This window comes from Folsomia candida, unplaced genomic scaffold, assembly GCF_002217175.1.
Source record: "Folsomia candida strain VU population unplaced genomic scaffold, ASM221717v1 Fcan01_Sc016, whole genome shotgun sequence".
In the NCBI taxonomy this organism is placed as follows: Eukaryota; Metazoa; Arthropoda; class Collembola; order Entomobryomorpha; family Isotomidae; genus Folsomia; species Folsomia candida.
Window position 1 is genome coordinate 3,278,293 of NW_019091208.1, and position 50,689 is coordinate 3,328,981.

At 35.7% G+C, this 50,689-nt stretch overlaps 2 protein-coding genes across 2 annotated transcripts; one reads left to right on the plus strand and one right to left on the minus strand.

Moving 5' to 3' along the window:
• Positions 1-210: 210 nt before the first annotated feature.
• LOC110856575 lies at positions 211-3,629 on the minus strand. Its single transcript, XM_022105058.2, has 4 exons — positions 3,525-3,629; positions 2,914-3,168; positions 2,039-2,449; positions 211-480 (listed from the first exon to the last, which is right to left on the minus strand). The coding sequence occupies exons 1-4, from the start codon at positions 3,577-3,579 to the stop codon at positions 275-277; spliced, it is 927 nt and encodes a 308-aa protein (XP_021960750.1). The 5' UTR covers positions 3,580-3,629; the 3' UTR covers positions 211-274.
• Positions 3,630-6,772: 3,143 nt separating this feature from the next.
• On the plus strand, positions 6,773-12,012 carry LOC110856553 (solute carrier family 35 member G1). Its single transcript, XM_022105038.2, has 6 exons — positions 6,773-7,542; positions 7,957-8,200; positions 8,727-8,905; positions 9,239-9,490; positions 10,662-11,020; positions 11,280-12,012. The coding sequence occupies exons 1-6, from the start codon at positions 7,396-7,398 to the stop codon at positions 11,395-11,397; spliced, it is 1,299 nt and encodes a 432-aa protein (XP_021960730.1). The 5' UTR covers positions 6,773-7,395; the 3' UTR covers positions 11,398-12,012.
• The last annotated feature ends 38,677 nt before the right edge of the window (positions 12,013-50,689 follow it).

Consider the following 50,689-nt stretch of genomic DNA (forward strand, 5'->3'; position numbering starts at 1 on the left):
AGGCAAACAAGGATTTTTCGAGAAGGAAAACTTTCGAAATCTAAAAGCGTCCCCGTTGAGAAACTCAACAGATTTAAACACAAAACATATTTACATGTATCCATGTGCAATGTTCATACGTAATTAAATCATTTAATTTAGACAATATATTCAATTGAAATTTAGAGCATATGCCATGTTGTTCACTGTGCTAAAGAATAAAATACTATATTGTAATTTGCATCAGGTTTTTATTCTTATGTATGTATAAATGTGAGTCTCAAATATTAATTTTCTAGACTCGTTTCCATGGAAAAGCATTATCCGTTAGCATTTGGTTCCACCATTCCAGTTCTGACTTTCCAGTCATGTCCTTAATAAAATTGTCGTACCAGGTTCCCTCCTGACATTTTCGGTTGATCAGGTACATATACGGTTTTCCAGGGGGTCCAGTCACAGACTCCAGATAAGCCAGCAGCCAATCTCCAAGGTATGGTTCAACTAAATAAATACAAAGATTAATTAGTACAATAATTGTGGCGTCAACTTCATAAGTAATCACTAAAAGTAATCCTTTCACATCAACTTACTTAATTTGTCATCTAATTTAGAATTAATCAATGGGATGTAATTAACGACCCCCCTAATGTTTAGGTTTTTGCCCCCTAAATTGCAGAAATGAACCCCCATTGATTTTTGCCCCCACGTAATTCTTTTTTTACCCCCTAAATATCAAACGAATCCCCCTAATAAAATGGCCGGAAAAATACTGAAAATCAAATGCAATTACACATATTTAGATCGGACTTGTCAAGAATACTCAAAATAATTTAAATATTAATTAATGAAAAAGCTTTGGGGCACTTTGGTGGGCCCCTGCTTTCCTTCTTTCTCTGAGTATGTACCTGTTTCCTGAATTGAGACATGGTACTGTTCATCAGTTAACATCCACAATAACTGGTGTTATTCAATAATATCATACATCATTTGAGTCGAATGTTGAATTTATTGCTAAAAACCCAATTCAACCTTTGGGTTGTTCTTTTTATTTAAAACCCTAGATCACATCTGTGAAGATAACAATGGTCACAAAAGGTCACGTGATGACTAAAATAAAATAGAGGTGAATCAATCGGGACCTTCATTTTAACCTCAAAAGTCACGCAAGGAAACCAAATGTAACATAAAGGTTGAAGTACGGTCAATAAGGGAAATTTAACCCAGTACCCCCGAATTCAACGGTCACCACCAATTTGACCTCAAAGGTCATTTCGACGTATCACACACTTTTTATTCCTTGGTTGCAAGCGTTGAAACCATTTGATCAATATGTCGATCGTAGTTCACAACTGATGAACATTAATATGTTTCAATCAAAACAGGAAGGTACTCAGAGAAAGTAGGAAAGCAGGGAGCCCACCAAAGTGCTCCAAATCATTTTCATTGATTAATATTTAAATTATTTTGAGTATTCTTGACAAGTCCGATCTAAATATATGTAATTACACTTGATTTTCAGTATTTACCCGGTCATTTTATTAGGGGGATTCGTTTGATATTTAGGGAGTAAAAAATTAATTATGTGGGTGCAAAAATCAATGATGGTTAATTTCCAAAATTTAGGGGGCAAAATTCAGAATGTTAGGGGGGTCGTTAATTTAATCCCATTAATCAATTACTTTCAATTTCGCAAAAATTTCTAAATAACTTTTCCTCCATAATTTGGAATTTCATCAGCTTGGTAAATAAAATAACACTTAAATAATTATTTTCCATAATTAACAACTTCATTAATAATTTTTAACTTTTGAAAAATTTGAGCACTATTCAGAATTTCATTAAGTTCGCTAATAAAGTAAGACTAGAATTTTATCATTTCCCACTTTATTTGCGTCTAAATGGATAGTTTGTAGTTTCGCATAATTTTTGCGAAACTACTTCCTGCATTCTTTTAAATTTCGTTAAGTTCGAAAACAAAGTAATGCTAGAATTTAATCCTTTCTCCAACATAATTTGCGGGTTAATTATTAGTAATTATTTAGTAATAATTTTTCCTCACTTTTATTCATATGATCGCTCGCCCTGGGTTTATTGGCAGTTGTCCTGGGCTCATAGTGCCATCTCCTCGTGTACTCCGCAAACCCTTCGACCACCCAGCCGGGACATCTGCCTTGCGGATTCTGAACCACGTGCGTCAACTCGTGAATCATGACGCCGGTGTCGTCCATGTTCTCCGTCACGAAGCTGGACCTCATCTCGATCCTCTTTTCCCAGTAGTACGCAGCCGCAATGTGCTCCGAATTCGGGTCAAAGTTCACCTTCAGCTTGTCCAACTGACGAGAAAATGGGGTCGTCAAAATATTCTGGAGGAGAGGGAACCAGGACTGCATGATGGGCTTCACTTTATTCGCGTATTCTTTCAATCGCGGATCGGAATCCTTCGAGTAGTCAAACTCAATTTCCAAATTTTCTGAAAAACAACATTATTTTCAAAATTATTTAAGGCCGATTTATCAAAAAAATTAATAAAAAGCGTACTCAATATTCAAAAATCTCGCAGTTTGAACATATGTAGCAACATAGCTTGCAAAGTTTTGCGAAAAACTTAGTTGCTGGAAAACTATACGATTTTCTTGGAAATATTTCCAAAAATCGATAAATTTTCGTACATATTTTCCACCAATTCGGCAATTTTCTTTGAACCGTTATTTCGCAAATTTACCAAGCATATATAATTTAGCAAGATTATTTCGCAAACTCCATCGCCACCAAGACAAGTTCCAGAAATCCATCGTAACAGTCCTAAAATAATAGTCATACAAACACATTTTCGAAACCACATTTTGCGAGTTCTCTCACAACCCAATTTTTTCCAAATTTCACAAATTTGCAAAATAAGTTGAGATTCGAAATAAGACTCATTAAAATATTTACCCGAGACGCCCCCAATCCTGCAGTCACTCACGGAAGTTAGAGCATCATTAAAGTCGTCATTGACGAGGTTGTCATCTCCCGGAGAGTTAACATCAAGTCGTCTCCCGGTGCAGTCCGCATGCTCCCAGAGCCGAATACAAGCGTCCGTCTTTATCGACGATGCTCGGTCATTAAAGTCAAAAATGTTGCGGCAAGACCCAATTTGAACGCGGATGCTGGCTCCGTTGTAGAACACATCGTCGTAAATGGTCGCTTCTGAAAGGGGAAAAATAATTACAATTAAATTCATAATTACCCTGAAACTGCTACATTCTTAATAATCCGGTAAAGTCACGCAGGTAATGATTTCTCGGTAATAAATTTGGTAATAATATTTTACCAGGTAGTAAAAATTCGTCACTATGATGGTCAAACTTTATTACCAAGCCATTACTACACGGTAAAACTTATCATTACCACTTTGGTATAGTCGTATACTTGTGCTTTTCGGATTACCAGATTATTTACTGTATAAAAATTTTGCCTAATTTTTGGAAATATTAAGCTTGTGAAATATTAAATAGTTCCTATATTTCTGAACCACTCTGTACATACATATGTAAATTACTTACCCTGCCCGATAACCGTGGGTGCCAAGACCACCAATAAAATATAAAATGCAGACATTATTAACAGTTTAATTGCTGCTTAAAAAAATCTGATATTGATTCTACCAGAAACTCCATGGTTTTATTCTAAATCTTTAACCACAAAGTAATTAATTACTTACGATACGATTGTTTGCAGTGTAACGCTCGGACTTTGTTGAAACTTGGGAATTAAATAGTCCCAGTAACCATATTAAGCATAGTACCGAAATTTCAACAAAATCCGTGCCATACACTTCACACGATCCCTTTATTCCAGTAATTAAGTAAAGTTCGAAAACACCTGTTGTGGTAATTTTCATTCATGTTATAAAACTTCTCGGAAAATTAGTTACGACTAGTTACGAGTCGATTAGTTATCGACTCCATAAATTGTAAAATTTGGCTGGATTAAGGAATAAAATATGTGTAACATAAATTAAATTAGATAACTAAATCGTAAATTACCCAGAAATTAATATACGTATTTAGCATTTACCAATTCGTTCCACGAAACCTTTTTGAACGAATTACGCAAAAAGAATTAAGACAAAACAGCTGCACATTAACGTCAGACAGACATTGAACCTCCCAAATTTTTAAGGTGGCATTGGATGATGCTTTTGTTACTCATAGATTTTAATCCTCAGTCTCCTGTTATCCCCAATCAATCATTCTTTATTAATGCAAATTTCTAAAATGGCATCAATGTCAGACACATAGACATGTGCAATTTTTTGTGTAATATAATGTAACCTTACATACATAATTTTCTGGAACTATGTAACAATGAGGAGGTGTCAGGTGGTTATCGCCAATGTGGACGGGACTAATTTTAAATTGTTCAGGCCCAGAAATAAGCCCACCCGTATTTTTTCGTTTTCCTGAATGGGCATATTTACGCCCGTGTCGGAATTTAAAAAAAAATTCAGCCAAAATCCTGATTTTTAAAAACGCTGTAACTTTTCGAATTTCAGCCCGATTTCGAAAATTTTTAAAATTTAATATTTTCATGCCATTTCTGAGTTTTTAGCCCGAGTCAGGGCTTATGTACCCGTCACGTCCGTCTGTCCGCCTGTCCGTCTGTCTGTCTGTCTTGCGATAACTGCCGTTAAACTAATCCGATCGACTTGAGATTTTGCACAAATGTAGTATGGGTCAAATGAGGAGTTAAGTTCGAAGATGGGCGAAATCGGTCAAGTGATTGACCGGTGGGGGTCATAAAGGTGGGTGGGGTATTATGAGCCAAATTATCAAAATTATAGTAGGAAGCTGAAATTTGGTACAGAGGTTGTTAATGGCTACTAATGAAAGAATATGAATTTAAATTTGACACATTTTCACCTGGACAGGCCCCTTGGGGTGACCCATACCAATTTTTCAAATTCGTGAAATTGAGCTGAAATTGTGTATCGTAATTTCGTCATTTCGTAATTTCGTAATGACTTGTCTACTAAAGACAAGTTGATAATTGCTCCTAATGAAACAATATGAATTAAAATATGACAAAATTTCATCTGGAGGACCCTGTTGGGTGACCCATACCGAGTTTTTGAAAACCTCGTATCAAGCTGAAATTTGTTAAATAGTCTGCCAATTGTTATTAATCGAAGCATGTGAATTTAAATTTGAAAAATCAATTTAAATTTTTATATTTTTTGAAATCAATTTGCAATAAAATTTCAAGCAAAAAAGTCGGATTAAGTGATAACCACAATTTTGTCTGACTCGGGCTATATCAAGTCTGCACTGTAGGTTCTTGAAAATGAATTTTTATATTTTCAGGGAAGTAATTCTGAACACAAATTGTATTCAATTTTTGAAATCGGGCTAAAATTCGAAAAGTTACAGCGTTTTTAAAAATCAGAATTTTAGCTGAAATTTTTCTTGAAAATTCCGCCACGGGCGTAAATATGCCCATTCAGGAAAACGGAAAAATACGGGTGGGCTTATTTCTGGGCCTGAACAATTTAAAATTAGTCCCGTCCACATTGGCGATCACCACCTGACACCTCTCCATTGTAAGTACGAAACTAATATTTTGGAAAAGATTGCTAATCACTTTGACGTTATTCCAAAACTAACTTCAGCAGAAGCGAATTATGTAAATAATTATTTTCTGCATCAATAGTTTAATAAATGCTATCAAAGATTAACTTTTCATGAGGGTAGGAAAAACGTTAATTTTTCGAACCGCAAAACTTTTGTGACAAAAGTATCGAGTGGAACAAAAATTGCTAAAGCTATTAATTTGACATTATTTCACAACTAATTTTGGCAACGACAAATTACCTAAATTTTTTCCAGTCGAAATTTTTGCCGTGCCAAAAATTACATTTGCATGAAAGAATCTAAAATTGCATTTACTACGGTTTTACGGACACATATCTAAATCCGCTGCAAAAAGGGCATCAATTTCTTCTCCACCTTTGCACCGGTCAAGATTCGCATCTTAATTGACACAAGTGCATACATAAAAAAGTGTGTAAAGTAGATGTGCGAAACTGTAAAGTTAAAGTGATGAAAATCCAGAATTTTGCAATCTTGACCTTGCACTCGAGCTCTCCACTTTAACCAGACAAACTTGTTCCCTGTCTCACATTATTGCTAAATACGTACATTCATACATATGTAAATGTGCTTGGTTTTATGAAGTAAGTAAGCACACAAATGCTCGTGGCATCATAAATAACAGAACCCAACTTGTTGCTCGCACCGTACTTTACACACGAGCTCAATCACACTTCGCACGTGGGCCCGTGCACAAAGTATGCTACGTTTTAAAAATAATGCCACCCTTTTGAGAGCAAGTTAATGCACTCCAAATCCTATAGTAACTAAATTATAATATTCCCAAAGTAAACCTTGCTCTTTATAAAGTTAACGATACATACATGCACTGGATTTAGTAAAATTTGCATACATACTTATATACATAATTTAGAATCCATACTGCATTTTCTTCTCAAAATTGTACATAACATTATGTTTAAAAGAGTATCACATCCTCCCTGCACGGCTCCCACACTTAACTGTCTTTTGTTATTGCTTGTCTTGTGTATGGACAGGAAAGGAATTTACCAGTTTTGCACACAGCCCTCCCAGAAGCAAGTTTATGTATATATGTCGAGTTGGAATGTTTTATTAATGTGTAAATGAGCAAAAATTATCTGGACATTCGTCCAACTCGTGGGCGAATCTGCTTATCTGAATGTTGAGAAATAAGTTGGACTCGCAAGACAAGATTGGGACAGAAGGTGGTTGGTGGTTGTGCTGGAAGGGAGAAAAATGGGTCAGGTTCTGTGATAATTCGGTTTTTTTCTTATTTATGTACATGTAGTGAAACTCAACTCTTGTGTGCAAAATTTGCGAATTTGCAAAAACCATGCAATCTTAACGCCAAATATTTTAATCTTAACGAAATTACGACAAATATTTTAACACATACTTAAGAAACGTATTAATTGTTACAAGTTATATTTATTTTCGTTTGTTAGAAAAAATTTAGCAGATTAATTATGAATTTAGTCACCACGTGTTTTACTCGTAAGCATGCTCAACTCGTTGTCTGAATAATTTGCGAATTTGCCAAAATTATACGTACAATCTCAAGCCGAAAATTTTTCTATGAATAAAGAAGGCAAACTATTTCAATGCACATTGTGCATTGAAATGCACTATTGTGCACGTGTGAATTAATTAAAGTCCCAAATATAAAATTGGCAATGTCATGCAAAAAATTAATACTTTTTTTAACAAGTGTTTTACCCAGTCTGCTGTGATATTTACATATCAACTTGGCGTCAAAATGTTGTTGTGATATTAGTGCTAAATTTTGCAAAAATTAATTGCAAACATGCCAAATTCGGCGCCGGCAACGGCATCCTTTTTGTCCTCGGAGGAAGGAGTGATGCCGATGACGAAGGTGAAACGTGAGGAGGACTTATTTCCCCCCGTCATTAAAGTCGATCCCATGCTCGCAAAGTATTTCGAACCGGAAAAGGTAAGTATTTATGACTTGAATTTTATTTACATTAATGCAAAGTTTGCTTGCAAATGAAATTATTTGTGTTCATAAATACAAATAAAATTAATACGAATAAAATATTAATTTGCTTTTTACACTTAATTTCGCAAAATTTTTTGCATTCTCTAATAAATATACTTCTGAAATTTTTGGTTATACCTACCTTGCAAACAATTTAGCTCAATTTTAATCCTGGATTATTTTTAGAATGAAAATTTTCTAAGGAGCAAAAAAATTTGTAAATTGCAAAAATGTATACCCACAGTAATTTTCAGTTGCAAATAGTTTCGTTAATTCTCTTTGAATGAAAAATTGGTCGTGCAAATATTTGATACATACATATTTGCACGAATTTGTAAACTTGGTAATTTTATTTCGAAAATTTACCAGGTATCGATCCAATTTGTGCGAAATTGTGGAATTCTGTTGGAAGAAAACGAACCCGAGGATGGTAACCGTCGGCAGAAAAGTCTTTCTCGGAAAGATTCCATGTTCATGCAGTACAAAATCCCGGTCGAAATTCGAAAGAATTCCCGCTCCCACTCCAGCAAAGAGGGGTGGCGGAAATTTGGCGGGATTATTTTCGGCGTAACGTCCTCCCTCTGCTTCTCCCTAACACTTCTTTTGGCTAAAGGTGAGGATATAAATACGACATTTCCAACGAAATAAATTGTAATAAATTGTAATCTTTATAAATAACTGGTCCAAAACTTAAAAAAATATACACTAAAAGATATCCCCGTAGATTTTATTTAATACTTCCACAAAAATTTGCAAAGTAATCTATATTATAATCAAAATCGTCTGCTTTAAAAGAGTTGAAAAAATAACAGAGAAATTAACAGGAGTCTTTAATTTTAATCAATAATTATCCAATCAACTGTAGCTGTGAATTTTAACTTCTAAAATAATTCATTTCAAAAAATTCTCATAATTTTCTAAATTTGTAGTCGAAATTTAGACAATTTACATATGTATGTTCCCTAATTTAATTATGAAATTTGAATATTTTATGTATTTGATCAGTGCACAAACAAGTTGACGTGAGCACGCCGAAAATTGTGTTACATACATATTTTAATATTTTGCATTACATACGTCTTCTTACATAAATACTATGCAAATTTTGATAACTTACTCGTAAAATTTAAAATACATAGTTCTCCGGGAACAACACGACTACCACCCGCTCTGTATCACTTTGTGGCGCTACGTCGGAATTTTGGCGCCGGCCGTGCCAATTTCCATGTATTTTCATTGCTTCACGGCTGAACCGGTTTTTGACGCTGTTTGGCCGCTCAACAATGTCAAAAATTTGAGACATACTTTAGTCTATGCGGTGAGTTGAAAAATTTCAAATTTCTAAAATATAAGAAAACTTATTTACACAGAAATATTGGGTCAATTCACAGTCATTTATAGCTTTTTTTCAATCTTCGCGTTCTGCAAAATAATTTCACAAACTTTTATGCAATGAAATGATGCCCTTTTAACTATCCTTCAAAATATTTTCAAAATTTTATTTGTATGTTTAGAGAGTTTTCGAATTTTATAAAGTTACTAAGACCTCGGCGAATTGTAGTATTATCGCAAATTCATTAATTTAACTTGCCAAATGAGATATTTAGTCAGAAATAAATTAAAGAAATTTTGAAATTTGAAATATTCCCAGATGCAAGGAATTTGTGGCTGTTCCGCGATAATTTTCCGCTTTTACTCTCTGGAATTTATCACCCTGGCTGACGCGACGGTCGTGTCCTTCTCCTCGCCCGTCCTCGTCGCCGTGCTCGCGCATATTTTTCTTGGCGAAAAGTGTGGCGTCGTCTCCATCGTGGTCGCCGTCCTCGCCGCGCTAGGCGTCGTCGTCATCGCGCGACCACCCCTCTTAACAAATGCCATCTTTGACACGTCGGATGACGCCAAGGTTACAATATTTTTTTCTCAGGATAAAAATTCTATTTACATTAAGTACTCTGCACTCATGATCGGTCGCAGTTCGTTAAAAAAATTAGATACCAAAATCTGAGAGGTTATTTGGCAGATGTTATTTTCATGACAAAAACAAACCTTCAAATTAGGAAAAACACAAGGCCTTTGTCTCCATTTTTTAATGAGCGGTAGTTGCACATGTAAATTACTCAGTAATTGACGAATCGATGAAATAATAATTAATTCTTTGTTTTTAATCGTAATTATAAATTTAATTGAACTAATTTGAATGAGCATTAGACCAAAAAATAATATTACACAGCAAACTTACCTAATTAAACATGGGTTAAATTTAATGCACCACCGAATAAGATGAAATCTGCCACAATTTTTTAACTGAATGCGCCACCTGATGAAATTTTTACATTTTTTAATTTGACTAATAATGTATTTACTGTTCCGTTCATTAATCCATTTACATAATCAACGTATTTTTACTTGGTGTAAAAACCAAGCTATCACCTACCCGGAGTATAGTGTCTTTACGAATATTTAATTGTGCCTTGCCCGTTGGAATTAAAGAAAGTGACTGAGTGAATATACGATTATTTTATCTACTTAAACTGGATTTTATTTCCAACAAACTACTAATTGTCGACACAATTCAGAGCTCTGCACTAACACGAGTTGATTGGCGACTAACTATAACGACAAATTAATCGTGGACATCAATAACAAAGAATTAACAATTCTTACTCTTGATTTCCTACCACGACGACTAAAATCCAAAATGTCTGACTCTGACAACGACTAAAACTCGACTGTGTAGAATTCTTCTACCTACTTACTTACTACGACTTAACAAAGAGAGACGCGCACCCAAAAGTCCCACCCTGACGTCACCATGGCAACCACCACCACGTCTCGGGGCAATTATAGACGCGTACTCAACAATTTACAAAAATACATAAAACAATTTCATAAATACATCATTTTACATTTAACACTTGGAAACTTTTATATTTAAAGATTTCTTATCTTTGATTTTGAGTCACAATTAGTACCAGGGAACTTATCTGTAATACATTTCCCATCAAAATTACAATCAAAATAGGAAAGAATACTCTCTCACAACCTTTCTAATCTGTAATCAATCATTTTTCCAGGTCTGGATCGGGGTCGTGCTGGCCTTGGCATCCATGGCGTGCCATTCCGGGTTGCTCATTTTGATCCGAAATATCCGACAGACCCACTTTTCCCTCATGCTCCTCGTCGGGGGCGGTTGGGGGGTCGGCCAGAGTGGAATCCTTGGCTTGAGTTTGAACCTCCTTAAAGCCCCGGAAACCACATGGGTCGCATTTTTGATCGGATTTTTGTGCGTGCTAACATTTTTGGGACAGATTTGCATAATTTTGGCACTCAAATACGAAAATGCCGGACCAGTCGCGGTGATTCGGAGTAGCGAGGTCATTTTCGCGTACCTTTGGCAACTCCAATTCTTTGGGATATATCCGGATATATTTTCGTAAGTGGGCTACATGAATTTCTTACATTAATAATTCTTCGAAATTGTTACAGGATTATTTTATCCACATATACTTTACGAAAACGATAACAACTGTTTGTTCATATTTTTCAAAAACTCAATACTAAAATTCATTAATTTATTTGTTTGGTTTCATAAAAATTAAGCACTTCAAAAATTTAGAATTAAAGCCAATAATTCTTGAAAAAATGAATACAAAAATTTTAAAAAAATGTATCATTCTTATTTTATTTTTTAGGATGGCCGGGGCATCGATAATAATATTTTCCGTGGTCGTCATAGCAACCAAGTCGTGGGTTGCGGGTCTAAATTCGGACAACGTGCATCGCAAGAGGCTCCACATTCTCACAAAATAATTAATCTACTCATTTTATGGTCAGTTTATGTAAACGAATTAATTTTAATATCACGAATTAAAAGTCATACATACATAAGTAACCTTTTGAACTATCAATGTACTTACGTACCTCAAATTATAAGGTTACAAATTCCACACAAGACGTGCAATAAAAGTCACGAATCCTTAATTAAACTAGTTTTCTACAAGTTAAATATTCTTTAGGAATCTCTCGTCGTTTATTTTTTTGAGTCACAAATCCTCCTATTTTTATTTGTCTGTGTAAATTTTCAAAAACTTTCAAAACTTTTTTCAAAAAGTTTTCTGTGAAATTTGTTCAATATTTCTGTAAGAAAGTGTATTAATTTAAGGAAATAAGAATGTAAAATTATTTATATATTTAAAATATGAGCCTTTCTCTTCCAAAAAAAATTTGTCAATTTCAGTTTTGTTTGGCTGTTGAGATGGTAAAATTTTAATTCTTGCTAAAAAAAGGCAAATCTATTTATCGAGCTGGACTCTGTGATCTTGCTTTTATTTAATAATTCAATTTAAGTACATGTTCAATTGGGCTATTTACTGTGATTAATTTAAAAATAAATGTTGTATTTATCAATAAATAAGTTAGATATGACTTTTTGTGCCTGCTTGCATAATTTATTTTCTTCCCGACCCAACTCAGGATAACCTTTGCAAACTCTGTAAACTTAAGAAAAACTGAGAATTTATGTAAATATGTACATATACCTTAGTATGCATATGTAGGTACGTCTGAACCATTGAAGTTACAATTAAAATATCAGTTGCATCCTTAATTCAGTTTGTACATATGTACTCACATATGTATCCCCAACTAATCTGTCTCGCACAGCAAGCAAACACCGTAAATAATATGAAAATGTGTGGATATCTAATACATACATACGTAAGTGTACGAGAAAGTTGAGACTCTTGCATTAAAATCGTGACATGAGACGAACAATTCTTTGAGTATGTCGATAAATACACTCGTAAAGATAAGTGTAATGTGGCCTGTTTGACAAGTAAATAACTGAATTCAATACTTATTTTAAGAGTGAATGTATGTTGATGTGTTCTTTATATTGATGAGACATCAACCTCCTTAGCTCAGTAAATAAATGGTACCCTTAGTAGACTTATGTATTAGTTTTTCACGCATAAAGCCATCATCTTAAGCTACCGTCCTTAACTTGCGTGGCAATATCGGCTTCATGATATGGAGAGGTCCTATCATGTATTGAGGGTAAAGCCGTTGTAATTTGAGTTTTTAAATAAATTATTTCTCTTAGTCGGGTTCCTAAAAAATACCAATGTAATAAACAAACTGTTTTATGCACATATGTAATACCCCGTTTTCCTCACTCGTTGAGAAAATAGCGCATATCTTCCACATTGTACGAAATATTCTGTACCTGGACAACTGCAGAATAGATGATGAAAGACAGGAATAAAAACCAAGTTCCACTCAAGTTGCGACAAATTTCGTCCAAAATTTGCAATTTTACTTTTAGTATTTTAGTGTATTTGGAAAGTATTTCTGTAATAATACTTTAATTTAGGAATTTTTAACCTTAAGATTACCCATTAAATATTTGTCTTTTTATATAAATTATTTAGTAGCTTTGGTCAGCTGAAATTTCCCCACTTCTGGAAGTACTATCGGTAAACAGGAAGTTAGCATAAATTGATTCCAGTCGCCATTACTGTTTATTTATTACTTATTTTTCACGCTTGTTGTCTACTTTTTAAAGTTATAATTTAAAGTCAAGGTATTTAGATAACGATTTTTAAGAAACGCTGTAGTTAACTTGTTGGGTATTCAAATATCTCTCATGATTTTAAGTACTTTAACCGATCCAGCAACCACTTCCTCCTTTACGCTTTATGTTGAACAAAGTTGGATACTTGTCATCTCTTGAACAAATCTATTAAATAAAACGGTTGATTATTTTCCCTTTCAACGACTAGTTTACATACATACTTACTGTTCTTCGTAATTGTAGTACGAAGTTCTTAATTGCAGATTTTTCAAGAAGTTTGACAAAAATTACGTAGGTTTGACAAAAACCCATCGTACTACATAATGTAAACAACTTAATTCAGTCTTGAAATTTATACTTATAAACTGTTCAGCGTTTTAAAACGTGGATCTATTATAACCGTTATGTTAGGAGAGGTGCGGTTTTCTACATGCTGAGGTTGATTGCTGTACAAAAATGTCCAACTGTAAAGTTGACATTTTCTGGAATAACTTCCTTACCCGGTGAAGCATTACTTACTTTCGTAATTTGAAATGCACCTATTTCTTAAACTCGTCATTCTGTCTGCATGTATTGATGTTTTCCTACATATTTACATTGTTTTGCGCATTCTTAGTGACCATGTGCCTATCGCATTAATCTTATCAGTCGACCTAATCTGTACCTTTTTAAGCATGCTTGTTTTACATTTTGTAACCGTTAAGTTGGTCTATTGAATCGGTCTAATTATCTCTATTCGAACCAAGATAAACCCCTTTTTGGTAACAGGGTGCTTGGTGGTTCGAGTTATCACAATTTTCTTTCTACTTAATACATACATAGTTGCACACAGGGTTCGCTACCCCGGGTTTTTGTGGGTTGGGGTTTTTGGGGTTTTGGGGTATCAAATCTCCGGAAAAACCCTAATGCTTAATGGGGTTTTTGCGGGTTTTTGCGGGTTTTTGTGGGTTTTTCCGGGGTTTTTGTAAGATTTTGAGGCAGATTGAAACAAAATCCCTTAAACTACAACGTAGATCAATGCTAATTAACTTTTCTGCCTCATCTTGAAATTTTGAGAATTTTCATTTGCGACTTGAATTTCCAAGTATCATTGCATATTTCCAGGTTTACATCTCAAACATGAATTTTCGATGTAATAGTCCAAATCAATGATAACGGTTAAAATTGCATGTTAAAATCGTATATTAAATTAGTTTTTCTCTAATAAATAATTTTAGGAATTCTGGTTCAACCTGCCCCAAAATCTACAAAAACCCACAAAAACCCACAAAAACCCAAAAACCCACAAAAACCCCCAAAACCCCGGAAAAACCCACGGGGTTGGGTTTTTCTGCAAAAACCCCGGGGTTTTCCGAACCCTGGTTGCACAGACGCCATACGCTTTCATGGTATAAAGTATGCCCAAAAAATTAAATTAATTAACTCTATGTCAAAATATATGCAATGTAAAATGTGATGTTCATACCTATGTACATACATACGTCCGTGCATCGATGCTGCTGTCTATTTTCAAAATTTAGAGTGCGTATAGCATAACGTTATCACGCATGTAATGTGATTAAAGGTTCTATTTATATTAATGTAAAAATACCTCCAGTTTTAAATTTGTACACACGCTCGGCATAAATAAATTTTCTATTCGTAACTGTTATGTTAAAGCCTTTGATCACCGGGGTGTTGAACGCTAGCATTAAAGTTACCGAGTTCCTCTTCCGGTTCCGTAATTGCGTTTAAGGGATACACATAGTGACACGCCGTAAAGTACTCAGAACAAATTCAATATCAGGACACCCGCACCCTGGATGAAGATGCTTTCACCATTTTGCCTAAGGTCAAATTTATAGTGCCCGACCAATTTTTTTTTTCTTCCAACCAAAATCAATGATTTTCGCAACCTTAAAATTTGCAAGCAAAAGTTGCCTGGCTCATGTGTACGTCGATTATGAATACATAAACAAGCAAAATTAATTATTTTGTGGTCCGAATATCATCCAATGATACATCTATGGACAATTTGAATCTGGGTATGCTTCCCCAGGGTTTTGGGGTTTTGTGGGTTTTGGGGTAGAAAACCTGAGCAATACCCACGGGTAGTCGGGGTTTTCAAATTTAATGAAGCATTACTAACAATTTTGAAATTAATTACTAATGAAAACGAAATTAGTAAGCGGCTTTGTTCAGAAATTATTGAAACAAATTTTTTTAGAACCTATTTAATACGTGAGACAGACACATACTCAGTTTACCCCCAAAACACTGACTACCCCAACTACCCGCAAAACCCAGGTGAAACCCCTGGGTATGGGTTTTTAATAGCAGAACCCCGGGGTTTTCCTTACCCTGATTTGAATCTTGGGATATGTAAAATAATGAAACGCAAAAACCGTTGCACAGATGTAATGTGACAACTTTTAACGTGTTTAGTTGAATTTGGTATGCAATTTTGTAAACAGTTGCAATTACCAAAATACATACAACCTTTTGTAAGTTTTCCCGATTTACATAATTAATGTGTTGGATTTTCTGTTAAAATAACGACAGAACTAATACCGGTCTACAACTTTGTAATTTAACTCAGGTTCTTCAAAATGTACGTAACCGTACTACGATTCTCTTCAAGTTTATAATAGACCCAGTTTCCGAGTTTGGACAGATGCCCTTCGGTTTTCCATCCTGAATTGTTAACTACCTATCCGACCTACAGGGCAACCCGACTTCAAATTTCTACAAGCTCCTCAAAATCTTATAAATTTTATTACAAAATCAATATTGCCATTTTGGCTTGCGAAATTCACGTCATTCTGTTTGAATGTATTGATGAAAGTTTATACCTTTGTAATTGTACTACGAAGTGATTAAATGAAGATTTATGTATTTTTTGGAGTTGGCCAACGATTAGGGTACATGTACATTATATTAATCCGTCCATAAAATAGCCTCACGTCTAGTTAGGTTAAGTTATTTACTTTTTTGGACCTTGGCAAAGGCAGATATCCTCCAAAATCCTTTGTACGAGCATTCTATCCGCTGACTAGCAGATTAAATTAGCAAACCACAAGCAAATATCCTTATAAATATGTGACACGTCAACTAGTGACAAGAAACCTTATACATACTCGTGTACTCCTCTACTGTTTGTATTATTAGAGGAATCCTTGATTATAAATAACGAGTGTATAAGATCAAATGGTTTTAATGGTACAAAACCTTAAATCTAAGTTGTCCAAATTGATATAATTTCGAGAAGCCCTTGCGGAACACTTTAGCTCGAATCGTGAACTTATGTGTGTCTGATAAAATTAAGGATTAAAATTTCTCACTGTCGAAATTTGGTATTGACTCTTTCCAGATAGATAATCATCCTACGAGCAAAGGAATACGTAAGATTCTAAAATACCCTTAAAATCTCAACTAAAGAATTATTCTTCAAGTCGAAGGGCGAAAACAGAGTTGTTGGAGGATAAAACGATTGAAGTAAGCTTTATATTTGGATACTTCCAATTGCTTGAATCAAAATAACCCGGCATAGGAATATTCAATTTATATTTTTACATATTTCCAGAAAGAAACGGTAGTTTCGGGATCATTTGTTTTTAGGGTTTGTTGGTACGATAAGCGTTTTGTCTTGAACCGCTTATTTACCATAAATTTCATCTGTCGGGGTTACATTCGTATCCTGTTAAACATTAATTTCTTACTTTCTTGTAATAGCTCTTTGCTAAATTATCAGATTAAATATAAATTAAATTAAATATATTAAAATAATTATCAAATTTAATGCTGGGTTTCAATGCTCCCAGTTTTGACCTGAAGCCTAGTAAGCATGTGTTACTTCAGGTCTTAAACGTGTCACCTTTCACCTCATGAGAAAAACACAACTGTTACGTCGAATTTTCCCGAATTGTAATCGCGGGGTCATTCGAATATAATAATTCACACGCGATTTTGATTTGTACAGTTACCGCACAACGGACGATATGTTAGGTTAAGATGACCGTTTTCCAACAGGATCTTTTTATCCCAAACACCTATTTACTATGCAAACTTAAAGTTATTATTTTGAAATATGTAAGCTTCAACCTTTTAGCCTTTTAACCTAACCTAACCTGACAATCGAGGTCTCTCAACGTATGCTCACAGATATGGACCAAACTAGCGTCAATCGATCACAAATGTAATTAGTATGAGATTTGCAAATGGCACTATCTGCAAATACTCAACTTTGGCGGAGATATTTGCATAAAAAGAGGAGCAAACGCTCCCCCAAGGCTGACAAATTTTTCATTTCCCAAATTTGGTGCGCATTTTTCCCGCTTTTTGTGCAAATATCTCAGCCAAACCTGTACATTGGCAGATAGTTCCATTTGCAGATTTCATGCTTGATTATATTTGTGATCGATTGATCTTGGTCTAAATCTGTGAGCATACGTTGGGAGACCTCCATTGTGAGTGAAGTTATTCTTGTGGTGTTCAAATCCCAAGAGCTAGACCACAAGCTGAGATTTTGTTGTCCACCAAGTCCTCCAAATTCAAACCTGTCCGACAGTAGCTCCAGCCTAACAATTCTATTTTGTTGAATCTGTAATTTCAACAAATTCTATACAGTTTCAAAGTAGTTTGCTGACCTTGCTACTGAAATCGGCTGAACGGATTTGATTAAGTTCGCTCGGGAAATTTTTTACTAGTTAATCGAAATTTACAAACTACAATAGAAAGTTGTTCGTCTAACAAGGAAGAAGACAAGTAAACCTAATTGTTATCCATATCACTTATTTCAACACCGTTTCAAATTAAGATTTTTGAATTTTTTGCGCCATTCGAAACTTAACTTTCACTTCCGTTGCAGACAAACATTTCCAGTTTATAATATAGAAAGAATACATAAGCCAGCTTTCTTTGTAATCATTATTTATTTACACCTTTTCAGTGGTTATCGCATCCTGCGACGCTATTTACGATTTACTCGGAAGATCCGAAGCAAACGGGCGAGATGTCTCCTCCGGCTACTTCCATGAACTCAGTGGTGGGTTCAAATAGTTTCTCTTTTGCAAACTTGTAACAATTTTTGGGACCTAACCGAAAATCAAATTCCGATTGGGGGAAATATCTATTTTAATTCCAACTCCAACCCAGGCTTTATCCAAAATTTCAACACAACAATCAAACTCCAGGAGATTACGTTTTCACGTTTGTACTGTGATAACGTTAAAGTAATTGAATTTGGCGGGATAGACATGTGAATGTTGATTTGTTTACGTTCATAGTTGTGATAGGAGCTTCCCAAGATCTATGTAAACCATCCTTATCCCACGGTCGGGACGTTAATTAGAATATGATCATCACTTCTCCTATTTCGTCACGTATGCCACGACACAAGACAACCTCCGTCTCTCCATTACTTGCCAAACTGATTTCGTTTTAAGACAGAACAAACTTTTTTGAGGGTAGATCCGTATATTACGTGAGAAGAATGATCGTATTAAAGGTTCAAGACTTATGAGACCTCAATTAATAATCTGGTTGGTCTATAATCCACTTTAATCTAGACAAGTATTTCTGTAACAATCTTTCAAGTTCCGATGTTGCAATTTTTAATCAAAAGATTATGAACGACTCATTCCTTCATTTTGCAAATGTGTTTCCGCTTACCTCATGAGACTCAACTGTCGTATTTTCCTTGCAGATCAAGGGTTAACGTTTTATTTTACTTGTGTTGCACATACATATTTATCGCAATGATACCACATTTCCTTGATACTGAAAGGTTATCGAGGGACTAATCCCGTGTTAGACGATACATCGAACACCATTTGCCCTTGCGTAACCGTCATTCTGCTTGAACGTATTGATGTATTGAAGGCATAGCTTTGTAAGTTTACTACGAAGTTGTTATGTATATATGATTATACATAAATAAGTGGTACACAGTGAGAGGAGACAGAGGAGAGTATTTATTGGAAGAGAGTTAAAGCTGGAGTGAGTACAGATTCATAACTAATTACATATACATATCTACGTAGGCATACATATACCTAACAAAGTTATTCACTGGTAATTTTTTTCCAGACTTGGATAAACGATTAGGGTACATCTGTATTTTTGTATCTAATCCAATATTATGTATCATTAGTTAAAAGGCATTACTGCAGTGTTTAAATGTGACAATTTTCATCCGAGGAGAACTGAAATTCCAACAGCGATATGCAAGTTTGGCATAATTGATTTTCGAATGTGATGACCGCAATCACAGGGTTCTACATAAAACGGAACCAAAATTTATTCGAACACATACTTAAAATACATTTTTTATGTAAATATTGCAATATCATCATCATTGCAGTATTGCGACTCTTTTTGCCTTGCAAAACCGGCATTCTGTTTGAATCTATTGAAATAAAAATTTTTACAATTTTCCACATATTTACATTACTTTTCAAATATATATTTAGAATATTCGATTTGTAGTTTTATCCAAATCTGTAGTCGTTTTAACACGGTTTTAGTACGTTTTTTACCGTTTAAATAGGTTAATTAAAACATTATTTTTTGAAGGATCGAATAGGCAAGCTTTTTTGGTAGGAAGGTGCCTGGTACGTGATAGCTAACATTATTAAGTGATTCCAGTATTTGATGACATTAGTGAGCATGTCTTCCCTAATAAATATAACTCTAATGCTTTCTAAACAATATTTTCTAACGTTTATTATAAAATAAAGTTCATCAGATTTCCAAAGGAAAATTCCCGTATCTGTAACATCTTCAGCCATGTCGGTGCATAGTTCTGGTTAGATTTGATACATTACAGGTTGCGTACAACTTGCTGCATGGGATTGTTATTGTTAAAACTTCAAACTCAAAATCTTTACATTGATAAGTTTACTTTAATTTGCGGCACTTTAATTCGTAATACGCCAATTTATATGTATGTATATCCCCCTCTAACGTTTGTATTAATAGAGGAAGCTTGATTACAAATGTGAGAAAAACATTGAAATTTTAATGGTTTTAATTGTATAAAACTTTAAATTCGAATTTAACAAACTGATTAAATGAGGAAAATCCACTTGCGAAACATTTGGAATTTGTGAACTGATCTCTGATAAAAGTAAGGACTGAAATTTCTCACTGTCGAAAGTTGGTATTGATTCGTTCCAAAGAGACATACGTTCTAGAAGATACTGCAAACCTTATGGTGTGCGGGTGAAGTACGTTGTCATTACTGTTACAGGAATCAGACTGGAAAATTTCTACAAAGTTTCCATCTCTCTTTCGTAAAGGTTAAAGACGGGAAGTCCTGAAAGGTTAATGTCTATTCTTGGTTGTAATTCTTCATCTGTGAAGAGGAAATTTAGTCTGCCACTCGTTATCTCAATATCGCTACACGCACTTCCAAGTTCCTTTGTGAACATATTTCCAATTATGTATTTCAGCCTAAAAATGAAGTCATGATTGTAGCAAGGCCAAACTCTTTCATAGCTAATTAATAACACTCTCAAGTACTCAACACCATATTTATAATCTTTTACAACTCAAGTTCTCCACCAACTGCATATTTGAGACGTATCTTTATTGTATCAAAGTGCCGGTTAAATCTATGAAAAGTGGTCGAAAACATTTATAAAAAATTTAAAAGAAAGAGTACAGACTAGTTTTCCTTCCGTAAACTTTGAGAAACTACATTTGCATTTTAATGGAAATCTTTTTTGTGTAAAATATTGAGGTTTCGTATTTCAAAAAATGTTCGGCAGTAAATATTTGAGTATTAAGGGCATAATAGAACGCAAATCCCAAGTGATTTGGATTGATCGCATATCTGTCAGATACGGCAGCCTGGCTTTCTTAAGTTGAAAAATTATGGTAAGAGACCAATCAGGATGAGTTTCGGTGTTTCCGATTGTGTAAAAAAACGGAGTTCACCTTCGCAAAAAGTTTACTTGTTGTTTCTGTTGCAGTTCAAGGTCGGTCGACTTTTCCATTAATTTTTGCACCTTAAAAAAGTAACAAAGTTGAATACCTTGTTTTTAAACTTGCTCAACTTCGAGAGGAAATTTTGACTGAAATTTGTTGATGGTTAGACAGGTGTTGATAGTGTAGCCGAGCTGGTTCCGTTACGGTTAATTTTCCTGGGATAGATAGGATATCTGAGAAGGATATTGTGAATTTTATTCTAATTGAGATGAATACGTCAATAGTGCGAAACATTGTGAGTGTTTTGATCCTTATACATACGCATCTGCAATTTCTATTAAACAAATCTCCATATTAACCTGCGTACATATACATAAGTAAGAAAGCCATGCTTTTCACAACAGCTTCCGCAATTGCCTCGGGTTCTCTTAAAAAGGTTTAAGCAAAGAGGGTTAAAAGGGTAATCTAACCTAAGCTTAAATTTATTCTTCACATTTCTAAGTAATTTATCATTAAGTTTGAATTAAAATTAAAATTCTGCTCTTTGGTTGGTATTCGAAGAGACAATGATTAGAAAATAATGGCAAAAAACTTTCAAAATCAAATTAAGGTATTAGTGTGGCATGAATCCGAATGGACAATTTTCATACTTTCCATTCTCCACGGAGGGTTAAAGGAGGGTTAAAGATGGGTCCTGAAAGTAGGGTCCCGTTCCGGAAATAGAGGGTGTTCCGGAAGTAATGCAACTTTGGTCAAATGCACATATAAACTGAAGCAATGCATTAGTTTAGGCGAATTTTTGGTCAGAAAGGGACAAAGGTTAAAGCTAATTAAGTTTTGCTTCCAATGGTCCGTACACCCCTTTCGCCAAATTTGGAGACGTTTTTGTTGGGCGCTCACAATTAGTGCTTCGCCACTGTTTTTGGTCACCTTTTTTGAGATTTTTGACCACATGTGTTGAAATAAGTTCAAATTTTTGACTGAAGTTTTTCGATTACAATATTCTTTCTTGGATAAAAACTAAAATTGTTCAATAGGTCTTGTATTTGACAAATTTGGGAACGTTGTTCACCTCTCCCATGTTAATTGCATTTTATCCGTTTTAAGGCGGAACGGGATACTTTGGCTTAGATTTATTTCCCAGTTTTGCATAAATGGTTTTCTTGAAGGTGGGAGAGTTGTACTATGTGCAAATAAAAGCATTCTGATAATCTGAGCAGTAAATCGTCTTGTACAGGACGATCAATTTTGATTAATTTTGATTACTTCAGGTCAAGGATTTTTTCTGGCCTCCTGCTTGCTACTTTTATTTTACTCTTGACTATATTTATAAGCTTATATAACCTTCTAGGATTTGATGTCCAACTTCTAAGCTTTAAAATAATGTATGGTGTTAGGTGACAACTTCAAGTACTTCAGCGAATTTCGCTCCGACATTGCAAATTTCTGTTTTCACGAAGTTTATTACTTTCGGGACTGCCACACGAATGGGCCGACCAGATATTTTTTTGCGATTAGTAGTTTTTTGCAGCTCATACCTTAGTAGTACACAGCAAATTGTCACTTTTGAAATTTGTTCTTTTTTAAAGTGAACACAGCTCAATTTCTTGGAGCGCGTAACCACTTTTTCGTTATAGTGGCAGACGATGGTTGCGAGTTGCTCGGTGGTATTTGACCTTATTTTGGAACGGATAGAGATATCGACTTCTGGTTTTCGGATTCTATTAGATAAACGTATGGACTACAATATTCACCCTATTTCGAATTTCGGGCAAATTGATACCCTTGGATATATGCATTTTACCAAAGTTGCATTACTTTCGGAACACCCTCTACGCGAGATCATTCAGGCGTCCTGACTAGGTACATAGGTTTTAGTATTAGCTTCCAACCGCAATCACTGCAAACGGAAGTAAATAAGGAATATTTGATAAATTCTGAGCTAACATATCAATCAAGGTATTCATTATGTGAAGAACAAAGTATTTATTGCACCTAGGTTGTGCCCGATAATATCTATTCTGGGTTGTAGTCCTGTATCCGTGAAGAGGAAGCTTAGGAAGGCTGCCACTCGTTGTGCTACTTTGGATGCACGAATTTCCTAGTTCCTACAATGTGTGAAAATATACATAAGTAGTTATTAATGTATTTTAGCCTGAAGGTAAAGGCAAGATTGTAGCAAGCTAGTCTCTCGCATACAGAATTACAAACCCTCTAAAGTACCCAACACGATATTTGAAATGTTTTACAATTCCTAAAAATTCCGTGCTCTATGCACCAACCGCAAGAATAGGGGAGGACAAAACTCATACAAATTTGATCATATTTTTTACCTAGCTTGAATGTATTAAAGTGAAGGTTTAATTTATAACACATGTCCCAACCATCTAGAAAATTTGAAACTGAGAACGCTATCACGAAAATAATTTGACAACGGCAATGTAATTGAAATTGGGGGATTAGTTGAGTGACTCGAATCTTCCTTAAAAATGAATACCAATTGCCAGTTATGCAAGACAACTTTACTTCGGTTGGAAAAACTGAGATGATTATCATATTAAAGATTAGGACATTTCCTCCGTTTGCAACCCATGCAGTTCCCCCCCTCAACAAAGATAAAGCTCATAACGATCCGACTGCTTATTTGCATGACGTTTAACATCAATCCGTTGGATTACCATTTTCGGGAATTTCTTGTGTATAGAATTCCCTGTGATTTGTTACGATACTAATTTGACTTTCTTCTTATTCAAGCATTATGTTTGTTTAAACTGAAACTTAGCATAAATTGAGTCGGGTCACCCTTCCAATTTAGTTGATAATCATTTTACGCGATTATAATAATGTTAAGCTGGATCAAATTTTGTGATAGGCTTTGCCAGTGGCCGGGTGGCCTTTCCAATCTTTGTCATTATTGCAGGACACTTTTAACTAGTTTATATGTACAATCTAGAAACTATCTACTTCCAATTTTGTGCAGTATTTCACAAAAAAATGATAGATTTAGCATGGCTGGAGCAAATCGTTCGGCGAATCTGTTAAATGAATGCAGTTTTAGCCGCTCTGTAATTTTACTTACTCCGAGTTTTGGATATTTTTCACAAATTAGATGTACAAATGTATTGGTACATTTTTATACTATTTCGTGTTGAGTGGCAATTTCTCTTGTGTAAACCCGACATTCTGTATTTATTTATATTAAAAAAACACTTTACTCTTGAAATTTGTATCTCTTTTGAACATTTGCTACATATATATTTTTTAAACGTTTTAATCTATCATGACGGTTATGTTAGGACAGTTATGGATGTTGGAAGTATGGTGCCTGATAGCTCGCAATAAAGTTACCGAAGACATCTTTCCGTTCGGTCGGAATACGCTTCAAAATCTTGACATCACATCAAAATCCTGAAGTTATACAGACTTTATTTATTTAAATACTTTTAAAACCAGGATTATACATAGAATAACTTTTCAAGCATGTAATTTTGATAAGGTTAAAGTAATTGAATTTTGTGACGTAGACATGTTCATAGAAAATTATTTAAGTCGACATATTTACACCGTTCAGATTTTTCGTAAATTAATATCTTTTCGAAAAATGACAACTTTATTACGTTCCAGGAAAAAATTAAAATCTTATAAAGTTGGAATTATTTAACCCAGCTCAATTCGCAATTCATAACCTCATAACAATTAAGACACATGATTACCAATGCAACTCTATTGCTTACATTTTTGCATCATTGAAAAGGTCTGGTTCACAATCCTACAAGGTGAACATCGCGTGTGCTTTTGCCAAAAAATTTTTAAAAATGTTATAAAGAATTTCTGTGTTATAAATACTTAAAGTTTCGAATTTTTAACTAAACGGTAAGTTAAGATGCGTTAATACCTATGAACTGTTTTTAAATTTGTCGTGCGTGTTTAATAATTGACACGCTGAGGGGTCTCTGCCCTATACCTGAGTTCCCCACAACACCGTTTTCCTGAAAGAAATTATAATTTGCCTAAATAATTTGCCTTTAGATAATTTTCCTAACATCATTTGTACAGATTGTATTGTATCGCAAATTTGTATAATGTAATCCCTTAGAGTTTCCAATAAATATGTCTATTTATGTACTTCATCGTTAGATAGCTTTTTATCCTACTTGAAATACATTTTTAAACGTTTGAATAGAATATAACTGGATAATATTTTGTCGGTCTTTAAGTATTTAGTCAAGCTTCACAATCTTTAAAAATCTACGATTTCGCGCACTACTTGAAGCGGGGCGAATTTTGAAGTGTTATATTTACATACATATAATAAAAATAAGGATTAAAAAACGTCTCACTGTCGGAAGTTGGTGTTGACTCGTTCCCGAACGATATTCATCATATGAACAAATGAATGCGTAATATATATCGTAAAAAAATGCTTAAAATATCTACTAAAAAATTACTCCTAAAGCCATTGCGAACCGACGAGGGAGCTACAGAAGTTGCCCGTGATTTTCCCGTATTACGTACTTTTTTGTGTCGTTATTATTAAAAAAAACGTAAGTCCTAAGTAACTAAGGTGTTTTTTAAATAATTTTTTCGAGATCTTTAAATAACATAGAATTGGATGTAGCAATCTATTTTTATTCCCTTGATTCACTTCTAAAACAATGTCTTGGTTATAGGACGGATAAGAAATTGAATATCTAATCTGCTATTATCACAGGGAAAATATGCAAATTTGTAGGTACATTACACTTTTTATAACCACTAAAACAAATATTTATAACTAACGAAGTCGTACATGTAAAAAATTCGGCCACCTGGCATCCACACTTTGGGTGCTAAGAGGATACAAATGAACGAAATTTACATACATAACTTTGCATTACGGTTAGCGATTATTTCTGGAAGGCTCACATCCTCACCAGGAGCGCTATAGCTATTAAAATTTAGGAAACAATTAAGTTGCATAATTCTGTGGAATGAGTAACGTCCACAATAAGTTCATATTCACCTTAAATATATTTCATTCGAGTGACAATATTGAAGTACTTATCGTATAAAGTGTACAATAGTTCACGGCCGGGTACGATCTCGAATATCATTATTACCCATCATCTCGAAATAGCGAGCAGTATTCCGTATACACTACATCATAAAAATATCCTTAACCATAACACTTTAATTAACAACGCGTCAATTGATACGCTCCGTCTCCCTTGGAATTCGAGAAAGCGATAGTTAAAGTACATAAAACAAAAAAACGCTACTGAAGGTATTGTAAATCTTGTAGTATTCGGGTGAAGACAAAAACGAGATAAACTACTTTCAAGTTCCTCTTCAATCAAACTTTACATACATTCTCCTCTTTGGCTGGTATTCAACGAGACAATCACAAAGGAACTTGTTGCAAAAATTTCATTACAAAAAATCAAATTGTTTAATTGCACCAAACATAAGACTTTAGTTACCCAAATTACCCAAATCAAAAGCATCGAAACACCTCACCGTTTCGGGAACAACTGAAGGTTTAGCAACTCTTATTGAAATAGCAGAAAAATCCGGAATGATCGTTATTCTTGTCAGGAAACAATTGTCTCGGGATTATTCTTCTTCCGCTTGGCTGATGGCACGAGTTTTCTGTCATTAACTTGCAATCTATAACTGGAGAGTTTTATGGAGATGCATTGTGACTAGATACCTACAAAAATTACGTTCTTATGTGTATTGTGTATTGTGAGTATGTACGGCAATCCGTTATTTAATGAATGGATGAATTTATCACAATCCTTTTGAGACCGCTAACGGGCCAATGAAGGTACAATTATTTACACACATATGTATGTATAAGTTAACGCGAGTTCAGACTAAGGGATATATTCATGAATTAAAGTAGGGGTAAATTTATATGTAAATTTATGACGAAAAATATTGAGTAATAAATGCTACAAAAAGACTTAAAGTAGGGGTAATCAATTAATTAAATGTTGAATTTATCAGTAATTCAATTTTTATTTTTATTCGCGTAGAATACCCTATTCTTACCAGTTTACATTCTGCTAGCTGTGGGTATTTACTTATCTATGTAATAACCCAATTTGAATTTGAAAATACTTCCCTGTCACATTTGCATCATCGGAGTAAAATGTCAGAGTACCTTATGTTCATGTGAAATTTCGGTTAAACAGATCTCCACAATAACAAATCCTTGTTGTAGCGTTTGTACCCTGTAAATAAACACCTTGATATTCTGGAATTCACACATTTATTTAAATCCAACAACAAATAATTTTCAGTGTTACAGTATTTCTGTAAAAAATACTTTAACTCTCGATGTTGACATTTTTGACCATAAGATTATTAAAGGTGCGATACTATAATTCTTCGTATGTCGTGTGTGCAATAATTCACACACTGAGTGTTCTACGCCCTTCAGTATGGTTTCATATTTATTTTCTGAAGTCCAAAAAGTAGGGTTCCGCAGGGTCCATGCCAGAAGTATTCGAGATCCTGTGGGAGTTATGCCCAGCAGGATGGTGCTAATTCATCCTAACAACTGCGGCTGCAAATGGACATAAATAAGAAATCTTTAATAAATATAATTAAAATGTCAATGAAGGTATTAAGTAAGGAGCAAAGTACTTTCTATCCCCCAGGCTGTGCCCAACAGTATCTATTCTTGGGTGTAGTCATCCTGCATCTATGGCTAGAGAATTTAGCCAATAAGCCACTCGTTGTCCCATTATGGGTACACCAACGTCCGTGTCCCTATGGGTGGACGTACATATTTCTATGTATGTTAAGCCTAACAGTGAAGGCCAGATTGAAGTTTCGAAAATCTCTTTAATAACCGTCTTAAGTACTAAATTCCACATTGGTAATGATTTGCAATTCCTTGGAATTAAGTGGTCTACATACCGCTTGATCAGGGGACGACAAAACTCATACGTATGAAAAATTTTGATCATATTTTGATACCTAACTTGTATGAAAGTGCAGGTTAAATTTATAACCCATGACCGAATTCATGTAAAAAATTTATAACAAAAACCACACTCCACCACAACGCTTTCACGAATGTAATTTTATAGCGTTAAAGGAATTGAAATAGCAGGGCATTAGGTATTAGGCCTAAACAAAATCACCATGAATTGATTGCAGTCACCCTGCTTATTTAATTGGTACGTATTTTTCACCTTACAATAAAGTTGTAAGCTGGATGACAGTCTCTAATAAACTTTGGCTTGGTCATTGGCTTGGTGGCAGGCTTCTTGCTTCCTGACTTTCTACTTTGTGGCTTCCTTCTTTGTGAATTCTTACTTTGTGACTTTGGGTCGTCTTCACGCCTTCCTGCTTCTCCACTTGAAAATTCCCAAATTAAGAGTTTGGTTCAGTTAGCGAATACTTAAGTTTTCGATTTCTAAAATTGTTTGGTTCCGACGTATGTAATTTAGCTTCCTATTTCTGAAATTGCTCTATTGGTAAATATTTAACCATAAGACCTGCACAGTTAAAAATACATGTATGTACATAGCTGCGAAAACCATTTGGTTGTGGTAAAAAAAACGATAACATCCTCGGTGTTAATATTGATGATGGTCACATTCCTTCACGAAATAGTGTTTAACAAAACAATGCTCTGACATAGCCTTCCATATATAATGATGAATTTGCGGAGACTGCAGACTTCAGTTAACAAATTTAGAAACAAAATTCATAGCACAACGGTTTCACGCATGTAACGTGAGAGCGTTAATCGTAAAATCTTTAACGGACGCAACTAATATTACATTTACAGTGTTAATTTGTTAATCCTTGTATTATTTGTTACAACTTCTTACACTTTTAGGTATTAAGTTGAAAAAATCTCAGGCCTGTGTGCATTAATTAGTCAGAAACTTAACGCATTACCCCAATTACTTTTGTAATTTCTATCCATACCTCTGTGGCGATGATGTTATTCTGACTAATGAAGTTGATCTAGGCCTGTCTTATCAATTAGGTCAGGAAGTCTTTTTTGTGACCGTTACACTAACTACGCTGAGAGCATTTAACAATTGCTTTAAATTATAAGGTACAAATTCGCGCAGCCTTCGCTAACTTGCGGCCCCTACGCGGTGCAAATGCGGTCTTCATCGATTGATTTGGAAACTATTTAGCGACCCTAAGATACATCTGAAATTACTTTGTATTCATCGTAACACTGGTGGAACTTTTGCAGATAGTTAGATAGTATTTAACTGTCACCAACATATCCATGCCACCCAGTTAATTTATAAAACTAAACAAAAATCAGACTCTATGACAATGTTTTCACGCATGTAATGTGATAAAGTTAAAGGAGTTTTATGGGTGACATAAACATATCCGTGGTAAATTGTTTAATTAATTGTTACTACTAATACCAAACCAGGAGACTAACCGCAGCTTCTTCTGTACTGACCAGGCTCAGAACCTTGTGGTCTCATTCTGCGCTTGACCACGTATCTATGTAAATCCACTTGCTCTTTTTCCATTCTTTAGAAAACGATGTTTCTGCACACAGCTACTTTTCTTCGGTAAAACCTACGGAAAATTGAGAACGTTTAACAACTTGTTATACTTTCAACACGTTTTGTCTTCCTAAACGCCGTTCTATTTGCATTTGTGTAAATAACAAATGTTTCAGAATACCTCATTGCTTATCACACATGTAGCAGTTAGATGTTATCAGCTCACTTTCATGTTTCGAGGTGGACTACAAGCTTACCGCGTAGCTTAAAGTCTGACTGACTCTGCGAGGAAAGTATCGCCGTCGTGAGACGTATTCGTTAGACGTATTTGAGAGATGTATTCTTCAATTATATTATTGAGTCTCTTGATGAAATATTCGAATCGGATTTAACACTGGGTTATTAATTAGTTTAGGTAACCCTTTATGCATGGTTACCCTTTTTGACTGACAAGACGGGTATATATGGCTGTATCAATACATACTTCAGTTTGTAGCGTTACTTCTTATATCTTAACATTGTGTGATGGAATTGTATGCCGTTCGGCACAAGAAATTTGAAGGTGGTTAGCAGGTTGTCATAGATTTATAATTGATGGATACAACTATAATGTCTTTGACCACGTGGGACGATTTGTTAATCAAGTCGATCGCCTTTCAAGCGGATATTTTCACCGCAAGCACTAACTATGGCCTTAAGTCACCAAGGTCTGCACCAATGGGTTGCAGCTTGCTTTCTCAAATGGTACAGATTAATTAATTTACTTATTCATTAGGACATCCCAACCTAAACATGGACTATTTGTTGGTAAAATATGCAACAGTTTAACTCATTTTCGTAACGGATTCTCTCCTCTTGCAACTTGCCAACTAGGACATAAACAACTTCATCTATCCTGGGAGATTTCAAGAAATCTCCGAAAATCTTAGGGTCGTATTCCCTCGCTGCGTATTTGGGTACACAGTTGGTCTTCACAAACTTTTGGTATTGATATGTGTGTATCAAGCTAGAAATATTTCTGAGTCTAATTCTGATTTTAATTCGCTTCAAACTGTCGGATTGATATGTGTACCCTGTAAAATATTACTTTCAGGTTTTGGAATTCATACATTTGTCAAGGTCAAATAAGAAAGAATGCGTTTAAATTATTCCTGTAATCCTTAAAGTATTACATACAAGAACAACAGTAAAACTTTATGGTTTCATGCATGATCGAATAATATAATATATAAGAATATTTATGGTCAAATTTTTGACCATAAGATTACTAAGCATGCATGTGGTACTTTAGTTCTTAAATGTGCCATTTCTAACTTACGTGAATGGCTGTCTTGTCAAATTTTCCTGGATGGTTATCGGGTCATTTGGATGTAATAATTCAGATGCGTGCTGAATTTGTTTAATTTTTACACAACGGATTCCGTGGATGGGTAGCAGGTGAACTTTGCTTATAATTTATAGAAACCACGATTATATTTTTGACCGCGTGGGACGATTTGTTAGATTAAGTCGACCGTCTTCAAACAGGATCTTTTCATCCCAAACCCCTGCCACACATACCTTACGAATTGGAAGGTAGACGTCATCCTTCTAACATTCCTTTCATAAGGCGTGACTCCTGCAGTAAAAAAATCACTGTCTCTAAAATTGGTACTGTTACAAAGTTGCTAAATTTTCGTAAAGTAAAATTTTAATGGCTCTTTGTAGGTTAGTTTAGAGTTTAGATTGTTTAGATTGTAAAGTGCCTGGAAATATTGGAAGTCGCCACAGAGCCATTTCTGAAATTGCCGAGTAATTTCTGCTAGCTGTTATTATTTGCAAATATTTATAATGACCGAGTAAAGGGATTGTTTGTCAATCGTAAACTTTTGCAAAGACTTAATACATATGTAGATATCTAACTCAAGTCCTTTTGTTTGTAAAATACGTTTTATACTTGCAAAATTGCTTACATGTTTATTCATTTTAGTATAGATTATATTGGCAGAGATGTATGTATGTGTACAATTATTCCTTTTGAGAAAAGTCTAAACGCCCAGCGCTTCACAAAATTGCCCTATCCGAAATATATAAAAAAACTTAACCTATTTCGTAGTCCTACAGTAAAAAAATCTCATCCAGCTCTCGTCCGGCTGGAAGAGATCCCAAAATTGCAGCAACATTTCCACGCTGCACTGCCATACTCATCCTCTGTATGAGGAAAGATGTTGACCTCTTCTCCCCAGTGAGGATCGTGATCCTCGATCCGATTTCCTTGATAAGGGACAGACCCTCCTTACCCCACACTCCCATTGTTTCGATGGCTACGGGTACAAAGATGAATCGATCCTGGAGGAATTCGTATTTTTTCCTCTTGGCGTCCTCCGCTCTTTCGGCTGCCGCACCAGGATGAACGCACGTTTGAGGGAGGTAAGATGGTGCGAAGGTGTCCGAACATGTAAAGTCCCATACAAGGGGTCTCCCTCGTGCCCACGGTACTAATGTTAGGCCGTCTGGGCGCTTTCCGTCTTGGCGAGAGCACCCTGGTGGCTCTTTGATAGCGGGGGCTCCAGCAGTGCGGAGTGCTCTCCAAATCACGTCATTGGCAGCAGTGTGTCGAGAATGACGACCGGCACTGCTTTTGCATTTCAGGCCATGATAGCCTTTTAATGTCACGCTAGCTCCGCATGGACATTTGTGAGGGTGGCAAACGTCGCAACCAAGACGAAGAGCGCATGCTACCCGGAATGCCTCATTTGGGAGTAGCGTCCCCAGTTGTGGCGAAGGGACGGCATTGAGCCACGCCCCCACGTGCGGCTGTCCCATCGCGAGGAGACGGGCCTTATCTTCAGGCGTCAGCGCCCCATTTTTGAGGTGACTTACGGCGGCCTCCTATTGAGGCATCTCCCAAGCCGCTTGAACATCCCTAAGTTCGAGTGGGGGGAGTTCGGCGGGGCCCATCGGGTTCCACATTTCTTCCCCTTCCTGCCTGGCGGTGTCGATGTCATGCAGGTAAGGTGGCAGAAGGCGCTCAACAAGGGGCAGGGCGCTGTAGGCGGACGCTAAGAAACACGGAATCGCCACGTCTACAGCATGCCTGACCCCTAGGCCACCTTCACTGACCGGAAGGGAAAACTGAAGCCACGAATGCGGGGAAAGGATACAGTTGAGAATCCCTTCCATTGACTCCTTAAGTTTGGAGTCATATAGGGTGAGGGCGTCAAATCTTCGCCAAGTAGGGGCACAACGAAGAAAATATATGAGGCGGGGCGTGGATATTGAGGCCCGAAGGAGGAAAAAAGCAGAGTGGGAGGAGAGCTCGAGTAGTCGGGTCCCAAGTTTTGCGAGTTGTTCAGCCTTTGCCCCCAATACAGTCTCGATTGACATATCGGTGAGAGGAGCACCCAGAAGAACGGCAGCTTCGGGGGGAATCTGCTGTATCCCCGGTGCTGCCCGGCAAAAACGCTCCAAAATTTCAAGGCGGGAACGTTCGTCCGCCCCTAGCACGCCCACTTCACTTGGCGGTGTTCAGGCGAAGACCAACTTCCTCCCCCATGCGGATAATGGTGTCCATCGCGACTAACACTTTTTCTGGGGTGTCCGCTATAGTGGCATCGTCCAGATACCACAGATTAAGTTCTGCCTCGATTGCAAGGATTGCCTCGATTGCTTACATAGTTGGTACATAGTTGAGCATGAAGTCCCGAAGGTAGGCTGTTGCAGGGTCTATTTCGGAAGTATGTACGAGAGACCATGTGGGAGTTATGGCCAGAAGGATGGTGGTAATTCATCCTAGAAACTGCGGCTGCAAATGGAAATAAATAAGAAATCTTTAATAAACATAGTGAAAAGAGTTAGAATGTCAATGAAGGCATTCATTACGTGAGGAGCAAAGTACTTTTACTAATGTGTGCACCCAGGCTGTGCCTGACAGTGTCTATGCTTGCGTACATATACAGATAATCATGCTGCATCCGTGGCGAGTGAATTTAAGCACGAATCCACTCGTTGCAATACTACCAGGGTTCGGATAACCCCAAAGTTTTTGTAGAAAAACCCAACCCCAGCGGTTTTTCCGAGGTTTTTCGAGTTTTTTGGGGGATTTTGCGTTTTTGTGGGTTTTTATAGATATTGGGGCACGTTAAACCAGAATTCCTAAAATTATCTGTGTATGTATAAGAGCAAAACTGATTTAATGTACGAATTCATCATCAATTTTAACCGTTATCATTGACTGTTGCATCGAAAATTCATGTTTAACATTTAAACCTGGAAATATGCAATGATATTTGGAAATTCTGGACATTTGATACTCCAAAAACCCACAAAAATCCGAGGTGGCGAACCCTGCCTATTATGGGTACACCAACTTCCATGTTCCCACGAGTGGATATACATATTTTATCATTGTAAAGGTAAACGCAAGATTCTGTCTTCATAAATCCCTTTAATAGCGAATTAATAACCGTCTTAAATTCTCAATTCCACATGGGTAATGTTTTCCAATTCCTTGGAATTAAATAGTGCTCTATCAACCGGATGGTCATGGGAAGACAAAACTCATACGCATGCAAAATTTTGAGCATATTTGATACCTACCTTGTAAAAAAGTGAAGGTTAAATTTGTTACCCATGACCCAATTCATAATAATTTCATAAAATTTACAACAAAAGCCACACTCCACCACAACGCTTTCACGAATGTAATGTGATAGCGTTAAATGCATTGAAATAGCAGAGTACATAGGTATTAAGCCTTCCATACATACAGGTCAACCTTGTTCTGCTTGTTAGCGGATAAATTCAGATAATGACTCCCTTCAACTTTTATTTGCATGACAGTTATAGTCAAACTGTCGGATTAACGTCTTCGGGAATATCTTATAAATGTTACGTGTTACGTTAAATATGTAACATTTATAGATTTCTTTTACTGTAAGAAGTATTCCCGTTAAGAAAAAAGTCACCATGAATTGATTTCAATCACCCCACTTATTTAATTGGTGCTTATTTTTCACTCGTGTAATAAAGTTAAGATTGATTCAGTTTGTAATAAACTCTGTCATTTGCTTGGTGGCAGGCTTCTTACTTCGTGATTTCCTTCGTGACTTCTTGCTTCGCGACTTCGTGTCGTCTTCATGTCTTCCCTCTTCCTCACTTGAGAATGAGTAAATTAGGAATTTTGTGAAGTTGACAAATACTTCAGTTTTCAATTCCTAAAATTGTTCGGTTCCAACGCAATTTAACTAACTATTTCTAAAATTGTTCGATACAACTTCAAATATATATTTAACACTCGGTCAAATAGATATGCACATGCTTCCATATACAACAAAGATGAATTTGTGGAGACTGCCGACTTCATGTAAAAAAAATTTGGAACAAAACTCGTCAGAGTACATAGTTCACGCATGTAACGTGATAACTGCACCCTACTAAAATGCAATATCTGCGAACGACATAATAGATAAAGGTAGAAGTAGATAATGGATCGGCAGAAAATTAGAGTTTCTTGAGACCTAAGATGTCAATTTGTCAGGCCTTCACTATTATCTCCAAGTCCTTGTACTCGCCTCTCTTGCGTATGAGGTTTAAAAACTCTCAGGCCAGGCTTGTGTGCATTAATTATTCAATAACTTAATGCATTATCCTAATTTTTTTATAAATTTTTGTACATATGTACCTATGAATCTTTATTATTAATTACATCCAAAACGAGTATGCGAGGACATATGTATATACTTGTTTACGAAATATACAAATGGAGCGGGATTTAATTACAATTCAATTACATCATTTTAACTTATCCTAAGCCACAAGCTAATCTAATCAAATCTCGGTACTTGATTGTCAAACCATAGGTGAACCCTCTTCAATTTTTACTATTTAGTTTCCACTATGAAAACTACTATTCTGTTTGTATTTATGTAAAAATTCTTCAGTTTACTACATTACTTTTCCAATACCTTGTTTAATGCTAGCATACCAATATGTAAATTGGTATAGACTATTATAAAGTGACTTCTATCGTTACGTTTTTGTTTACTATGAAGTCAGGCTAACGATGAGCAAGTTTTTTGGTGTTGTCGAGTCGAATCTCAAGAGTCAGGTATCACGTGGTGATTTTGTTGTCCATCAAGCTCTCTAAATTCAAAGTTGTTAGCTCCAACATAATCTCGTTGGATCCGTAGTTTCCACAACTTGCAATCAATTTGTAAGTACTTAGTTTGTAACAAGATACCTCTTAGATTGGTACAAGGTACAAGTAAACCTCAGCCAATGGAAGAAAATAAGGAAACAAAAAATCTAAAAATTTATGCTGCTTTAATTTGTAGAGCGTAAATTTTCCCATTCTTAAAATTCGGAGGTTTTAATTTTTCAAAAATTCAAATCAACCATACACATAATCAACCGCACAATCTGCATTTTAACTTACCGTCCTTGATTTGCATGGCCATATCGGTTTTATGATCTGGAAAGGTCAGCCCATGAATAGATTAATGCCGTCTGAGTTGAGTTATTTCCATAAATTATTTCTGTCACTCTAGCCGGGCTCGTGAAAAAATACCAATTTAATAAACAAACTAATATAGGCATAACCCGTCTTCCTTACTCGTAGAGAAAATAGCGCGTATCGTCCACATTGTGCGGGAGAGATTCTTGACATGGAAAACTGCACAATGGACGACGAAATACAAGAACAAAAATGATTTTCTACGCATTACGACATATATAATTTGTCCAAAATTTTCAATTTTGCTTATTCAATATGTATGTACGTCGGAATTGTGAGTGGATGCTGCTTAGCTCGTTTGTCTAGTTCTAAAATTTAGATGGCGTAGCATGACGTTGTCACGCATGTAATGTGATATCGTTAAAGTAATTGAATTTGTGGGATACATAGACATGTGCATAGTAAATTGTTTAATTGTGCAGACCTAGGAGCTTCCCAACCTACATCCGGTTATCCTTATCCCACGGCCAGAACGGTATATAAAATATGCTCATGACCTCTTCAATTTCTCCACATATTCAACGACTCCGTCTCTCCCATTTCTTGCTAAATTAAGTTGTTTTCGATACCAAACAAACTTTTTAGGGTAGATCCGCATACAAAGTGAGAAGAATTATCATATTAAGGGTCAAACCTTACGGGAGCTCAATTTATAGTCTCTGGGGTCATAACAATCATCATGTTTCTAGTTCGCGTCGGCATCATCAGAAACGTTCAACTTCTGGATTATCATTACTTCGAATAGCTTATGTGTAGAATTACAGTTAAGTAACGCAATACGTTCGTAATTTGGCACATATATGCTTAATGCGGTTAACTAGTAAGAAGCATACTCAGCTAATAGATGGGGTCCACTATTTTGTAAGTATTTCTGTAATAATACTAATAAATTTAGGAATTTTTGATATAACAATTGCATAGAAAACATTAAAATTGTTGTATTAATAGATGGACACAACTATAAGAGCTAGCACTCCTAGGGGCCTGTAACCTTTTAATATAGGTTTTACATAAATTGGTAGCTTGCCAGAAAGAAATTATTTAGATTTAGTGCTTTTTAGTTTTAACCTTCACTTGGCTACTTCTGACTTGAATAAAGGCAAAATTCATTTATTACAAAATCCAGCCATTGATAGTGTCAACATTGGCGGTGATCACGATGTTTTGAGAAATATTGTTTATCAAAACTAAGGAGTAGAAGGTCACTACTTGTCGAGCCCCGATTTCGATCTCCTTTGGATATGTTGTAGTACTACATGAGTGTAGAAAAAGTGAAGGAGGGTTAGACTCCATGAGCCCATCTACGCCCGCCACACCCCCTCAAAGGCGCCCAAACCCCCAGAGTTGCCGCACTAAAATCATCGCCAAAAATCGAGTTTTGGTCAGATTTTCAAAAAATTTACATTTTTGTGATCCCAGATAGTTGCTCTATCACGTTCAATAGCAAACTCAACTTTTTTGAAATTTTCAATATTTTCGAAGATTTTCTGGATATGATAAAGCAACTATCTGGGATCACAAGAATGTAAATTTCTTGAAAATCTGACCAAAACTCGATTTTTGGCGATGATTTTAGTGCGGCAACTCTGGGGGTTTGGGCGCCTTTGAGGGGGTGTGGCGGGCGTAGATGGGCTCATGGAGTCTAACCCTCCTTCACTTTTTCTACACTCATGTAGTACTACAACATATCCAAAGGAGATCGAAATCGGGGCCCGATAAGTAGTGACCTTCTACTCCTAAGATGTGACAACCTTACGCAAGGTTAAAATTGTTTACCCTGCTGATGTCATTTAGAAAATTTAGGAATACAATTTAGACCTTGAAGTAGCATAATGTTTTCATGTATGTATTGTGATAACGTTAAAGTAATCAACTTTGGTGGAGTAGACGTTTGCACGGTGAATGTTTAAGTATTACTTATTACTGTAAGCCAATCTTGAAGATTTTCAATATAAATAAGTGGAATCTTTTCCATGCCTGACCACCTAGCTATTTCAAACGTTTAGCATAAGATAAACGAATATATTGTGTATTATCAGACTCATCAGTTATAATTAATTAAACCTGATGAGATGACGGGAATACAAACATACGTAGGGCTTATCCAAATGCACGAATTGCTGTCTAGACAGCTTATCGAAAGGCTGTCTTGACCTATATGCATCCACTGATTTCTAAACTTAGCTGCTAAGAATCGCTAAGTCAACCAAGATTTTACCAATATTCATCTGCATCATACAAATACATGATCCCCTGCAGCCTGGAATTTTGCAAACACACAAGAATATATAACATCGGTAATACTAATTAGTAATTTGCACATATTTATGTAGGTATAGGGGGGAGAGTGTAACAGTCTTTGAAGTATTTATTGAACATATTTGCCTTAATCTATCCTAATCTGTACGCTTGGAATAATTTTTTTAACGTCTAAAAAGGTTTATTAAAAAATGGTCATGTTGTGTGAAGGAACGAACAGGTATTCCTTTTTTTATACAAGGTGCCTCGTAGTTCCTGCTATATTAGTAACGACTTTCATTTACACAAGCCAGGCTACTTTATTGTATAAAGTATGCCCAAAGTTTGACATGAGACTTCCGTTCGAATTGGTAATAACGATCTCCAAAATTATTCTGTCACTCTCAACAACAATAACAGTTTCACCATTTTATGGTCGGACATGAATATTTGTGAGACATAAAAACGTAAGAAACCCTCAAGAAGTCTAACAAAACATTTTATTCTGTCAATTTCGTCCACCGATATATTTATTTACAGACGTTGCTATGATTCAAAATGTCCGATGTAATAATTAACTGTAATTTAGACTGAGCCAATTTAGATTTTGCAGATTTATTTATTTTCTAATCACAACAATAGAGCTATATCAATTTCTGATTTTTATTTTCTAGTATTTGTGTAGATTCTTAAAGATGACCCTAAATATATATGTAGGTGAACGTATTTACGAATTCTAGCCTAACGGTCGAAGTAAGACATCGAACCGAGTTTATTGCGTATCGTAGATTAATTTTTATGTATATCATGTGTTATAGTTTATCGCTGATTACCGAGTGAATTAACCAAATTCCTGTAAAGTTTATGAGAATTAAGTTCTCTGCCAATCAGGGTAGCACTAAAGACCAAAATACTCGTAAATAACCTTGCTCAAATTTTGAGTACACCTAAATAGACCGTGACATAACATGACATAACATGACGCCCGTCGATCCATCCTTAGTACAAGATTGTAGGGTCCAAGGGTCTCGTCCAGTACGGCGTTGAGATATTTGATATTAGTCAACTCTTCGGGGTAAATTTCTTCCGGAATTTCTGACCCATACTTCTTTTAGAGAGATTCGATGATTTTCGCACGTACATCTCGCCATCGTGGGCTATCTTTCAATTAACTATTTAGATATTAACTTAAATAGCTTTTAACTGAAGGGTCGCAAATATGCAACTTGCTGATATGGTAGATTGGCAATGAAGCTCTGCTGCATACAATGCAAAACATGATATTCCTACCTCCGTCGGAATCGTGGGATGATCGCTGCTTAACTCTTTTATCTAGTTCCAGTCCCACTTTGGAGATCAAATACTCGAAATGGATTTTGACCAAACAGTTACTCATTTCGGTAAAAAAATGTTTCTACTTCAACGTTACAACTGTACGTCATCCATTTCCGCAAGCGGTACAAATGCACTGACTGCTTCAATCCCCGGTGCCAGTTCCGCAGCGAGTTAAATACCATGAATTGAACATTATCATAAATTTAGTTGTTTACATTTGAACAACATTTCACTGGTGGGCATATCATAGTAGCACTCCATATGCAAATATCCTTAGTAAACATATGACGTTTCAGTTAGTAAGAAGCCTGTATTATAAATGTGCGACAAAACAGCGTTTATAATCAAATTGTTTTAAATGTACAAAACAATTACATATTTTGAATTTACCAAATTGATTGATTGAAGAAAAGCTCTAGCGTAACAATTAAAGCTTCCTGCGTTACCATGAACGGAGCAAATTGTGAACTGATCCATGAAGAGAACCAGGTTTCAAATTTCTCACTGTCGAAAGTTGGTATTGACCCATTCATCCGGTATGCAAAGAAATACTTCAAATAACAAAAAAAGGAAACCTGATATGATATGATACGGTTTGAATTTGTGGAGACTGTCGACTGCATTTAACAAGTTTAAAAGCATAATTCAGAGAACAGCATAACAGTTTCACGCACGTAATGGGATAACTGTTTTATAATCTCCTCTCTTAGGAATTAGATTTTAAAAAATCCCCGGACTGTGTACATTAATTAGTCAACAACTTACCCCATGACCTGAATAACTTTATAATTTCACGCGTGTTCGACAAAAATATTATTTTGACTAATGAAGTCGACCTCAAACCTGTCTTCTCCATTAGTTCAGGAAGGCTATTATGACGGTTGCGCTAAACATGCTGAGAGGACATTTAACACATCAGTCGATAAAAGGTCGCGTAGCCTTTATTAATTAACGGTTCTCACCCCGTGCCAATGCACGGGTGGCGCTTAACAGATAGGTAGATCGTATTTACCCGAACATATGTACCATTCTACTCTAATTTCTTTTAAAACTTCAAAAAATCGCTCTAACAGAACTCATCAAGAGTGCATATCCACCTGCATTTCTTAATCCATACCGTTATATTGGATCGGGGCTGGGTATTCCCGACCTCCAAAAATCATGATTTCGTCACGGTGTACGCCGATACCTTATCAGAGGGAGAATTTACATGAGTGTTCTTTCGCTGGTATTTGCGAAAGCATAGGTGCTCAAAAAGTTTATAAATCAATTGTTTTTAATTCTAGAAAACTTTCGTTACCCAAATGGTTTGTTGGATGCATTGGACGAATAACATAAGGGGTTGTGTCAAGGTGGATTATGGTATTTTCTACCAATAACCGTGACTGCAAATGGACATGAAAAAGGAATATTTAATAAATTGGACGAAGCCTCATTCACTGTTTTTTGGGGTATACCTACATAAATATGCCGTTTTGTAGATTTTTTATTCTACTATGTTCTAACGCAATGGCTACCTAGTAATCTCTAAAAGCAGGTAAGATCACTAGAAATCATATAAGATTAACCATGGAGGTGATGGGCATTCGTACTTCCCAACCCAACCCAATAATTTAGTAAATTAAATAAGAATATCTCCCCTCTTACAAGGAAACATACCGAGGTGTCCAACGAGTTAAGGGTCGACACCTATACCAAAATGACCACAATACATGACTTATTAAACAAACTGAAGGAATTTCCGTGTAAAATTCACTTTTCGTCAAGTTGTGACGATATTTGTGACGAGCGCATGACCATCGGGTTGCCAGCGGGAGAGCTGAGAGGTGGGCCGCTGAACGATCAGGTCGACCACAGAGAAGCGTCGTCGTCTTCAGAGATTTCAAATTCTATCAAATTTTGAAAACCACTTGAAATTTTGAAGAAATTTGAAATTTCTTAAAGATTTCAAAATTTACTTAAAATTTCAAAATTTTCTCAAAATTTCAAAATTTTCTCAAAATTTCAAAATTTTCTCAAAATTTCAAAATTTTCTCAAAATTTTCTAAAAATTTCAAAAATTTCTCAAAATTTCAAGATGTTTCCATAATTTGAAAGAATTTGAAATCTCTGAAGACGACGACGCTTCTCTGTGGTCGACCTGATCGTTCAGCGGCCCACCTCTCAGCTCTCCCGCTGGCAACCCGATGGTCATGCGCTCGTCACAAATATCGTCACAACTTGGCGAAAAGTGAATTTTACACGGAAATTCCTTCAGTTTGTTTAATAAGTCATGTATTGTGGTCATTTTGGTATAGGTGTCGACCCTTAACTCGTTGGACACCTCGGTATGTTCCCTTGTTAGTTGGGGCTGATATCACAAGCATTCTTTCCTTTACTTTTTTGAAATGTGTATGCAAAGAACAATTTCTGCTAGTTCAAATTCTGCTATCGGTGGTTACCCATTTCTCTAAAGACCTCCTAGAGAACTAGTTTTCGTTCCTTAATTTTGTGGCAACTACGTATGTAAATATATTTAAATGGAAATCTCATTTGTGTAAAATATTGAGGTTTCTTCAATCTAAAAATGTTTCGGCCGTAAATAGTTTAGCATTTCAACAAACGGTTAATGTTAACGATTTATTCGAATATGAGTCAGATATTCGGCAGCTTGGCTTTCTCAAGTTAACAAATTATGGTAAGAGACCAACCGTCATGAGTTTCGGTGTTCCCATCGATTGTGTAAAAAACGGTATTCACCTTCGCAAAAGCTTACTTTTTGTTCCAGTTTCAGTTTAATGTCGCTTGACATTCCCATTATTTTTCTATTTATTTTTCCTTGACATGAAAAAAGGTTAGCAGATTGAATAACTTGTTTTTAAACTCACTCATCTCCCCCCTGGATCGGGGGGATGATTTGTCTGAAATTTTCTGATAGTTTGACTAGTGTTGATGGTACAGCCGAGCTGGTGCCGTCATCAAGGGGGGGATGTAAGACGGGTAATTTTCCTGTGATGGTACTGTATTTGAATAGGATAACAGCGGCACAATCGCCTTTATTTACATATGTATATTATACATACATCTTTCTTTTACAGAGGCTAATAAGGTAACGCCTAACCTCTAGTTTCTCATATTTGGTCTGTGTATGCATCTGCAATTTCTGTTAAACAAATCTCCACATTGGCCTGCAACAGAGCCATGATAACGGCTCTCACAATCGCATTGTGTCGTCCTACAAAGCTCTATGTTGAGAGGGTTAAACGGGTGACCCTATTTTTATTTTCCTTCATTGTTCATTTTATTCTCTTAAATTTTCAGTCATATTCTCCCTGAAATTTATTTTCTGTAATAATTTGGCTCCCATTTATTTACTCGGCCAGACTTCATAAGAATACCGTTTAGGTTTTCTTGATATTTCCTCAAATGTTTTCACGCATGTAATGTGATAATGCTAAAGCATGTATGTGTGGCATAACTATATATATATGGTAAATTGTTTAAGTAATTGTTACTACTTACGCCAATACCCAAGCGATTTTCTTCTCCGATAGACCCAACCGTTCCTTGAAACCTTGTGGTCTCTAACACCTACATCTATATCTATTTAAGCCGACTTTAGCACCATTTTTATTTGTTTATTAGCAAATTATCTTTTTCTTTCCACACAGCTACTTTGCTCCGGCCGGACCACGGGAAAATTGAGAACTTAATGTGTTCCCTTTTCAGAATGCTATTCTGTTTGTTTTTATGTAAAAAATGCTTCAGAATACTACATGACTTATCACATATTTGATGTAATCTACCGCATGTTCATTTTGCGAGGTCTATCGCGAGCTTTCTGCCGATGTGTGTAACGTCGTGAGATCATTTCAACGCCTGGAACCCACCTTGAGATAATGTTTTCACCCATGTTATCTAATAACGTTAACGTAATTGAATTTCGTGAAAGAAATGTGCGCAAATTTTTTTTAGATAATGTTTATTACTTCTACGAACGTACATAGAAGCAATCTATATTATAAGCTGGAAATGTCTGTCGGCAACGGAAATGTTCCGCAACGGAAGTGAAAGTAAAGAAAGTCAAGTTTAGAATGGCGCGAATTTTAAAATTAAATAAAAAATAATAATAAAAGTCTGATTATATGTAGTTATCTTGGGATGGTTGTTACTCCCAGATAAACACCAGGAAATATGAGATATGTAAATGTTAAACATATTTAGAATATTAAAAATCTGTTACAGAATAAAACATGATTTTCTATACTTTCACTTCCGCCGAGGAACATTTGCATTCACTTCTGTTGTCAACAGGCATTTCCAGCCTATAATTTACGCCCGGTGGATGACGGGCTTATACTCTTGTAAATAATAATTTTCAACGCGCATATGTATATATGTTCTTCTACGCTTAGGTTAGACCACGCAATTGATTGACGGTTCAATTTCGAACTATCGTATTAATTCGTTTGAAAAGGTTAAATGTATAACCCATTGTCGAATTCGTATAAAAAATCAAACAAAAATCAGATTGTGTGATAACGCTTTCACAAATATAATGCGGTGGTAACGGTAAAGTAATAATTTAAGTTGGCGGACTAGGTGAAATTTGCTTCAAAAATGAGTACCAATCTTGACTCGGCCGACAAGTGGGAAAGAGATAATGATCATATGTATCAAAGGTTCTGCCATTTGCACCGTTTGCAACCAATGGCGTCCCCACAACGGAGGTAGGGATCATTACAACTCGACAATTTAACAGCATCACAGTGAACGTCCGACTGTAAATAGGATTAACAGTTTGGGGAATATTTTGTGTATAGATTTCCCTGTGACTTGTTACGTTAGTAATGTGACAGTCATATATTTCTTGTAAATAGTTGAAGTAAATACTTACATACATATACATATATCGTCGTTGAAGCTGCCAAAGGAGCTAAATCCATTTTGTGTTAAATGGCAAAGGAGCCTTCTCAATGTCAAGTTAGGTAGAGAAGGCTCCTTTGGCATGTAACACAAAATGGATTTAGCTCCTTTGGCAGCTTCAACGACCATATGTGTGTAGTTAAGCAGTAACCATAGATTCATGCTAGTTTAATTGGCACTAACTTGTCACACCTCATATCTAAAGTCTAGTTGGGTTACGTTTTGTAATAAACCTTGTCATTTGCTGGGTAGCCTTTCTAATATTAGTAATTACTAATATTAGAAATACTTGCTGTAATTAATTACAGTAAACGACTTTTAAACAATTTACAAACCTATTCCAGTTTTGCGCAGTATTTCGAACGAAATTGGAAATTTCGAACAAATCTTTTCACAAATTTGTGAAATACTAGGTGGCCCAAGTAAAGTGTTAGTAGATTGAAACGCTGTAGCTTCAACAGTTTATGTGTTACAAATTTCTAGTAAATTTTAATGGAAAGCCAGTTAATTTCTAAGTGGAAAACAATTTTTGGTTTTCGAAATTTCCACCCCTAAAATTAATGCAGAGCTGAAGACGCGGCCAACAGCCCTCGATTGGAGCACGCTCGGAATCCGTAGCCTAATTGTTCCATTTCGTGGTCAAAGAATTTTTTACAGCTTTCAGGCTTCTACGAGGCTTAGAGCACACATTTGCCCATAACTTTGACCATTTTTCATAGTCCAGAAATTCAACTCCAACAAGGAGGATGACAATTTCCAAGCGGAGATAAAGTTCGGAATTTGATTTTTTAGCCACGCTGACATCATTTTTTGCCCTATGCACTGGTGCTGAGTCCTGCTGCAAGGTCCTGTCGAATTAATTGAATAGGATCTCACTTAAGGGATGTACTACGGATTTAAAAATATATTTTGAGAAATTTTATTCCTTCACCTTCCCCCCATTTTCAACAAAATGTGCAGGAATTACCCAAATTAGCTCCCACCTGCCAAAACCATCACAAAACCTGGATAATGTGACTTCTTGACCTTTTGTCTATATCAGAGGATATATTTGACCGACTTTGCTTAGATTAGGTCAATTCGTTTGTTAAAATATTCTCCCGATGTGAAAATCTCCTCATTTGTAAAAAGAATCCTCTTCACTTTTTTGGCGCGTACCGCTTGAGGAGAGCCCTTCATTTCTTTACTAGGGCTTTCTTTCTGGGTATTATCCAGAGGTGGCAAGTACTACATTTTAAAGCCCTAAGCCTAAGCTTCAGTTTGAGCACTTATTGGATAATCTGCGTCAACAATGTCAGCTCTGAGGCTATTTTCCGTTGGAATTTCGCGGATTTCCTTGGTTTCTATACTTCTGCGCCTTTACGATGGGCCTGGTCCTTAGAGGTTATCAAAAAATCTTTCTTCGACTGTTCTTAGTCGATCCGGTCCCAATAAAGGTGTTTATAGTCAGTTGGGCTAAATTCAAGTGCACGTTTGACTCCTATCACATTTTTCAAATTCGCTATTTATCTGCCCATTTTTTTTGGTGAAAAATTACCGTCGCCCGCGTCCTTTCTTGATTTTTTCTGCCCATATGCTTTGCAAACAGTTAAAAACTGACTTATGGTATTTATGCAAAATCGCACGAGGAATCCAACGCAGTTATCAGATTTTCATTATCTCCAGCGGTTTTAAAGTTATTAGCTACTAACACTTAGCCTGGGCCCAGTAGGTACATACATAGATAATGAATGACGTTTTAGCTGGTCTCCAATTGTATGAGGAGCAACTAGCGATACAAATGTATTAAAAACCCCTACTGCGTGTTAAACCCTCCTGCATTTTTATTTTTCTCGGAAACCTGACATTCTGTTTGTATTTCTGTACAAAAATACTTCAGTTTCTGTAACACCATTATTTCATGTTTTTTTAACGTTTTACCTGATCTACCATAACGGTCATGCTAGGGGAACTAAAGATTTTGGTAGTTTGGAGCCTCAGACTCCACATCAAAATTAGCGAAATTATGTTTCCGTTCAGTCGGAATACCATATCAATATCAAGTTTTGATCCAGTATAGAATACGATGCAAAATTGCAACAATGTAAGCATGCAAAATGCAAATTTAATATCAAGCTTTACACAATACAGTTTATAATACTGATTTGAATGCGCTTTAAAAAGTTGCCTTCACACCCCTCTCATTTAAATAATTGTACAACAAATATTCTAGCATAACGTTTTCACACAGGTAATTTTGATAACGTTGAAATAAATGAAATTTTTGGCGCAGTCAAGTGCATGGAATGCCGAATTACGCCTTTCCCATGTCTTCGTGACTTAATTTATTTCTTTAAACGACTTTGCTACGTTTCGATTATGAAAAAAATAAGATAATCATCACATTAAAGGTGGAACCATTTAATATGCTCAGTTTAATTACCATCATAATTCTATCACTGACAAATTAGCATCACTGTAAATATCAGGTTGATAGGGACATTTGTAACCGCACCCGGTGAAACATCGCTTGCCTTAACAGCTTTGTTAAACGGTTGGATTAGGTTACCCAAAAAATCTTACAAATGCTACAAGGAATTTCTGCAATAATACGTCGAGTTGCAATGTTGAAATTTATAACTGCAAGATTAGTAAGCATCACTACGGCTCTTTAATTTGCTAAGTGTGTGTAACACATGAGATGTGAGGCCTCTACCCAATAATTGGGTTTCCTACTATATAACTTTCCAGCACGAAATTGTCTCGGATAATTTGCATAATATCATTCTTATAATATATATGACCCGGCAAGATCTCCTGTATTTAAATGTGCGTATGTAATCGCTAGATATGAAGTTTTTGAACACGCTTGAAATACATTTTTCAACGTTTTGATATAGTCGAACTCGATAGCACTTTGCTATCTCTGGCTGTAGAACTGTTCTTATCTTTTTCCTGAGTTCAAATGTCTACATATAAAGTTCATTAATAAGCAACTTCATTATGTGCGCAATACTGTGCGCACAATTGGTCACTTGGACAAATCTATGCTCGAATGTGTTAACCAAGAAAATAGATTTTGTCTCTGATCCACAATTTTAGTGCTTTGTATTTGCACTACAATTTTCTGGTTTGATAATTCTTTCTAAGTTTCCCGCAAGTTTGAGGTATATACATATTATCAGCATTTTTAGGGTCACCAGTCCGTTTCAAACGTCTCGGCATTTTTATGTACTCTGCTTGTCTTGCACAACGTCATTCTGTTCGTATTGATGTAAAAATACTCCAGTTTACTATATTATCGACTTCAATTTATCTAAAGTTGAATACAATTATCCAAAAGTATATTTGATTTTGGGCTATTGAAAGCTGCTGGGCGAGATATAGTCGAGCGAGTTAGTTGGTAATGAGAGTTGGACTGGGCTTGGTTGTATTTACCCCTGAGCAGGTTTCACCTGGAGTGACGTATTAGTCAGTTAATTTTCCCGGAATTGATATGGTATCTAGAAGTAGATGATACATACTGACGAATTTTATAGAAGTGGAGATGAATAAAACAGTTTTCAGAGAAACAACTACCGATATATATTTTTGTAATTGTATTTTGACTCACTTCATTCAATAGCTTATTTCAGTAATGATTGTGCACGTATGTAGGTGATTCCTTGTACGCATCCCCTTGACACTGGCATGCGTCTGCTAAGGCTCCAAACGTCTGTCTGTAGGACCGGGGACTGTAGGAGTGGGAGCACAATGCCAAAATTTATTATTTTTATAATGTGTTTTATTTGAATTTATTTTATTTTTACAATGCTATATTGCTCACTTTCTTTACTATATATACATTTCTTTTAATATTTCCTTGTTTGTGCAGTTACTAGTCAGTGAGTTTGAGCAGTTAGGCTGGTTGCTTCCAATGATCACGTATATAAATGTGGTGGGAAATTATGGGAGTGTGTTGGTTCGTGTATGCATCTTAAATTCATTTATAACAAATCTCCTCACTGACCTGTAACACAGCTGTGGTGTTGATAATCCTCTAATAACACATAACCTTTATTTATGTTTGGTGATCTTACACGATTTGTATAATATGTAGCTTGGGCATAAGAAATATTGTAACTTGAAGCTATTCTCGAATCTGTCAATGACAGGATTTTCCCTGTGATCGATAAGCTAATTACTTTGCCTTTGTAAAGCAAAGTTTTAGCTGGATAATTTCGTATACTTTGCCCATAGGTGCCTAGGGTACCCACCTCACTGGTGAGCAGCGAGTTACAAAGATCTATGAACTTATACAAGGCTACAAACGACACAAAAAAAGCAAACTCTAAGATTTTTTTATGTACCTTCTCCTTGTCTTAGACGTTCGTTTGAATGCTAATTATTTTGGTAAAGTTTTCAATCAACACTTTTTACATTGGTTAGGTTAGGTTTCCATCTCCATCTCCATCCCGTAGTTATTCATGGTTTCCTCGAATGAAGCATGTTCATTGACCGTTTTTTAAATATCATTGTTACAGCATCAATACTGTTTGGCAGGCTTTTACGTAGCTACGCTCTCACCCAAAGTACTTGTCATCTCCAACAGGGGTGAAGGTCGCTAAGAAATAGACAATAGAAGATTATTATGGACACGATAGGTATTTGTGTTTCCCCAGGACAATACCGCGTTTCTCTAATCTTGAGACATATACGCAAGCAGTTCACTTCTGGGTCTCGGTTGAGAACTCAAACATGATTCAGAATCTCTCCTCATACATACTGCGAGACTTCTTGCCTTGTGTCTTCTTCATGCTTTCCTACTTGAGTATGGTTCAATTCGGAATTTTGTTCAAGTGGTATATGCTTGAGTAGACAATACCCAAAAATGTTGGGTTGGTAAATACTTTAGTTTTCTTTTTCTAAAAATGTTCGCTTGAGAAATATTAAATTAAATTAAATATTAAATTGCATTAAACCTGCACAATTAAAAACAGCTGGCCAATGTTCGATAGAAATTCGATAATATCTTTGCCCCTGGGCGATATGTATAGCTCACTGATTTTCTGAAGTTTATGTTGGAAACGGATAACGGTGTGCATATTTATTCTCCGTGCATTAAACACTGCTCTATTTTTCTTAATTAAGAAAAACGTACGTTTTACGTTTACCCCGATTTAAAGATTTTTTTACAATTTTATCAAAATCTTTGCGTAAAACACGCACCGGAATTCATCTTGCGCAGCTAAAAAAACGCAGTTGTATTGCTTTTATCGTTAGGCTTGGTAACAATCTTTACATTATAAGGAGACTTATATTTCTAAAAATCTTCAGTTGATAAATACTTGAGGATGAAACACACTAAACATAACGGTCAATGTTCGCTGTAGATATCAACATTTTTTAGCTATAGTTTGCTAGTTTTTCCACAGCTTTTAAAATCATATTAAAAATACAAATTTTGATTCTGACAGAATTTCGACGAGTTTTTCTCTGAATTTAATCTTCTAAAACCAGGGATATAAGTGTATTGGCTGTGTAATTTGCACTATGCTTTGAATTTAAAAAATATTTATGTGCGTACGTCTTAGGCAACAAGCGGATTTCAAGATTTTTTATAATTTCCTCAAAATCTTTACGTAAATCTAGGAACGCGTACAACTCATTCTTATCAGTCTTATCGCAAAACTTCGGAGCAGAAGTTATGGTTGCTACACGTCGGAAGTCATTGAGACATGACATTCAAAATTTACGATTTTTTGGAAACATTGAGAACTTAAATTTGGTCTCCGTCAGGTACATACGTATGAGTTGGCGTACGCATGCTTTTAAATAATGAGGCTAGTTTAATCGTGCAAATAATTACAAAAGTTTTTGAAAACTGGAATATTGGAACCAATATTTGGGAATTTTAGCATATGTAAGTTACTTTAAAACTTTGTTATATTTTTTTACCACTGTTTGTCTATGTATGTACAAATAAGCGGTTATCAAAACATTTTTGTACAAAAATGTTCAGAGCAGTAAACTTTGTTACGTCTTAAAAGTGGCAAAAGTGTATGCACAAAATGTGTAGCTTGTTCTGACCTGAGTATGCGAAAAAGGCAGTTCAAATTATACTCACACTGTTCGTTGCACTTGTCCGCATTAAGGATAAGTGAAATAAACTTTTGTATTCAAAATAGTGGGCACAATATGTATGCATAAAAG

Coding starts and splice junctions, on each gene's coding strand:
- LOC110856575 (XM_022105058.2), bottom strand. CDS start 3,579: ATGTCTGCATTTTATATTTTATTGGTGGTCTTGGCACCCACGGTTATC. Junction 2,450..2,913: donor CAGGATTGGGGGCGTCTCGG/GTAAATATTTTA, acceptor GTTGTTTTTCAG/AAAATTTGGAAATTGAGTTT. Junction 481..2,038: donor GAGCGATCATATGAATAAAA/GTGAGGAAAAAT, acceptor GTATTTATTTAG/TTGAACCATACCTTGGAGAT.
- LOC110856553 (XM_022105038.2), top strand. CDS start 7,396: ATGCCAAATTCGGCGCCGGCAACGGCATCCTTTTTGTCCTCGGAGGAA. Junction 7,543..7,956: donor AGTATTTCGAACCGGAAAAG/GTAAGTATTTAT, acceptor AAAATTTACCAG/GTATCGATCCAATTTGTGCG. Junction 9,491..10,661: donor ACACGTCGGATGACGCCAAG/GTTACAATATTT, acceptor TCATTTTTCCAG/GTCTGGATCGGGGTCGTGCT.